The sequence below is a fragment of the Polypterus senegalus genome, chromosome 15 (assembly GCF_016835505.1).
Source record: "Polypterus senegalus isolate Bchr_013 chromosome 15, ASM1683550v1, whole genome shotgun sequence".
Classification (NCBI taxonomy): domain Eukaryota; kingdom Metazoa; phylum Chordata; class Cladistia; order Polypteriformes; family Polypteridae; genus Polypterus; species Polypterus senegalus.
In genome coordinates this window covers 29,565,914-29,622,877 of record NC_053168.1, presented here as the reverse complement: position 1 = coordinate 29,622,877, position 56,964 = coordinate 29,565,914, and the positions used below count along the sequence as shown (strand labels likewise).

The 56,964-nt window shown below is 41.4% G+C and overlaps 1 protein-coding gene across 2 annotated transcripts; it reads right to left on the bottom strand.

Moving 5' to 3' along the window:
- Window positions 1-958: 958 nt before the first annotated feature.
- LOC120515768 (lymphocyte antigen 6E-like) lies at window positions 959-20,808 on the bottom strand. Of its 2 annotated transcripts, none has more exons than XM_039737062.1 (4): window positions 20,683-20,808; window positions 12,357-12,521; window positions 10,717-10,824; window positions 959-1,335 (listed from the first exon to the last, which is right to left on the bottom strand). In XM_039737062.1, exons 2-4 carry the CDS (start codon window positions 12,406-12,408, stop codon window positions 1,118-1,120), a joined length of 378 nt encoding a protein of 125 aa, XP_039592996.1. In that variant the 5' UTR covers window positions 12,409-12,521; window positions 20,683-20,808; the 3' UTR covers window positions 959-1,117. The 2 variants fall into 2 exon arrangements, with proteins under 2 accessions (XP_039592996.1, XP_039592995.1); XM_039737061.1 differs by having other exon boundaries at window positions 961-1,335; window positions 10,717-10,827; window positions 20,683-20,805.
- Window positions 20,809-56,964: the final 36,156 nt, after the last annotated feature.

The window sequence follows — 56,964 nt, the reverse complement described above, 5'->3', positions numbered from 1 at the left end:
TTGGGTGTTTTTCACAGTCGGTAGACAAGTCTCTTTAGTATCCTGCGTTTTTAGAACTGTGACCTTAAATGCCTACTTTCTGTAAGCTGTTAAGGTCTTAACGACCATTCCACAGGTGCATGTTAATTAATTGATTATGGTTAATTGAACATGCATGGAAAACATTGTTTAAACCCTTTACAATGAAGATCTGTAAAGTTATTTGGATTTTTAAAACATTATTGTTGAAATACACAGTCCTGAAAAAGGGACGTTTCTTTTTTTTGCTGAGTATATATATATCCTTATATATAATTAGATACTATCCGTATGTATGGTGTCCGTGTCAATACCTCGACTCAATACAAGTTAGATCCATGCAATGGTACTATGCCCTTATAGTCAGAACATAACGTGGCACACGCAGACGCAGTATTGCATGATTGGCTAAGAATGTTCAAAAGTTTCAGTGACGCCGCTGGACAGCCCGAGTACAGTAAGTCGCTGTTGGTTCGAGCAGATAACAGTAAGTTTGGTTGGTTTTTGGAACGTTGGTTTGGTGGGGCGTACTTTCCAGGACTAACATCGTCGACTGCCTTAAACTCTTCGACTGTAAGTAATTTAGAACATATCGCCATTTGCTTGGTACATCGAAATCTATCTTTGGCCAGTTCGGTTTTGGTATCCATCCTTCTGACATTTATTGGCAAACTGAGTAATGACGGCTGGGTATTAACAACTCAAATAAGGTGCGCCAAACAGCTGAGTTCACATCTCGCAGCCCCGTTTAAACAGGAAGCTCTTCATTACATCGGCTGAATGGTCTATTTTAAGCACAAATCAGTATATAATGTGTATATATAATATATATATATAATGTATAAACATTCAAACCAATTAACCATTTATTTCAAAATGCATGCTGAGAATACAAATGAAAAGACAAACAAGTCAAGATTTTTTTATATTTTCTAATAAATGTACATGTATCGATAATATATACTATATAGATAATGTAATGTATAGATTTTTTTTCCATAAATACCAATCACGGTAACTTTCTAAATATCAAAATGGAAGAAATGTTTTAGCAAGGCCTGCCATTTCCAGTTATACTCCTCAGACCTGGTGGAGATTTTCAAATGGTGGTCTTTCCCACAAAGTAAATAACAAGGATGGAGATTCCGAGGAGCACAAGGTTAACCCTGGCAGTTGTGGATCCATTAAAGTTGCAGAGTTCTGTAGAGCAGCAGCGCATGGACGTGCTGGCCACTCCGATGTTGATGTTGCCCAGGATTGATCCGGCAGTGCAGCTCGTCCCACTCAAACATCCTTTATTGATGGTGGTGCTGCCACCTGAAAAAGAAATCATTCAGTTTTATGTAAAAAGGAAAAAAATAAAAAAAACCAAAATGGACAGATTGGGCAATGATTACTATAAACACAAATCTTTATCTTGATAGCCCAGTATCATCAGTACCTTGAGCTTTCTTCGGGCTTGTGGTCATGAAGATGTTTCCTCTGCGTCTGGCCTAGGAACTGCTAAATGGAGCCGTACACCTGCAGAAGGTGTGCTTCACAGTAGTCACTGATGGTCATCTGCCATCACCATATGGTATCAAGACTGAAACGTATGGGGGCTTCACCCCCAGCTCAGCTTTTACTTTCATGCCAGAGCTGACCTGTTTGCGGTGCAGGTTCTTCTATGTCTCCAGTAGCTCAGAAGTGCAGTGATGACCTCCTCTAGTAGAGGGCAGTGCCAAGAGCAGCCCAACATGTATATTCAAATCAGTGGAGACCTGACTGGGCGGGTGGAGTTAATATGGTGTGACCTTCAGGGGGCGCCATGGAGCTCCAAACCTGAGACACGAGCACACCAAGCTAATCCTGGGTGCATACATTTCTTTTTTATTCGCAATACTTTTATCTCCAAAAAGTAAAACCTCTTTCCGCACCTCTGCCCCCAGACTCTGACTCAGGCCTTGAAGTGAGGTGACTTTCTTTTATGACAGACCCAGGAGTACTTCCAGAGCCCCAGCCTAGCAAAACAGAACCACTTCTGGGTCATATGGGTGCCTCCCAAACCAGAGAGGTGTATTTCCCCCTGGTTGCACCCAAGAACCCTGACAATTATTAATCACAAAGTTTGTGTTTTTTGGTTTCTCTTTATCTTTTTAGTTTTTGACAATGAGTTTGGGCACTTTGATCACCTTCCTTACTAGATTTCTGACTCCATGTCCTTCCATTTGCCCTTATGACAAAACACGTTGTGTTTATAATAATGAACACAACTTGAGTGCTTGGAGAGTTCGAAAACATTTCAAGTTTGGTGACCTTTTATTTTTTTTTTTCAAATGGTTAGGGCAAAATTGCTATGAAATAGTAGGCACACTAAACAAAAGAAACCCCTAAACTTGGAGATTTGTAAGGGGCTGAATTGAGGGTTGGCTTTTAAAGTGCGCAGAAATCAGGTCACTGTAGATATGAGTGAGTAGTGACAAAGTAAAGTCAGTCATGTGAGGAGTTTGAAAATGGCCATTCAGGGGGGTTATGTGACCGCTGCGTCTTGACAAACCTCATTGTGTTTACAGTTAAGATGAACAGTTCTGTTTGAGGATAAAATAAAGTTATCAGACAGACAGACAGATAGATAGACAGACACAGATACATAGATAGATAGATAGATAGATAGATAGATAGATAGATAGATAGATAGATAGATAGATAGATAGATAGATAGATAGACAGATAGACACAGATACAGACAGACAGACAGATAGAGAGATTGTCTGTCTGTCTGTCTGTCTGTCTGTCTGTGAGGTGTCATAGCCAAAGTGTTTATTTTAGATTTGTCAACTGGACTACGTGTGACAAACTCCAGCTCTGACGTCAGGCCCTTTGTATTTGTACTGCATTGACTTCCTCCATGCCCCTTGTCCTGTATATGTGGGTGCGCCTGACTTTGTTCTTTTTCTTGAGAAAAGGACAGAGCAGTAGTAGTTACGCCAGGCAGTGTAATCGTACAGTTGGTGCACTACAAGCTTAAGTGGTTTACTCAGGATGACAGAGTTGGTTCCTGGTGACAGCTAAGATGGCGGCCTTGCGCTTTCCAGCCCAGTTGTTTAGCCATTAGGCTACACTGCTGTGCTTCTCTGGTCCAGGTTCCTGGATGGGGCCTTTTGGGTGTCAGTACATGTGTTCAAGTCTGGTTCTTTACTACATATTCCTTACTGAATTATCATTAATATTCTGCTTATCTAAATGGTTTTTCAAAATAAAAGTGGGACATCTTTAGTAATTGTATTAAATATCAGAGTCAGTAGATGCAGGAGGCCATTTTGTACCATTTAGAATACCTTTTATATGTACTGTACAATATATATGGCCTGAAATACATTTTGATTTATGTTTATTCTTATGTGCTGTATATCTCACGCGTGATCAGGTCGTCCGTCCATTTTCTTGTGTCCTGTTGCAGCACTGCTACTGTGAATGTGACCATTTGTGAAGTACTTATTGCTGTTCTCTCTAAGGGCGAGGGAGTGAGTAGGGGGCTCCTTAATCTGAACACTGAATAGACTTCATGAAAAACTCTGACCTTTCTCTATTTACCACTACTCTGATCTAATCTAATGGATTTTTGGTTTGTTGCATTAAGAAAGTTGAGAAGATCGATTGTCCTTTAATGACTTGTGGGTACTGATCCTGGCTGAAGCCGCTATCACATTACACCAATTCTAGTCAGACGCAATGTCACATTTAATGACTGCAGCTGCTGCTCTTACCTCCCAAGTATGTCACATTATTTGACAGAAATTGCAGGGGGTGACAAATTAGCTGACTCTGTGACGACCTTCCAGCACAGTTTCACATTTCCAAATTATCACAAGCTCGCTTCTTTTTCTTGTAGTCAATAATGTGCTGCCTGAGGGAGTCCATACGAAAATGTTACGAGTATGGCAAATTCAACTGCAATCTCTGCCATTTTTTTTTCTTTTGCCATTCTGTTGTGGTACATAAAACACACGACTTCAGACAGACAATCCTCTCTTCTTTTTACAAGACTCAAAACGCCTCTGTTCCTTACTTCTCGTGGTTGCATTACGAGTATTTTACTTCCAGGCGAGTGCTCATTGGTTGCCAGTTCTCAGGTTGACATTCTTGGGGCGAGTTTGCAGACTAGTTAGAGTGATGTCAGACCACATAACCACTGCTGTCCCCAACTCACTCAGATTATGTAAGTAAAGTCTACAAATGTTTAACGTACTATGGCTTTAAGACCTTCTTGTTTTCATAATGTGTGAGTAAGCAGAGATAAAAAAGAAGAAAAAGAAGTTAAACAAAGCACCTTAGAAAGCACACAGACTCGTACATTTATCCAAGGGGCATGGCAACAGGCTTCTGCTATTTGAATGATATTCAGAGAGCAACCTGAGAAGAGATGTTGGCTGGATGTGAACTGCTGGAAAAACCACCGTATAAAATATCCAAAGAACTTGTACTTGATCTGGAGTGACAATTTACCTCAGCCAAGGAGGGCTCTTTTGGCAGAAACCAAGGAGGACCCACCGTTGTTGGACTAACATAAAAGGGCACAACTGATCTTTGCCCAAACCCACCTAGAAAAAACAAATTCTGCGTCAGAAAGCGTTGTGGAATGATGAAACTAAAGACCAGAGATTTATTTATAGACTACCAGCCGTCCCCCGCGGCTCCGCACGTGTATTAGTGAAGCAGGACAGTGAGGAGGGCCCGCAGGCTCCGTCTCCGATTAGCACGAATATATCGCTCCTGCAAGCGACTTGTGATTCTTGGCGCAATAAGAGAAGTTGCAAAATCAACCGGAAAGTTCAAGCAAACTATAGAAAAAAACCCAATCTAAATCCCTTAAGTAGTTCTCTCATTTGCTAGCTGAGCGGATGTAAGATATGCCCCCGAGGCTGGCACGTGAGTGAGGAGGGCTCTACCCTCCTCACCTTGGCCCACTGCGCGCCTCTCAGATTCGCACAAATAAATCGGTACTGCAAGCGAATTATGATACATAGCTCAATGAGAGAAGTCACAAAATCAACCGGAATGTTCATGCAAACTATAGAAAAAAAACCCAATCTAAATCCGTGAAGCAGTTCTCTTGTGAAAAGCAGACAGACATACAGGCAAACAGACAGACGTTACATTTTTTATATATAGAGAAGAAATAAAGCCTATAAAGTATAGTATACCCTACCTACAGTTTAAACTGGTAGAGGATCCATCATGTCGTGGGGCTGCTTTGCTGCCTCTGGTGCTGAAGGTCTTGGATATCTGAATTGGGTGGTCTATAACACACTCCTAAAATAAGACATGTTTCCCTAATATTTTCCAGACGAAGCCACATGTCCTCACTAAGATGGGGCTCATCATCCAACTGAAGAGGACTTACACTTAAATCCTGTTTAGCATAAAAAGCAACCCCACTGCCTTTTCTGTTCTGTCTATCCTACCTAAAAATGTGTATCCCTCTATGTTACACTCATCTCCATCTTTGTTATTTAACCAGGTTTCCATTATTGCTATAATATCATAATTATGCTCTGCTACAAACAACTCCAACTTACTTACCTTATTTTTGATACTTCTAGCATTAAGGCAAGCTATTTTTAATGTGTTACTCCATCTATATTTACGTGTTTGCCTAGAATTTACAATACTATGCATTTTTATTTCTACACCATTGTTTGTTCTTCCATGTATAGATCTAAATCTGGCCTGTCCTAAACTCCCTGCCCCCCCATTCCCTAGTTTAAACAATCCTCGACTAGCCTACACATACGCCTCCCCAATACATTGGTGCCCCTCCGGTTCAGATGTAACCCGTCACGGCGGAACAGGTCCCATCTGTTCCAAAAGGAGTCCCAATGCCCCATAAACCTTTACCCTTCTACCCTGCACCAAGATATGAGCCACGCGTTAAGCCTTCTAAGCTCCTCAATCTTACCTGGACTGGCGCGTGGCACAGGCCGAACTTCGGAGAAGACTACCTTGTCAGTTCTGCTCCTCAGCTTGGCACATAACTCTTTGAATTTGGATGGCAGAACTGACAGACTACCCTTATGTATGTCATTTGATCCAACATGGACAATGACAACTGGATCCACCCCTGCTCTGGCCAAGAGCCTATCCACCCTTCCAGGGAGGTCTCCTACCTGTGCTCCCAGAAGGCAACACATCGTGCGGGACTCTCTCTCTGGAGCACACCTATACACAGGACATCATAAAAGCAGAGCATTACCAGGCATTGTAGACGTCAATATGCTATCTAATGTCATAATATTAGGTATGTTTTGAAGAATTTGGGTCATCTAGCAGGACGACGACCCAAAACACACACCCAAAAACACCAAGTAATGGTTAAAAAGGAAAAGATATACACATTGTGTGTGACAGAGCAATGAGCTCTGATCTCTGTCTAACTGAAAACTTTTGGAAAGAGTTGAAATCTACTGTTAGTGAAAGGAATCCTGAAAACATTCCAGATTTGAAACAAATTACAACTGAATACTGGGAGAAACTACCATCAGAAAGATGCAAGAAGCTTAGGGTTGGCAACATGATCATTTAAAGGTTTCCATCATTAACAAAGATTAAGAAAAGGGTGCCTGCCTTTAATGCTGTCCATGACTTATATTCACTTTCTGTGGAAAAAAATACATGCAATAATGCACTAATGAGGCCACTTCTGGAGCAATGTGCGTGTAGTTGTGGTCCCCACTCTACAAGAAAGACATAGCAGTACTTGAAGCTGTGCAGAGGAGAACAACCAAGTGCATATCACAGCGTAAGGACGTGTCATACTCCAACAAACTCGGGGAATTAAACCTGTTCGCTCTCAAGCAGAGGAGACTGTGTGGGAACTTAATCCAGGTCTTCAAAATTATAATGAGCAAAACTCTTTCAAGTTGATGGTGGATCACATTCCCAAGAGCACCACTGGAAATTAAGGGGAAGTGTGTTTAGGACTAAAGGCACTTCCAAGAATTGTGGGAATCTGGAATAAAGTACTAAGACGTGCAGCTGAAGCTGAAACCTTGACAACCTTTAAGAAGTACCTGAATTACATTTTGGGACAGCTGAGCTATTAGCTAAACAAGTGAGCCTGATGGACTAATTGGCCTTGTCTCATTTGTCGGATTTCCTATGATCTTACTGTATGTAAGTTGAACAGACACTTTTTTCTGTATGTTAAAAACATCCTATATTTTTCCATCTCTAAAGAAGGCACCTCATCATCCATTGACTGCAAACCAATGGCCCTTACGTCACGCACCCTGATAGACCTTTGAGAGGCTAGTCCTGAGCTACTGTATATGTGGTAGACCACCTGGACCCACTAGAGTTTGCCTATGCAACAAAGATTGGCCTGAAGGATGCAATTATTTATCTGCTTCACAAGACTTATTCTAAACCAGGACAAAGCTGGCAGCACTGTGAGGATTATATTTTTTGATTTCCCTATTACTCCTGTTAAGGGGTAAACTCAGAGATATGCAGGTGTCCTGGATAATGGACCATCTGTCCGCCATGTTTTTGACGTAGATGTAAGTAACATTGGAGCACCACATACAACAGTTCTTCCTCCTTTTCTGTTGTATACGGGGAGTGAATATGAAGGTGGTGCACTACTACAAGTACTTGGGGGTCCACATCATTGACAAACTACACAACTGTACTAACACATAGGAGAAAGGGCAATGCCGACTGTTTTTCTTAGGGGGCTGTGTGTCTTTAATGTGGGTGCACTTCTTTTCATGTTTTATGACTCTGTGATGGCCAGTGTGATTTTCTACTTTTTAATACAGTAATTTAGAGGACAGGCTCAGTTATGGGACACCCTCTGGACCTGCTGGAGGTAGTAACGGAGGAGAGAATTAAAAGCCAGTGTGAACAATGCTGCTCATCTTCCATGTATGTATTTTAATGGTAAATGTTGGTACATTTCCAAATATTTCTAACTATACTTTAGAGGACATACAGTGGGTACGGAAAGTATTCAGACCCCCTTCAATTTTCACTCTTTGTTATATTGCAACCATTTGCTAAAATCAGTATTTTTTTCCGCATTAATGAGCAGTGCCTGGTTGTCTCCACACATACCGCTTAGAATTAAGGCCAAAAAGTTCTATCTTATTTCTCACCATCTCAGAGTCCTTCAGGTGTCTTTTAGCAAACTCCATACGGGCTGTCATGTGTCTTGCCTCTCCTCAGTGTGTGGAGACAACCAGGCACTGCTCATCACTTGTCTAATACAGTCCCCACAGTGAAGCATGGCGGTGGCAGCATCATGCTCTGGGGGTGTTTTTTAGCTGCAGGGACAGGACGACTGGTTGCAATCGAGGGAAAGATGAATGCGGCCACGTACAGAGATATCCTGGACAAAAACCTTCTCCAGAGTGCTAAGGACCTCAGACTGGGCCGAAGGTTTACCTTCCAACAAGACAATGACCCTAAGCACACAGCTAAAATAACGAAGGAGTGGCTTCACAACAACTCTGTGACTGTTCTTGAACGGCCCAGCCAGAGCCCTGACTTAAACCCAATTGAGCATCTCTGGAGAGACCTAAAAATGGCTGTCCACCAACATTTACCATCCAACCTGACAGAGCTGGAGAGGATCTGCAAGGAGGAATGGCAGAGGATCCCCAAATCCAGGTGTGAAAAACTTGTTGCATCTTTCCCAAGAAGACTCATGGCTGTATTAGCTCAAAAGGGTGCTTCTACTAAATACTGAGCAATGGGTCTGAATACTTAGGACCATGTGATATTTCAGTTTTTCTTTTTTAATAAATCTGCAACAATTTCAAAAATTCTTTTTTTTGTCTGCCAATATGGGGTGCTGTGTGTACATTAATGAGGAAAAAAATTAACTTAAATGATTTTAGCAAATGGCTGCAATAGAACAAAGAGTGAAAAACTGAAGGGGGTCTGAATACTACCCACTGTACCTAAAAAGCAATGGTGTCAATAATATTAACCACAACTGGAATGTCTGGTGTATTCATACGATTTCAAAGCAGAGGGTTGCTTTGTGTGGCCTGGTGTTTAGTTACATGAAGCGCTCAGTCTTGCTTTGTGACAATAGCCGTCACTCCTTCCTGTTTTATTTTAATGAACAACTTTTAAAGTTAATGTTTCCCCTACAGTGTGTGCCGGCGTCTGAGATTGGGTACTGTGTATGTGAAAATGACTTACAGCCAATGCATTATTGTGACCAGTGGGCCCGATTATTCAAGAACCAACGTTTACTGCTAAAATCGAATTATGCATAACACATAAATAAAGACTTGCTAGGCTACAAACAGGAGGATCTTTTCTTTCAAGAAACCAAAGGTTAAAATTCCCAGACGTCACTGTTCTCCCAGTTGTTCTTCATGCAAACAGGTTTAGTTTACATACTAACGGTTACTTAATATGTAATAACTTACTAAGTAAGGCCACGTGCAGTAACCTGGGGAATGTAAAATGTTTAACAATTAAAAACAGAGGCATAAAAGACAGGAGGTCAATGGAAAATGTGTTCCAAAGGCCGAGCGTGGTTAATGGTGGTCAACAAAGGGTTAAATGGGCTACTTGATGTAAACAGTTTGAGTTCAGGCAGTCTACCTAATGAAAGGTGAAGTGGTGTCACTATGGCATTCTTATCTGATTGGTAAACTTTGAACAAAGAAAGTCAAGCAAAATGACACCTTTTATTGGCTAACTAAAAAGATAATAGTTAGCCAATAAAAGGTGTCATTTTGTTTGACTTTTCTCTCCATTCATAATGACTAACACGGTACAACACCCTAGTACTACAAAGATTATAAAATAGCTTACATGTAGTTCAGGCACCAAGTGAAGCCATTTCTTTGGGCAGTTGGAAGACATTCCCTGCTGTCCGTACCCGAGACACTGCATACGACCCCTCTGAAGATGGACATATGATCATCAAAGACCACACTGAACACTGTGTAAATAACGGGGGCTGTACCGCTCCCCGAACCCGAACACAGACAGGCACACACTTTTTATTGTCTTGTGGGGCAGCTCTATTCCCCAGCTCCCCATTTCAGAGCATAGTACACACGTAAATAGCACACAATGCTGCTCAGTCTCTTCTCATCTTTCTTTCTTTCTTTTGTTTTTCTGCCGCCTCCACTCCTCTTCACGCCAGCTTTGTCCTCCACCTCCCGACTCTGGCTCTCCGAACGGAGTCAAGTGGCCTCCTTTATAGTACACCCTGAAGTGCTCCAGGTGCACTCCGGTTCTCTTCTGGCAGCACTCTCGGGTGTGGCGGAAGTCCTGCTGTCCAGGGCTGTGGGACTGGCCAGGTGCCCCCCGTGGGAGGTTGCCCTCTCATGTTCTGGGGGAGGTATTGCTGTGACCCTGTCCTCTCCCCCAGTCCTTCCAACAGAGGGGTGTCTGCCACAACACTGTGAGACAATTATATTGTCCTACAAGCTACCTCAATCATTTGTTGGTAGGTGTAAATGCAGCGTTAAAAGCAAGTTAAATATGTTCTCTCTTTTGTACTCAACGTTTCTTCTTTTAATGGCTTTGCTGTGCCTACTGGGAAGGATACACCGTCACAAGTATGGCTACAATTCTCAAAGAACACATTCCCGGCAATCAAGTGTCCCCTGCTGGATACAATATGGTTTTCAAAATGTCATGTGCACCCGTTCCTTTACGTGTAATATAATAAAGAAGAATTTCACTAACCTGCAGAAGCAACACTTGTATAGCACATTCCTGAAGAGCAACTCGTAAATCCTTTCAGCATACAATCAAAATTTGAAGCAGCGTTTGAACACTGAAAACACTGCAGTGCTTCTGGAAAAAGGGGAAAGCGAAGAGTTAGAGACAAAGGTAGAATTCTCAACTTCTCACCATTATGAGATTGTGAAGGGTGGCATTTGGAAAACATCTCTTTAATGTTTTACTCATTGGAATCAAATTAAATGTACCCCTCTGTGCATTAAGAGCATCAATCAGTCCCAGCAAAGCAATAAGCTTTTTAACGTGGGACTGAATCTGAAAATTATCCAACAGGCAGTCAAGTTTAAAATTGAAAGACCTTGGAGCTCCTCAATCTGCCAACCTCCATATGCACAACCAATCCAACAGGCCGAGATTTACATCACCCAAGACAAGACGTGGCTGTTCAAATACAGGATGCCAGTCTATAATTTTTAAAGTTAAGGGTGATCAAGTTGATGAATGGCGATGTAACGCAAACTGCTTCAGTAGTTCGTGCCTGTTCTGATACACCCCATGAAATGAGATATAACTCAAAATTCTATTAGCCTTTTGTTATCTCTTTTCTGTACTGTCGTAATGTAGACGTCGACTCCCACAGCCCCTGTCATTTGGTGCTCTTTCAGTTTTCAGATCTCCCATTGGGCATTCAAATCTAACATTTCTAGTTCCTATGTATGTGTTTTACTTTACATTTACTTATAATAAACTTCAGTTGCCACAAATCTGCTAAGCCTCTATTCTGTGCAAGTCCCACTGTAACAATTATCTGGCCTTCCACTTAGTTTGGTATAATTTGCAAACTTAATCAGCTTATTGATTATATTCTTCTCAAGACTGCTTATGTATATTAATATGAGCAACAGCTCTAGCACAACCTCTGAGGGGCACCACTTTTAATATCGCCTAATTGTGAAAAAGTTCCCCTCACCATAATCCTCTGCTTCCTGTGTTTGAGCCAATTTTGTACCCACCTGTAGACTCTGCACTGAACAATCGTTCCCTTAATAATTCCTTCCATTAATTTATCTGTGGTACATGTTAAGCACACTGCCAGATAGTTACATGGATCTGCCTTTTAAGATAACGGGATAATATTTGCTATTTTCCAGTGTGCAGAAATTTTTGAGAATTCTGTTCAAAGGTTTTGTATGTTTATATATGCAATCAGTAACCTCCATAAGCACTTGAGGGTAAATATTATCTGGTCCTGCTGATTTGTTAGATTTGAGCCTATTTAATCAGAGCAGCACATCTCGTCCTACGATTTCCAAGTCAAATATATTGAAGAGAAAAATAAGAGTTGCAGTTGAGGCAAATAGAACAAGAAGCTTCTGTAATCAAATGTAATTACTGTATACCACTTACATTAATGGTGACCCCTTATTAAGTTACTTTCTCGCACAGTGAAAACAGCAAATATTTGCTTTGCCATTCAGGCTACTTCATAATATGCAACTTTGTGTTTTTAAGTATCTGAGCTGTAATTGACATAGCATGTATAAATATCCCTTTTTAATATGAAAAAAAACAATATATTTGTTGTTTTCTATGTTGTGTAGCTTCTAATATTTCCATTAAAAAAAAAAAAACTGAAAACATACCTGAGCAGGTGGTAAAGCCCATAAGGGAGAGTAAAATCAGGGCGGCTTTCATTTCTGCTTTGTCTCCTGCAGTGCCACAATGTGACTGGTCTCGATCTCAAGTCAGGTTTAAATGTGCCACAAGATCACATTATGTGACGTCTGCTGCTCTTTGTATCAAGTTACCTGATGGGGGGCAGATATGAGAGGTGTTATATGACTGATAGATAAATAAAAATGTCAAGAAAGTAGTCACAATGAGGCATTGTAAATGTACAATGCCAAATTCAAACAAATAAATGATTTGTTTCTTAACACAATTCTCCTTTTTTTCTATAAAGTGTTGTAGGAAAGCATAGCTGAAGTTAGCGCTGAGAGATACAAGCCTGGAAGCCATTCTAGATGGGAGTGCAGTGTTACTCGGTAGATGTTCACAACATATGACTCAGGCGCCACCTCGAGTGGCAGCTTTTCCAGCAGCTCCATGTATGACTTTATCTTTCTACCTTCTATTTTTCTCTATTTCACTGTTAACTCCTACCACGTTCTTTTATGTGAACTTGTTCCCTGGGCACATTTTACTATTGTGAATTTCCCCTTGGGATTAATAAATTATCTATCTCTATGCCACGTGGACAACCTATATTTGTGGACTCTTAACAGACTGACAACTCTATGGAATCAGCCTTCTCTTGAGCAAATGAAGATCAGACACTGAAATTATGTGGCAGATGCTCTGAAATATAAAATGGCCGCTGTGGTGTTATGTTTTACTTTGTGTGTTACAGTACATAGTACAAGTTTGGCTTAAAAGTATCTGTGTGAGTTACCTGACTGTTATGTTACTAAATAGATGCATTATGTTGTACTTTTTACTTTTAGAGTTTGTGAGATGAGCTTACCTGCACAGTCGTAAATCCAATAGCTTGATGTATGAAAGGATAACAGGAATGGTGAGTTCAGCTGTGATCACAGCACTTTACATAACTTTACATATTTTTTCCAATCTGTCATCTTATGTAAAAAAGAGACAGACAAGCTCAATGCTCTGTTGGAGAGGAACAAAACACCCGAGTTCCTTGTTCCTCATCGCCACATTAAATGTATTGCACTTCCAGTTAAGTGAAGCTCATTGGTTGTCAGCTCTCATGCCCACCAAGTCCACCCCCACGTTTGATTTGGCTGGAGTGAGTCGCTGGGTAAGCCAGACTAGACTGCTGCTTTCACAGGATTACACCGCCGACTGTCTCTGTTTGTAATGTTTTCTTGACATGACCTCTGCTTTGAGCATACAGAGGAGCTTGGTGTTTTTTGTAAATATTCATATAGATTTTGTGTAATTACCTAAGTATACGTCTTTTGAGATTGTGTTTGTGATCGTGAACTCGTTTTCCAAATGGAGAGAATTTGCTCCTGCCAGACACGCTGATGCAACAGCTGTAGCAAAATGACATAATGAAACTGCACCCCTCATTTTGCGATTGTCCTGTGGATTTCATCTTATAAGGGACCCATTTTGTGAATGCCGTTATTTAGGACTTATTCAAAAGTCTGCTCAACGATTCTCAATATGCAGATGCCATTGAATGGATTAATGGTGTGATAAAAAATAAACTAGATGTGTAATGACATTGGCCTCAAATGGCGCTTCCACTTATCTTGATGTCAGTATGGGGTACCCCAACAGAACGACTGGACTCTTCTCCTAGGAGGTCCTAATAGGCCGTCCAATGTCTCAGTCAGCTTCAGCACCGTTTACTGTCAAAGAAACAGACATGGATTCTTTGACTGAGAAACAGTGGGGATGGTCTTGTGTTGAAATATGGTGTTCAGTCTGTTGGCCAAAAAGCTCAGTTTTAGTCTCATCAGAATGTAGAACCTTCTTCCAGCTGACTTCAGAGTCTCCCAGGGTCCTTCTGGCAAACTCTAGCCAAAATGGCGTATGCTTTGGGACTCTTTGCCCCCTCTCATAAAGGTGTAACTGGTGAAGCCCCTGTTGTTGTCTGCACTGTCTCTCCACTCTCAACCACTGTAGCTTGTAACTCTTTCAGAGTTCTCATAGGTCTCTTGATGGCCTCTCTCACTTGTCTTCCTCTTCTTGCTGATTATTTTGTTTTTGTGGTTGCTCTGCTCTAGGCAGATTTAGAACTTTGCTGTACTCTTTTCATTTCTTAATGGTTGATTTAACTCGGCACCACGAGGTATTCTGTGACTTGTCAATTTTCTTGCCTCCATTCCCTGACTTGTACTTTTCAATCATCTTTTCAGAGATTTGCTCAGATTGTTCTTTTGTCTTCATTGTGTAGGTTAAACTATTGTTTCTCAACCACTGGGTGGGTCATGGGCTGCCACCAGTGGGTAGCAAGATTCTGGTGTTTATAATGGCAGTGGGTCACAATGCATCAAGAAGTGGGTTGTGGTGTGTCCCGAGGAGGTGGCCCACCCCACGATCTCATTGAATTCACTAAGGGGCTTCTGAAGACACTGAAATGGATCAAAGTGGGTCACGACACCAGAAAGGTTGAGAAACACCGGCTTAGACCACCATACCGACTCAGCACAAGTAGGACCTTCCACTTGCCAGGGGCATTAATACTACGATCAATTAAAACCCCTAAAAGGTGGTCTCCTTTCAACTTGTTCTGTAACTTCTAAAGCCAATTGGCTGCACTAATGGTGGTGTGTCATATTCCATCCATCCATCCATTGTGACGGACAGCCGGGTCCCATGCCCGGCTGGGACGCCCCTGCTGTGTATATTCCGGGGGAGCCACCATGGACAGCTTAGTACCTCCCCCGGGGCGCTTGGTGGCAGCCTACATGGCGGACAGTGATTCCCCAACCACCCGCAGGGCTCCATGGGAGATGGAGTCCTCCACAGCCTGGTTGGGGGCTCGGGTGGCTGCCAGGGGGAGCTGTATGGACTCCGCAGCCCAGCTGCTTGAATTCTCAGCCCCACCCGGAAGGGCAATTAGGACCAGGTGGTCAGCCACCTGGCTTCCGGGTGGGGTATAAAACGGGCCAGCCACCTCCACTCGAGGCCAGAATCGGGAGGAAGAGGACGAGGTTGCCTGGGAGGAGTGGTGGTGCCAGGAAGCGGTTGGTTTGTGTGAGTTTTGGTGCTTGAACTCTGTTGGGCCTGTGGGACACGGGGAAGACGTGTGCCCACGGCTGAAGAAACAAAAATAAAGCCCTTTGAGTGTGAACACGTGCCTCTGCGTAGTCTGTGACGGGTCGGGTGCTATATAGAGCTTGTTTACACCATCCAACCCACTATATCCTAACACAGGGTCACGGGGGTCTGCTGGAGCCAAACCCCAGGCAGGGCGCCAGCCCACCTAACGTGTCATATTAAAGGGTGAAATACTTACACAATCATGCAATTTTTATATTTCCAATTACATCAGACGCTTTTGCAGAGATCTGTTTTCACATTGATATTAAATAGTGCTTTTCTGTTGATCACAGTGGTTCAAAGTTGTAGAACAGAAAATATGAAAGTTTCCGAGGGGTTGGATTCATTTTGCAGTTATTGTAGTTGTCACCATATTAATTGCAGTGAGTGTGTCACACAACACTATTAACATTTATCCATCCATCCATCCATCCATTATCCAACCCACTATATCCTAACACAGGGTCACGGGGGTCCGCTGGAGCCAAACCCCGGACAGGACGCCAGCCCACCACAGAGCACACACACACCAAGCACACACTAGGGACATTTATAACAGAAATAATTTTTTTTATCAAAATTATTTTGGCTTGCCACAATTGAAAAAAATGAAAGCATATTTCATTGCTTGCCTTCTTTGTAATTATTTCAGTAACTTTATTTGCACAAATAATCTTATAAAACTCAAAACATCCTAAACATTAGAACACTCGCCAGTCCCATCCATCTTATTTCCTCCAAGAAAACATCAAGTCGAGTTTTGAAAGTCCCTAACGTCTTACTGTCTACCACACTACTTGATCGCTTATTCCAAGTGTCTATCCGAAATTTACCCTTCAAGTTTTGTGTAAAGTCCAAAAACTTCCTAATGTTTGTGTGAAATTTACCCTTAACAAGTTTCCAACTGTGTCCCCGTGTTCTTGATGAGCTCATTTTAAAATACAAGTCTCGATCCACTGTACTATTGCCTTTTATATTTTTAAACACTTCATGTCACCTCTTAATCTTCTTTTGTTTTAAACTGTAAAGGTTCAGCTCTTTTAATCTTTCCTCATAATTCAATCCCTGTAGCCCTGGAATCAGCCTAGTCGCTCTGGATGTTTTCTAGGGCTGTTATGTCCTTTTTGTAGCCTGGAGACCAAAACTGCACACAGTACTCAAGATAAGGCCTCACCAGTGCATTATAAAGGTTGAGCAGAACCTCCTTGGACTTGTACTCCACACATCGTGCTATATAACCTAACATTCTGTTAGCCTTCTTAATGGCTTCTGAACACTGTTGGGAAGTCGATAGCTTAGAGTCCACTATGACTCCTAAATCCTTCTCATAAGGTGGACTCTCGATTTTCCGACCGCCCATTGTGTATTCAAACCTAATATTTTTACTTCCTATGTGTAATACTTTACATTTATTGACATTAAATTTCATCTGCCACAAATCTGCCCAAGCCTGTATGCTGTCCAAGTCCTTCTGTAATGATATAACAGATTCCAAATTATCTGCTAATCCACCAATCTTGGTATCATCTGCAAACTTAACCAGCTTGTTACTTATATTCCTCTCTAAATCATTTTTATATATTAAAAGTAGCAGAGGCCCTAGCACTGACCCCGTGGAACACCACTCTTAACATCGGCCAGTTCTGATGAGGTTCCTCGCACCATCACCCTCTGCTTCCTGTGTCTGAGCCAATTCTGCACCCATCTAAAAACATCACCCTGAACTCCCACTTCTTTTAACTTGATGCCCAACCTCTCATGTGGCACCTTATCAAATGCTTTCTGAAAGTCCAGATAAATAATATCATAAGCTCCACTTTGATCGTATCCTTTTGTTGCCTCCTCATAGAATTCCAGCATGTTAGTAAAACACGACCTCCCTCTTCTGAACCCATGCTGACTGTTCAGAATAACTCCTGTCCTTGCCATGTGTTGCTCAATCTTATCCTTAATAATTCCTTCCATTCATTTTCCTGTGATGCATGTTAAGCTTACTGGCCTATAGTTGCTTGGATCTGCCCTGTCACCCTTTGTATAAAATGGGATGATATTTGCCATACATTGCAAACATATATTACTATCACAATAAATACAATTTTAACTACAGTATGTATAATTAAAATATATTAAAAATTAAAAGGTAATAGAAATAAAAGTGGTTACCCAGTCTCAGACCCCACTGTTTGTTGTGAAGGGGCTCCCACTACAGTTCAAGCTGCAGGGTCAAAACATGTAGGACTACCACTGATCCACACTTCTAAGTTTTCATTCAAAAACACAAATATTAGACTCTGTTTCTGCCTTTCACGTACACCACTGAAGCATTTTTAATCCTCAAAAATCAAGACTTTTGAAAATGCACCACTTCTAAAAATGGTGCTACAATGTGGGCTGGCGAAACTACAGACTTGTACAAATGCAGACTCTAATTGTCTCTTATTTATTAGCGCTTATTACGTAGCACTTCCCCGGTAAGATCCTGCTCATTGCAAGGTCTCATTCCCTGACTGGTCACCTCTCACAGAAGAAAGCCATATTCAACCACAGCGGATACAGAAGAGTTGCTTTCCATGGCACTTGCTGCGTTTCTTATCTGTATGCATCTAAAATGTGTTTTGTACAGTCTGAATGCTGCATACATGTGCAAAACATGAATCATTTACCAGTTGCTAAAGTTCTGCGATTAATTGCCTGGTTGGCACCGTTACCATCCCTTCAAAAAAGTTTCTGCAGATGTGCGCAGAAAAAAACATTAATGCCATATGAGTTTTTCAGTCCTTTAAGGCCTTGTTCACACGGGCGTTAAGTTTTTGGATAAACGAACTTACTCTAAACGTCCTAAACGTTTATGTTGCATTTTGTGGTGGCGATCGATTGACTTCTACACCGGCGTTCGTTTGTCTCTGTCTAACGCCAGCCTGCAGCCCAAATTGTAGTTTGTGTGTTAACCTGTGGAGGCAGTGTCGGGAACTGGATATGAAAGCCCTTGTCGTTTTATTTGAGGTGCCTCCTTTCAATATGGACCATTTTGCTATGTTAATATTGTTAGATATTAATCTTCTTGTTTTAAAAATACTCGTAATACAGCGACATAGGGAGAGAAAAATCGCCGCTACTGGGTTCATCCTCTGACTGCACAACGTCGGGTTAAAGGAAGGTTTTTTGTGCTTAATGAAGAAATGCGAAAATTTCCGCGCAAGTTTTTTAATTACTGTCGGATGTCGGTTTCCACTTTTGATTGTCTGCTGCAGCTGGTGCAATGCCACATTGCACGCCGATCAACCAATATGCAACTTGGTGTTAGCCCCGAAGAGAGACTACTTGTCACTTTGAGGTAAGGAAACAGTAGTCGAGTGTGCGCTTACACCGGGTTATGCACTGAATGCCCCCGCTCCTCCGGCGTAAAATAAACGCGCAGAAAACGAACTAGAAGCGGTTTCCTTGCGTCTGGGTTTTGAACGCCAAGAAAAGCTGCATGCAACGTTTTTGATGCCGTATAAACGCGCTGCCGGACAAACGACGTCACCAAAGCCCGTGTGAACACTCTCATTGACTCCTACGTGTAAAACACTCGGCGCTTGATCCGCCACCGGACGCTACGAATGCAAAAAAAACGCTCGATTTTAACGCCCGTGTGAACAAGGCCTTAGTGTGGATGGAGATACTTTAATAAACAATTTGAAAATGATTGTGTGTATGAAGATTGTTTTCATTTAAAAACAGAATCCAAGAAAACAAGGCCAGAAAATAATAATAAAATAATAATAAAAAATACATAAATAAATCCAAACAGACAGGCACTCCAGTATAAACACCAAATGACTCCCACTCCTAGTCTGGTCGGCTAACTTATATAGCCAGAGGGAGGGGCCAGGAGTGATGATGTCACTGTGTGCCCGCCACTCATAGGCTCCGCCCACAAAGAATGTGAAACACGTTTAAGGAGACAGAACACAATGATAAACAGAAACACGTGTAAACATGAGCAGATAATCAACTCAAAAAACAACACAAATAATGATAAAATATATAAACATATTGTCTGCTAACATTTATATTATTAATATCTACGTATGTTTCATAATTTTGCCACTTCCCATTGTTGTTGCCTCTGCTGCCATTTTTAATGCAATACATATATACAAGTCTCTTGTGAGGCTTTATTGGACTTGTTTGTAATTTGTTAATTTGAAATCAAAATGGATGGATGGATCGATCATCGACCACTGAAAGTGTCGGGGGGATGTGGCCCCAGAGATTGCTTCAGGTCAGCACACGTAGCACAATTCTGGAGTGTTATTAAGATGACTCAGAGATATTATAGTCATGTGTTTTCATGGCATTTTTTCCACTTCCACAGTAATTTTCTTATAATACCTGCAAATGACATGCTGCAGATTCTTTTACTCTGCGTAATGTCAGCGGCAGGGTGGTACAGTCATAGTGCTGCTTCCTCACAGTAAGAAGACCAGGGTTCATGTCTGGGGTCCTCCATGTGTGCAGTTTGCATGTTCTCTGCGTCTGCGTGGGCTTCTTCCCACAGTCCAAAGACACATATACTGTATGTTAGGTGAATTGGTGACACTAAACTGGCTCGTGTGTGTGTTCGCCCTGCCTATGGTAGATGGGAGAGGCTCCAGCACGGTCCCCAATCCTGGTCTGGATTACGCGGGTTACGGTTTGAAAATGACATGGCTGTATAATGCTATTCCTATTTACCAAGATCATCAAGCACCATGCCTCCACTGTCCTTGTCCAACGGCTGAATCTCATTCGTTTATGCAAAAGGTCTCATTTTCTGACACTGCATTTTTCTGCTGAGTGTTGCAGTATGCATAAAACAAAACATCACAAAATATAATAGACAGTGATGAGCAAAAGGCGTTCCCAAAAGTGAAGCTAAAATCCGTTTTACGTTAGTTTATACATGCTTTTTGGGGAGTTGACAGAAACGAACTTGGCTCCTTTGGGGTTTAGCAATAGCGTACGCACCTTTTGCACCCGTCAATGTTTCATGAAAGGTTCCATTTAAAAAAAAAACGGGCGAACAGTGTTTTTATGAAATACAATATAGCTAAAGACAACACACGATGAAACAAAAAGGCGTACTGCTAAACAGAAGATCTAATCTAACAAATCAATGAAATTATACAAAGTTGAAAAAATAAATACCTGCGGTTATTCAATTCGGTTTGCGCAGTGCGCTGATCCAATTGAGTGTAACTTCAGCCCGGCTGATCAGGCGGACTCACATCAACCACCGCGCACTCGTGCAGCCTGATGGGAAGTGTAGTCTCTAATCGCCGGCACATCGAGGTTTGCAGAAAAGAGACAAGAACATAAGGAGGAAAAAATTGTTACATTTATTAAACGTTATTTTTCCTGACACAGTGGCGTGGATTTAGCTGCTTACTTAACACGCCGTTAACATGTTTAGTGATTCGTTTTTTTTAAAAAAAAAAGCAAAACAAATACAGTTTCCCTCGAATCCCGGCTTCATTAATGTTCCGCAGTCCATGAGATGGATGGTTAATTTTCATGTGTATTTATTTTTACTTTTTCTATTTGTTTCTTAATTGATTTATTTCATTTTTATTTTTTATTAATGAAGAAAATAACATTGCATACAATTAAGTCGAACGTATGCAACAAATTGGTTTCATAGTCAAGCTAGAAAATCAGATAGTTAAAAAAAAAGAAAGCAAGAACAAAAAAAGACAAAAACTAATAAAACTGAATCTGAAGTCCATGGGATTGATGGAGCAGATGCTCTGAACCATTCGTCCATTCATCCATTATCTGAACCACAAAATGAAAATAATATGGGAGAGCCCTTACGTGAAAATATCAATACGGGATACTTGCACGTATGTACAAGATACAAGTTAGACCAGGGGTGCCCAATGTGTCGATCGCGATCGACCGGTAGATCACAAAGGTAGTGCAGGTAGATCGCGTTGTATTCCAAAAATTTTTTTTAAAAGTTAGTCTATCATATATCCGCCCATTTGCCACTTGATTGACATACAGGACGGCCAGTCTGAGATCTCTTCTCTTCTAACACACTGGTCATCCCGCACGCACTATCAAACAGGCGAGCTACTGTAAAACTCAGCCTATCTAAGTGATCTAGTTAGCCTTCCAATTTATATCGACTAAAGAAGGGATTTAAAAAAAATGTTTGAGGAGGGTATGGGCTGGATGTGGAATTGGAAGAAGATTTTTTTTCTCACAACGTCACAATCGAAGTGCGTTTGTCTGATCTATCAGTGCTATTCCAAAGAAGGAAAATGTGGAAAGGCACTTTGGAACTTTTCATAAAAACTACGAAACTGACGTCCTTCCGAAAAGCGATCTGAGAAAGAGAAAGGAGAGGGAACTAAAATCGCAGTTAATCGGACAGCCGTCATTTTTCACTCGGCTGAATTCAAAAGCTCCTTGACTGCATTATTCGGCTCTACTTATTTATGCGAGTTAGCCTTTTCCCACATGACGATTATTATATCCAAATAGAGTAGTGACCATAGATGTATTGAATTGTTATTGTGCCATAAAGGTTATTCAGTTATGCAAGGTACGATAACATATATTTTATGTATAAAGTATACTCTCTCTCTCTCTCTCTCTATATATATATATATATATATATATATATATATATATATATCTATATATATATATATATATATATATATAGCATTTTTAATGTAGGCAGATCATTAGCTCGCAAGCCGAAAAAGTGTGGGCACCCCGAGTTAGACCAAAAAAATACAAAAGTGTGCTTCGTGTGTCGCATACGTTGACACATCTCGTAAGTACATAAATCGTGTATTTATTTTGAAATTTTCTATACGTTTCTTAATCGATTTCAGTTGTTGTCTGCCCCTGTGCCTGTCCAGTATCTCAAGCATCGCCCGCTGATCTGCTGTCTTTCTTCAGGGTTGATCCAAAGACACAGATTAATTCTGCTGTGGGTGAAAAGAAGACACAAATAGTCGTGTAAAGAGTCGGAGAAAAATACGCACTTTAAATGAAGGCTCTAGGAGTCGGAGGATAGGCAAACAGAGTAACGAGTTTGATTGCAATAAACAGTAATACAGACTCAACCCAATTAGGCCAAACTGAGCTGAGCCCCCAACAAGCCACGGTTTATATTTCCATTTGTTATCATCTTGACGGGCTCATAACAATGCACTTGCTGTCTATTCTGACTCGCTACTCCAGCGGACCCTTCTTGGCCACCAATACTGTATTTTCTGCATCTCGTCATTCAATACCATTTTCTGCTTCCCTTATTTCTTAGCCGACCTTCCAACAGCAGGTGTTCCCCCCGTCCCCCCTTCTCTGTCCGCGGGTAGTTTCTGTGCGTCATTCTCTTCCTGTTCTGTCTTTCCGAGTTACTCGATATTGCTGGTTTCGCTCTGAGCTCAACTAAAGAAGAAGTATGGCAAATGCCTTTGCTTGACATATCTAATTCATATTAAGTTTAAATGCTTATAAAAGCTCTTAAATTAGTTTTATGCCCATTTATGCTAATACATGACTTTTTTATTTTCCATAAACCCAGTCATATACACCTTATTTATTTGAGGTGACTGAATTTTGAAGAGAGTGTGTTAGCAGCCCGCTGGCCATGAGTATGTACGTGGCTTTATGAACAGATGTTTCCATCAGGCCCAAGGTGGCTAACAGCAGATGTTTTTATTTATTAAATCAGAAAAACAACCAAACCCAGATAAACAGTGTACACAAAAAATAATATAATGAAATAAGAGCCCTCCTCGTGTGCTGCATTCCCAAAACACATGAAGAAAGGTGCCCGCTGCCCCAGATTGACACAAACGGCATGAATAATGTATGACAAAAGCCCATAATAAATTGTTACGTGGCATAAAATACAATCTCCGCACAAAGTGAAATTAAATATTTTGCAGAATGGGGTTTCGAAGCAGAGATAGTAAATGTTTTATAAAGAACAGACCATTAGAGCTGAGGGGCCATAGATAGATGAGCTTGAATATTGAAAGAATGAGTCTGATACTGGTTTAGCAGACTGGTTTTGAGGTGTGTAATTTGATTAAGTGAGAGGGAGAAGATAAAAACATTTTGCACGCATTAAGGATGGATCTAAGCTGGAAAAGCAAACAATAAGAAAACGTAGAAGGAAGTCACAAGGACTGAAAGGTGCAAAAACCAGAGTTACCAAAAAAGTGTTTAGATGCCTCGTTTGGACCACCCGATTTAAAAGTCGATGGCTAGTGAGAGGAGTCCGCCAGGGATTTCTGGTGACTTCTGGTCTTTGGAGGAAACTGACAGATACAATACACCCCGGTCTCCCATTTGAGTCAGTTCACAATCTACACCTTGTCCTCTAACCCTAGACATGTTACAAAAGAATCATTGTCCGAATATTCAACTATACTGTTGAACTTCCTGCTCAGTGAAACAAATATATATTCTTTTCTGATGCATTCGTTTGCTTATTTTCTTTATGTTATTATTCGCTCTGACATTTGGCAAACAGTGAAAAAAGGAAATGAAAAGAAACAAATAAGGAAGACGGCACATGACAAAGAATCACATTGATAGAAAAGAATCGAAAACTAACACACTGCAGACTTTGGCTGTACTTTAGTCCTCTTCAAGATGAATTTACTTTGTGTATAAAATTTACACGCCCTTCCTATGTGTTAGTGCATTCAATGAAATAAATATCCAAGTGAAGATTGTGCATACCGTACGTGTTTCAGAAAGAAGATTAGATAGTTCAGCAGATATTGCATACTTTGGATGAAAAAGTGCAGGATGTGAAATAAAACAGCCAGCATATAATCCTACGTTTACTACAAATAATGCTCATTGGTGTGAGTGAGAGGTTTACTTACCTCGGCAGTCACATTCATGTCTCTGGTGACTAGGGAATCCATTCCTGGACATTTTTCATTCCTGGGAATGAAACTGCTGTAATTTCTGGGGAAAAGCCAGGCTCGCATATATAGGATGTAAAAGTGTAAAAATCGTTCAAGAAATAACAGAGATATAGTTGAAATCTGAAGACTTCAGTGACGTCTGTCAGACAACAGCTTTGAACAGCAACTTGAAATTGCAATGCGTTAGTCTGTTGTATCCGCTTTATCTGTGCCAAGAAACTTGCCATCACAGAATGATGCTAAATGACGTCAGATTGATTGGGCGGCGGGCGTTTCATGATACAGATGGACAATGACCCAAAACATACAACCAAAGCCATCCAGGAGTTTATTAAAGCAAAGAAGTGGAAAATTCTTGAATAGCCAAGTCAGTCACCTGATCTTAACCCAATTGAGCAGGCATTTCACTTGTTGAAGACTAAACTTCAGACAGAAAGGCCCACAAACAAACAGCAACTGAAAGCCGCTGCAGTAAAGGCCTGGCAGAGCATTAAAAAGGAGGAAACCCAGCATCTGGTGATGTCCATGAGCTCAAGACTTCAGGCTGTCATTGCCAGCAACGGGTTTTCAACCAAGTATTAGAAATCAACATTTTATTTCCAGTTATTTAATTTGTCCAATTACTTTTGAGCCCTGAAATGAAGGGATTGTGTTAAAGAAATGCTTTAGTTGCCTCACATTTTTATGTAATCGTTTTGTTCAACCTACTGAATTAAAGCTGAAAGTCGGCACTTCAACCACATCTGAGTTGTTTCATTTAAAATTCAATGTGGTAATGTACAGAACCAAAATCAGAAAAAAGTATTTATGGACCTAACTGTATTTTATCTCCATTTCTTCTTTTTAGATAGCCTGTCTAGTGTTGCGTCCTGAAACATGCACGTTCTGGAGAATCCCATTTCTCTTATCTCTGTAGTTTACTTTCATTTAACATTTGTGTCTACATTATCCATGTCCTGACATTTTTCTTCTGTTTATTGGGACCCTTGCTTTGACTATTTTTGTATAATTTATATTTGTATTTACATATATATATATGTATGTCTATCACCTGTAAAGAAAAATGCATAGGCGTGAACAAGTGGAGGAGTAAATGTGCTTCAAAAAATAGCTGGGGGTGCAAACTGGGCCATCCTGTTTAATACAATGAACCAAAATAAAGAAACAGAGATCAGCACTCGATGGAGCAACAGAAAATACACGATTCGCTCCAAAGCAGGCTCTCTCAAACGAGTCAGGGTCAGAGAGCTCCGTCATATGACGCGTCAAAGCCCAACTGAGATGCCTTCTTCTGGGGACTCCTGCTTTTTAGGATCCCCACTGGAAGAGGCAGGATCAATCAATCAATCAATCAATCAACATTTATTTATATAGCACATATTCATACAAAAAATGTAGCTCAAAGTGCTTTACAAAATGAATAGAAAAATAGAAGACACAATAAAAAATAAACATAAGTCAACATTAATTAACATAGAATAAGAGTAAGGTCCGATGGCCAGGGTGGACAGAAAAACAAAAAAACTCCAAAGGCAGGAGAAAAAATAAAATCTGTAGGGGTTCCAGACCACGAGACCGCCCAGTCCCTCTGGGCAATCTACCTAACATAAATCAAACAGTCCTCTTTGTATTTAGGGTTTTCATGGAAGGACCTGATGATGATGGTCACGTAGACTTCTGGCTTTCAGTCCATCAATGTTGGTGCATCATGAAGCTTTGAGTAGGGGAGGTGGCGCAGGCCGCCACCACAAAGAAACCGGAAAAAGAAACAGAAGAGAGAGTTGGGGTCAGTACGGATTTTGGAGCCACTGTGAATAGTGTGAAAGCTGGCCCGGACACACACAGATGGACATCTTAAGTTCACCCAACACACCGTTTATTTACAATATTTACAAGTTTGTAGTGCATCAACCCCAGTGCCTCTTGCACCGATTCCCCCAAAATCCAGGGCTCACAGTCTCTGTGCCTTCTCTTCCTGGCCGCCTCCAGTCCTCTCCCCAGCTCTGTCTCGCTACCTCCCGACATCCACCAATGACTGGAGGGAGGCGGCCCCTCTTATGGGACACCCGGATGGGCTCCAGCTGCTTCTACAACTTGAAGTTGTAGAAGTGCCGGCTGCGCACCCGGAAGCCGTCCGGGTGTCCCCTGTCGTCTTCCCCCCGGCACCTCCTGGTGTGGCGGTAGTGCCGGGCTCCTGGGATAATTAGGCACTGGGGCGCCGCCTGGCGGTGGCCAAGGGTCCCTACAGGGCTGGGCTTCCAAGCCCCCTACCCGAGGCCTCCTGCATAACCAGGACAGACGCCCCCTCTCGGTCTGGAGGGACCGCAATAGTTATTATGAAGAATTGAACATACAGAGTATCAGAATTAAGTTAAATTGAAGTTATAAAAAGGCCATGTTAAAGTAATGTGTTTTCAGCAGTGTTTTAAAGTGCTCCATTGTACTAGCCTGGCGAATTCCTATTGACAGGCTATTCCAGATGATGGGGAGGGAGCTCAGCTGCCCTCACTGGACATCTTCTCAGTACTGCGGAGCAGAAAAGAGATGATACCCTTGCTAACAGTGCCCCCTCAGACAGCCATGTGTGACAGAGGTCCAGTTTTACTGACCCAAAAGTGAAAGTCGGCTTGTCAGCAGGTTTTACGGAGAAACCACGACATAACATTAAAAACACATCACAAAGATCCAAGAGTAGTGTGGGAAAAGGATCTCTCACTCAACATCTCAGACAAGGAGTGGAAAGTAGCAATGCACAGAATTCACTCGAGCTCCATATGCTCAAAGCATACAATTATTAACTCCTAATTATATATCGAGCACATCGCTCTTGTTTAAAATTGTCCAAAATGTTTCCAGGATGAGATTCAACCTGCGAACACTGCAATCGAGCTCCAGCCTCACTAAGCCACATGTTTTGGGCCTGCACCAAATTAACATCATTCTGGACCAAAATCTTTAAATGCGTTTCAGACAGCCATGGTGTCACAATCCCTCCTAACCTACTGACAGCTGTGATTGATGGGCTCACAGAGGGGCTTAAAGTGGAGAAGAACAAACAAACTGTGATCGCCTTTACTACACTACTGGCACACAGACTTATCTTGGTCAACTGGAAGAATCCTAACCCGCCTCTGTTAGTCAGCAGGTAACTGATGTTATATACTATTTAAAACTGGAAAAAATCAAATTCACACTTAGAGGATCTGTGAAGACCTTTTTCAAAACCTGGTAGGATCTAATCAATAACATTTTAGAATAAGCATTTAAATTGAGGAAGCGGGTTCTCTCCCCACTTTTACTCCATTTATCTTTATTCATGTATTAATTTATCTATTTACTTATTTTTACTAGCTTAAAGTTTTACTCTGCTGGCCCAGCTCTCTTTCTCAGATTTGTTTCGAACTTTTTTTTGTAAAACTTGAGTTATTTATATTGAATGCTATTTGATTTTAATAAACACATCATAAAGTACACGGCCATCAAAGTGGTGGCTTACCAGCCTGGGACAACTCTGTTTAATAAACGGGCCTATTAAAGGTAGATGCGAAAAGATAAAATAAATATGACTATCCCAAGATCATAAAGAACTTCTTCTGGAGGACCTGTAGTGCTTCTCAACTGATTCAAATGAATGCTGACTTCATTAGTGTTTAAATATAAGCCATGATGGAAAGGGTGAGGATCCCTGTCTATTTTTGGAAGTGACGTCATTACTCTGCCTTGTTGTGAAATGAAAGAAGCAGTAAACCACTGAGCCCCCAGTCCATCTCGAGGAGAATCATCTGAATTCCGGGGGCCTTACCTGACGCTCTTCACAATTCTATGTACAGTAATTAACATCCATCCATCCATCTTCTAACCCACTATATCCTAACTACAGGGTCACGGGGGTCTGCTTGAGCCAATCCCAGCCAACACAGGGTGCAAGGCAGGAACAAATCCCAGGCAAGGTGCCAGCCCACCGCAGGGCACACACACCAAGCACACACACTAAATCAGGGCTGTTGAACTCCGGGCCTGGAGGGTGGCTGCAGGCTTTCATTCTAACCCTTTTCCTAATCAGTGACCAGCTTTCACTGCTAATTAACCCCTTTTCCCTTAATTTTAATAGCCTTGTTTTTAAGGATTCAGTGCTCTGAATTGATTCTTGTCTTCATTAAATGGCAGCCAAACAGAAATGAGATGTGAAACGAGTCAACAGATGACCAGCTAAACTGGGATTTCAAACTCCAATCAATTTCACTCCAACCAGTCTCTTAATGAGAAGCCAGTTCCTGCTTTTAACTAAACCCGTTATTTAAGTCCAAGGCTCGTTGCTGCTCTCATTCTGGTACAGCAGACATTTCTAAAACTGCTGATTTTCTGATTTTTATAAGAATAACATCAAAAATGTTTTGGTGACCTGAGAGATGAATCTTACCGAGACCTTCACCTTTCTTTATTTTCAGATATTGTGTGATGGACACAGGTGAGCTGGTCATGTGGTGGCTTGTTTTGTGTCTCATTATTGTCCATCCATCCATTTTCTAACCCTCTGAATCCAAATACAGGGTCACGGGGGTCTGCTGGAGCCAATCCCAGCCAACACAGGGCACAAGGCAGGAACCAATCCAGGGCAGGGTGCCAACCCACCGCAGGACACACACAAACACACCCACACACACACCAAGCACACACTAGGGCCAATTTAGAATCGCCAATCCACCTAACCTGCATGTCTTTGGATTGTGGGAGGAAACCGAGCGCCGGAGGAAACCCACGCAGACACGGGGAGAACATGCAAACTCCACGCAGGGAGGGTCTCATTATTGTTTGGCTGCTAATTAAGAAAAAGAGACAACTAAGGGGGCGGAGTCAAGTGGATTAAAACTAAAGATAAAGAAGTGAATTAGCAGCAAAAACTGAAGAAGATGGTTAGAATGAAAACCTGCAGCCACTGCGGCCCACCAGGACTGGAGTTCGACACCCGTGCACTAGATTAACATTCATGAGGTTGGAATTCTTTGCTCTACTTATTCTGTTTCTTACAATATAAAGTGTCATTTTCAGTTAGTGTTTTTGTATTCTGGTATTATAAGTCTAACAAGCTTCTCCTCCATTACAAACCATAACAGACCATTACCTTTTTTGTGTTGTAATATATTAGACCATACATTGTGACAGTTTGGGTCCACTATCGCTCCCTTGAACCCTTGTCCAAGATGCCAGACACCAGGTAAAAGTCCAATAATTCTTTATTTGGACTATACAGTAGTGCACAAGCACCCTCCTCTCCACAAGTCTCATTAATAAACAATACAATAAACAATTCCTCCACTCCCAGACGCGTTGCCACCCTTCCACCCAGCTCAGCTCGCCGTCTGGGAGTTCCCAGAGTCCTTTTATTATCCCTGACCTGGAAGTGTTTCCAATCCCCAGTTCATGTGATCTCCTATCACTTCCAGGTCAGATCAAAACTCCTTTTCTTCACCCCGGAAGCACGTCATTCCCCTTGTCCATGTGACTCGGACGTACTTCCGGGGTGTAAGGCAAATATTTGTTGTTCCTCCCAGCAGCGTCTCCTAGCGGCCCCCATGGTATCCAGCAGGGCTGTGCATAAAGACTCCAATGTCCATGATGCCCTGCTGGTCTTCGGGGCACCTCCATACTGCAGGGAGGGCTCCACCTGGCAGCGTGGGGGTATTGGACGGATTGAATGGCCGGCCATACATCACAACATACAAAAACTTTAACGGTGTAATGTATACCTTGTGATATTTATGACAGTCTATATTAGTAAATAATAATGCTACTTTTTGCCGCATTTGTCGAGAATTTCCAAGACAGTTCCAGAATGCAGGTAATGGAAAAAATATACAGGAGTTCGATGCATGTACGAAAAATTCTACACTCCAGGTTTCTTTATTTTTAAAGCTTTGAAATTCAAAGCAAAACAGCTCACAATAAAAGATGAATAGTACACAAAAGAGGGAGAAGTGTCCTGTCAGTGATGTTTCTGTTTAAGGGCTTAACTATCCTAATTACATTTCTTTTGGCTTCTACTGTATATGCAGTCACATACGCAGTGACGAACATACAAACGGTCAGAAAACGTTATGCCTCTCCATCTTTCAGTCTGTTAGTTTATCTAACAGTTTGTGTTCTGTCGAAGTGTCTTATCTAAAAATCTGAGGTCAAACTAGAAATACAGCGGAGTATTACCTTAAGGTCTCTTGAAACGTTCGCTTACAGCAGTTAAACCAGAATCTCCCAGTGAATATTGTAGGTACGTGAAACTTGAGTTCAGATGAAGCAAACGCTTGTGGGAATTTACCATCAACATTAACTTAGCAGGACTGGCTCTTAAACTAGTAAAGTAGTAATTATTTTATCAACAGTTATATTTGTTTATCTGCTCTGCCTGTTAGCATGTGCTACTTACCAGTTTGACTTTTGATTTTGTTTGTTTGAACTTGATAACAGTATATATCTGGATATAATATGCTGGTGGGGCGGCACGGTGGCACAGTGGTAGCAGTTAGGAGACCCGGGTTCTCTTCTCAGGTCCTCCCTGTGTGGAGTTTGCATGTTCTCCCCGTGTCTGCGTGGGTTTCCTCCCACAGTCCAAAGACATGCAGGTCCCTAGTGTGTGCTTGGTGGGTGTGTGTGTGCCCTGCTGTGGGCTGGCACCCTGCCCGGGGTTTGTTTCCTGCCTTGCTCCCTGTGTTGGCTGGGATTGGCTCCAGCAGACCCCCGTGACCCTGTAGTTAGGATATAGCGGGTTGGATAATGGATGGATGGATATGTTGGTACATACTGGGCAATGATTAGAATGCAAATAGTGAATGGGGACTGTAAATAAACAATTTGTTTGTATTGTGTCATTAGACAAACATGCTGTACTTTTGTAGCCTCCATTTGACATTTTAAAACTATTTGCTGTTGGTCTGGTCGAGGCCTTTTCCAGCCACTCCTAAAATCCATCTGAATGTAGCCATTCATCCCAGAAGGTCAGGCTTGTTACATATTTAACCAGGTGCTCGCTGAGCCCATGGGGAGTCAAACTTGAATTAAACAATGTATATCACTTAATCGGTAGCCAAGCGCTTTGTTTATTTCAGTAACATTTACTTAACATCTTTGCAGGTCATTGAAAACACACCAGGAAATACTGACCCTGTGTCTCTGAGGTGTGCAATCACAACGTTACCATCGCACCATCACCTCAGATGAGCAGAGAATATTTGAATCAATGGGAAGAAGAAAGCATTTTCTGCCTTTAAGAAATTCTGTAGATTTTTTTCTAGAACTAAAACATTCCTTAAAATGTTGGGTCATTGAACACAGGATGCGTATGTGTGATTAAACAATATTTGTCGATTACATAGAAACGTGTCAATCCACTCGAGAATATGGCAGCTTAACTGAGCATTTGGCCGTACAGTATACAAATACTCTAGAAATGTTAACAGTGGGACACAAAAGCAAATCAAAATCCTTGAACCTAAGGCTAAGGGTTTTCATTTAAAATCCCCAATAATTCATTTCAGTTACTGCCCTCCATCCTCAATATATGGGCACTGGAAAGAAACGTATGCTTAAGCTGGCCGTACAACAGGTCTGCAGGGAATAATTTGACAAACAAGGTCACCGGTGAACCCAGCAAATCGAATGTGAAAATGCAGCGGTGATTTGCACTGATTATCCCTGTTCACGGCCTGACGTTAGGATAGACAGCACATCTAAGGAATAAATTCCATGACCTTACAATGTGTGGCAGGTTTGCTGGCATCCCCATGACTACAAACTCTTCACGTATATTTTCTCTTCATACGTACATTTGCTAAATTTCTACGAATAGCTGGGTAGTTAGTTACAGTATACAATAACTGACCAATGTGTTTGCTTTTTAGCTTCACTTGAGAAGTTGCTCAGACAAGTTGCTATTGTGCTTCTCTTTTATCTTTCCCTTTTGTATGCCACCATAGCCAGAGTCCTTTCAGTTTCTTTGTTCATTTCAGGTTCAATTTGTTCAACTCACGAGCTAACTAATAAATACTTAAGATCCCAGCCTCTTTTGGCCAGGTATGTTATTCTGCAATTGGCACTGCTGGCTTGTTATAGTAATACTAGCTGTGTAAGGCCATGTTATAAAAAGCCCAGGGTCCTAGAAACTATTGAAATCATCAGAAAAATAATTGAAATGTAGAGATATCAGTAATTGAAAGAAACTACTCTGAGCATCTCTCGCCTAGGAGGATTCGTTTTACCGTCGTGCTCACATCGCTTGTGTATGAGCGGCTAAGTGACATTGTCTTTCCTCGGGGTTTTTGTTTTGCTGACGTGCTCGCCTCACTTGTGTTATTAGCGGCTAAGTGGAGCCCTTAACCCGACATCACCTCCACTTACGGGCCAGACAGACACACACACTTCCACATTTATATATAAAATATAACCCAAGCAAATCTCAATTTTTAGCAGGGAACAAAATGAACAGTAGGACCTCACACTGTGCCACACATGTGATTAGAGCACCTCATTTGAAACAGATGCATATTAAAAATGGGCTGGCAGCAGTTACTCTTGCGGTCACGAGGTTGGTATAGAATTTAGTTTTTTACAATACAATAAAATTTATTTTTGTATAGCCCAAAATCACACAAGAAGTGACCCAGTGGGCTTTAACAGGCCCTGCCTCTTGACAGCCCCCCAGCCTTGACTCTCTAAGAAGACAAGGAAAGACTCCGAATAAAACCCTCATAGGGAAAAAATGGAAGAAACCTCGGGAAAGGCAGTTCAAAGAGAGACCCCTTTTCATGTAGGTTAGGCGTGCAGTGGGTGGCAAAAGAAGGGGGTCAATACAATACAATACACAGAAAAGAACAAATCCTCAATACAGTATAAAAATAAAACTTTTAGAATTTAACAGTAGATGATATCACATAATATGATTTGGATTTGTTTAGAGTCCTGGAGATTTCAGTCATCAAGCTGCCTTCCCCTGTTGGCCAATTCACAGCTGAGTCAGTGCTGGGCCAGCCAATCCACATCATCCAACTTCTTCTCTCTCTTGTTCTCTTCATTCATCAGCCTCTCAAAGTACTCTTTCCATCTGCTCAACACACTCTCCTCACTTGTGAGTATGTTTCCATCTTTATTGTTTATCACCCTAACCTGCTGCACATCTTTCCCAGCTCAGTCCCTCTGTCTAGCCAATCGGTACAGGTCCATTTCTCCCTCCTTAGTGTACAACCTCTCATACAACTCATCATACGCCTTTTCTTTAGCCTTCGCCACCTCTCTCTTCACCTTGCACCTTATCTCTTTGTACTCTTGTCTACTTTCTGTATCTCTCTGACTATCCCACTTCTTCTTTGCCATCCTCTTCCTCTGTATACTCTCCTGTATTTCCTCATTCCACCACCAGGTTTCCTTTTCCTCCTTCCTCTTTCCAGATGTCACGCCAAGCACCCTTCTTGCTGTCACCCTTATTACATCTGCTGTAGTTTCCCAGCTGTCTGGTAACTCTTCACTGCCACCCAGTGCCTGTCTCACCTCCTCCCTAAACTAAACCTTGCAGTCTCCCTTTTTCAACTTCCACCATTTGACCCTTGGCTCTGCCTCACCCTCTTCCTCTTCTTGATCTCCAACATCATCCTACAGACCACCATCCTATGCTGCTTAACTACACTTTCCCCTGCCACCACTTTGCAGTCTTCAATCTCCTTCAGATCAACTCTTCTGCATAGGATGTAATCTGCCTGTGTGCATCTTTCTCCACTCTTGTATGTAACCCTCTGTTCCTCCCTCTTCTTAAAATACATATTCACCACAGCCATGTCCATCCTTTTGGCAAAATCCACTATCCTCTGACCTTCTTCATTCCTCTCCTTGACACCATACCTACCCATCACCTCCTCATCTCCACTGTTTCCTTCACCAACATGCCCACTGAAATCCGCTCCAATCACCACTTTCTGTCCCTTGGGTACACTGTTCATCACTTCATCCAACTCACTCCAAAAATCTTCTTTCTCACCCATTGCACACCCAGCTTGCGGTGCATATGCACTAACAACATTCATCATCACACCTCCAATTTCCAGCTTCATAATCATTACTCTGTCTGACACTCTTTTCACCTCCAAAACACTCTTGACGTGCTGTTCCTTCAGAATAACCCCTACTCCATTTCTCCTCCCATCCACACCATGATAGAACAATTTGAAATCCACCTCCAATCCACCTGGCCTTACTCCCCTTCCATTTAGTCTCTTGCACACACAATATATCAACCTTTCTTCTCTCCATCATATCTGCTAACTCTCTCCCCTTACCAGTCATACTGCCAACATTCAAAGTTCCTACCCTCAGTTCCACCCTCTTTACTTTCCTCCTCTCCTCCTGACTCCGGACACATCTCCCCCCTCTTCTTCTCCTTCTTCTTCTTAGGCCAACAGTAGGGTAATTTCCACCAGCACCCTGTTGGCTAACAGTACGGGTGGCAGTCGTTGTTAACCCGGGGCTCGACCGACCCGGTATGGAAATTTGTATTGTTGTCCGCATATTGATTTGGCAAAATTTTACACCAGATGCCTTTCCTGATGTAACCCTCCCCATTTATCCAGGCTTGGGACCGGCACGAAGAAACACACTGGTTTGTGCATCCCCTGTGGTTGGGTTATTGCAGTAGTCAGTCCTACTAGAAATAAATGCATGAATTCATTTTTCAGAATCCTGTTTATTTAGAAAGCGCCTTAATTTCCCAACATTTTTAAGATGGAAGAAACATGATTTGGACAACTTTGTAATATGTGCTTTAAATGACATGCTAGAATCAAAGATAACTCCTAGATTGCAGGCTGATTCAGTAAAACTAATTGTGATTCCAACTGAGTTAAATGACAAAATATTGTGATCAGCGTCATTCCCTCTGACAATTAACATGTCTGTTTAATCTGTGTTAGTTCTCATCCATCCACTCCTTTAATTCACTAACACAACTAATTAAAGACAACATCGGAGAAACTTCATTTGATTTAAATGAAAGGTATAACTGGGTGTCAGCTGCATACGAGTGAAAATTAACATTATGTTTCCTAATGATAGATCCCAGTAGAAGCATGTAAAGTGAAAACAGTAGAGGTCCCAGTACTGAGCCCTGCGGGACACCATATTGAACTTCTGTGTATAATGATGGAGTACTGTCAGCACATTTCTGTACATATTGGAATCGATTTGATAAATAAGAACTGAACCAAGCGAGCACGGGGCCTGTAATACACATTTCATCATTTATGCTCATATATCATTATTTGTAGTATCGGGTGTTGCCCGGCTGCAGATCTGTTATGGTGTTTCACTTACTTGAAGTTACCAGGTGGCACTGTCCCTAAGACTCACTATATTAAAAAAAAATCCAAAAACAAAGATACCAATAAGGTCAAAACCGTATATTCCTTTGTAGTCCATTGTCTATTTCTGACAAAGTAGGATATCTGCGCAATCATTTTTTTAGATTGAACCAAGGGAAGGAAATTATATAAAGAACAATCACACACACACATTGAGCTTTTTACATTAGACTAGCCAAAGCACCAGTTATTGCATGGGCATATTTTTAGATTGGGTTAAGAAAATAAAGCAAAGGTTTATGTGGTTTTTTAAATGGTGACCCTGTTGTTGTTGCTAGCTGTCCCATCCATCAGCCACACTACCACTCTATCAATGTCTCTGCTCCTGTGAGTCGAGAATTAGTTGTTTGTGAGTCAGATTGGTTTCCAGAATTATGGTAACTTCTTACTGGGTTGTAACGATGAATGCTGTCATGTCTGACTCATCCTCATAGTTCATAGGACAGTTCATAGTCCTTAAATTCTGAAGGAATGCAGACAAAATAGTTAAACAGCAATCTTTTAATTTTACTTTGTGTTGTGTTGCACTTTTACTCTCAATCATGTATCACTGACCCCACTGCAAAAGAGGATGATACTCCTTTTTAGATAATAGTAGACAGAAGCAGCGTGTGGCGAGTCAAGACTTTGTACTTTTAAGGTCTGGTTGGATTCCAGAATTGTTTGTTCCTTCTTGGTTTGAAGGTTAGGAGTTAGAGTAGGGGATGAGATGCTCTGGTACACTGAATCCATAAAATAAGTTCTTACTTATATGCACCCTCTACCATTAAATACCCAAAAGACACTCTAACCCCCCTTTACAACTGTCTAAATGTTGTCCCTCAGTTAGTATTTCGATAATTCTATAAGAGTCCATTATTTTTGCACTAAAATTTGAGACTAAAATAGAAGGGTCAAAAAAGATGCCCCCTACTGGTCAAATTAAGAACTACTTAAAAAGGGAAATAAATAATGAATTGAAATACTACTAATAGGGAACGTTAAAAGGCCATTAAAATTAGGGTGATCGGAGTGTCTAAAAAGAGTTAAATAAAGCACTAAAAGACATTTAAAAAGTAATTAAATATTAATTAAAATAAGCGTCCTGAAGGCAAATTTTAACATCAGGGCCCTAGATGGCGATTAAGATTAGTGCTATATGTTTAAAATATTAGGATTGGTAGTGGGGTAGGGCATAAGGAAACAAGGGTTCAAAATACTATCTTAACATAAGGGACCGGAGGGGAAAGTTCTGTTTAACCTCAGGGCTTTTAACCTCAGGGCTTCCAGTAATACAATGTTTAGCATAAGGGCCCAGTTAAGAATGGCTGTATGGTCAGGGTAAGGGGTAAAAGATGGGGAATGCTTAAAATGTAGTTCTCCTAATCTAGTAATCCACCAGATCTGTTGCCGATTCATGAGTCAGATATTGAGGTTCACCTGAGTCCCTCTTTAGAGGAAAGTTTGGACCCAACAATACTTTAATAGTACGTATCATCAACATATGCTCATGAAATGTAATTATGGTCTCTTTAACCTTAGGATCTGATGTACAGTATATGGAATCTATGTGAAATTTAAAGGAGCCTTGGGGAATGTTTTATTTAAAAGTGAAACCAGTGGTATGTAAATTAATTTGAGCAGAGTTCGGTTTTACTATGTCCCAGAATCCAATTGATATAATCATTTTTGCTGGGTTGAAGGTTAGAGGTAGGGTTAGGGTTGAATGTCATCTTGTCTGACTAGTCCTCTTAGTTTAAGTTGGACAATTCTTAGTGCTTAAATTATGAAGAAAAGACGACAGAACATAAACTAGTTTATGTTGAGCTGCTCTTCCACTCTCAATCAAGCCTCAGTTAACACAATACTCCTTCCATGATACAGTAGATAGAAGCAGCACTCCGTGTTACATGGCTAAGTGATGCTCAGCTCTGGTCATTTTGTCATTTTGTCTGCTAGTCTGGTTTCAGTCTGTTCAGATGTTTCACTTGATCTGAGACAGCAGGTGGCACTGGTGTGCAAAGAGCAGCACACAGGAAAACAAAAAAATCAAAAAAACGGGGACATCCCAGGGTCAATATTTTGGGTTCCAAAGTAGTCTATCTTGTCTGTATGGTCCTAAAGAGCAAAATCTGGCCCAGATCAGTCAAAGGGAGTAGGATTGTATGAGAAACAGACAGACTGACATTCTGTTTTATATATATAGATTGTCACATTTCACAGATTCTTTCTTTCTTTCTTTCTTTCTTTCTTTCTTTCTTTCTTTCTTTCTTTCTTTCTTTCTTTCTTTGTTTTTGTTATAAACTTTCCTTCATATGTCCATGGCAGATATGAATGCAAGAAAACGTTGTCCAGTTTTGGTGTGAATGTAGAATTCCTCTAACACACTTATTTTTCTATTTGCAGGTTAAGAACTTTATAAAAATGAATTTGCCTAACTTCACTAATCTCCCTCCAATGATCATACGTTAAAAATGTTTTAAACTGATTAAGAGAAAAATATTGGTAGCATTTCCAGAGCATCAATTATTGTAACAGCTAACTGATTAAGCACTTTTAGCAAAGCTGGGAAAGAGACCTCTCCGTAAATATCTCAGACAAGGAGTGGAAGTCGATAATTCAAAATAATATTCATTTTCCTTCAACTGGAAAACAAACTTCAACAAAAAATTCAGCTGAATGTCATACACCGGACACAACTCTCCAAATTAAACGTAAAATTTAATGGACCCTCATTATGAATGATGCCAGGTAGCTCCAACCTCACTTGGACATACAGTGGATTTAGAAAGTATTCAGAACCCTTCACTTGTTTTACATTTTATTATGCTGCAACCTTGTACTAAACTCATTTAACTTTTTTCTCATATCACGCAACACTCAAACTGTGATATTAGTGTTTTTTATTTTAAATAATTTTGCAAACAATTTTCTAAAATCCTGTTTTGGCTATGTCTTTCTGGGGTATTGAGTGTTGTTTGATAAGGGCTAAAATGAATTCAAAAGATTTTAGCACAAGGCTGCAACTTAACAAAATGTTAAAAAGTGAAGGGCACAGGGTCCATTTTTAAATAACTAAATAATTGAATAGCCAGCTCGATCTCAGTGGCAGTGCGTGTTAACGCGGCTGCAGGAGGTTGGTGGGGTTGTTGAGACAGAGCACTCCTGCGTGTGAGGTTGTGATCTGTCTTGATTGCTCCATTGGTTTTCCATGATTTGTGAATGAGGCACTGCGCCCATTGAGGCATATTAGGGGAAGCCAGTAATGAATGGTGACAGAGGATAGAGAATGGAGAGAAGGCCGGAGTTGGAGAGAGCTGGTGCAAGCAAGCAAGTGAGCGAGCAAGAGAGAGAGCGAGACAGAGAGAAAGCAAGAGAGAGAGAGAGAGGGGGCAGTCAACCAGGAGGAAGTCCCTTGGGGAGCATGCGGCTGACACTCAGGGGCTAAAGGAGGCCACTCCAGCTGAGCAATCAGGGATCTGGAGTGATGCACTGCTTGATGTAGCCACTAGCTGTATAAGTCCATGAGAAAGGTAGCAGGAGCTGCAAGGGTAACGGAAGGCTCAGTGAGGCACCCTGTGGGCTGCCATGAACTATAGATTTGCAAGCCTAGCTGTGGGGGTCAGAGGATCGGTGTGGTGCCCTGCCAATGCCACAGGCACGAGCCTAGGAGCAAGGTGGTCTGGCGTGGCATCCTGATGGGAGCCATGAGCTGCAGGGACATGAATCCAGTGGAGAAGATTGGCTGAACTGCCGATTAGGTGTCTCCTCGACTGCAAGGTCCCATTTGGAGGTAAGCTGAGGAGACATCTGCTTTAAAGGAACACACTAAGGATGCACCAGGGATCAAGTTTTAGAAAAGAGCTTCCTGTGTAATTTTAACCTCATTTTATGGATTATTTATTTGAATTTGTTTTTAACCTCCACAATCACTGTTTTTTAGTGGAGTATTTATTTGTTTATTGAAGATTTGGCACTGCACTATTTTTTGAACGCTGTTGGTGTTTGGATTCATTTAATAAAAGCACTGAACACCATTTTCACCTACCCCTTGCCGTATGTGTGTGTCATCATTTGCTCGGCTCATCTTGATGGCGGGTTCAAGAGGCTCCCAGATTATCTAAATCCACTGCATGTTTTGCAATTGTTGTAATTTAAAGCCATTCTGGAAAAAAAAAAAAATTCCTTACTTATCAGATTGTGGAGGATTTCCAGTCAGAATACTGGAGTCATTCCAGACAATCTCAGATTATCTGGTTATAAAATGTGCATTATTTCGTACACTACATTGATACCATCATGGACTAATTCACCTTAGATGGAAGAATCCTAATGTACCCTCTTTAACTCAATGAGAAAATGATATTTTATATTATCTAAAACTAGAAACAATCTAATCTGCTTTTGGTCGAACTGTGTATAGAGCTTCTTTAGAACTTGTCAAGACTTCATTGCTGATATTTTAAATTAACCTTGCTGAGTTTCTGCTCGTCTCTGCCAAACTCCAAATGTTTTAATCCATAGGAAGCTGCACAACACAATGGCCTTCCCTTTTCTCTTACCTCTCAATTTTTTGCTAAAGTGCTCACCGTTGTAGTGAGAATGGAGTTTTTAATGTGGCGATTACACATTTTTAATGTAATTACAAGTATCAATTGTTTCAGTGATATATGAGATTGTTTGTAGTTTAACAGACCGTAAGAGACAATCTTAGAAAGTAATGCTTTAAGTTAAGTTGAATTCATATTAGTGTTTGCTTAGCCATAGCCAAAGACAATGGTATAGTCTTTCACCCCCTGTAAGTTAATAAGAGATGGAACCTTCTTGCTATAATTACAATACAGTGTGATCACTGAGTCAGTTGTTGTTTAGAACAGGCAGGCAGGTCTCAGTGCACAGGGACTTAAGAGACCCATTTTCAGCTTAGCAATGAGATAGGCATGCGGTTTCCTTATCGTTCTTAACTGGTTCAGAAACGTTTAGAAGTGACTTTGTAACGATTAGAAATGAAACAAGATTTAAGCTTTGAACAGAACTTTTCTTAACAAGAACTTTTTTTTTGTTATATCATTTTCTCTTTTGCGGTGGGCTGGTGCCCTGCTTGGGGTTTGTTTCCTGCCTTGCGCCGTGTGTTGGCTGGGATTGGCTCCAGTGGACCCCCGTGACCCTGTAGTTAGGATATAGCAGGTTGGATAATGGATGGATGGATGGATTTTCTCGTTTTTGTGTGAACTGTTTTACCTTGAATTTTTACTAAAACTTTTAAAAACGAAAATATTTTTGTCTGTGAAATCATTTCAACGCATCAGCCTTTTGCTAAATTCCAATTTTGTATACTAAAGCTGCTGAACTTTGGTAATTTTGGGAAAATGCAGCTACAAAGACCTTTGTGTTTTACAGAAACTCATGTTTGTTTCTAATACTACCAGTAACAGCGTACTGCATGATAACGTGTAGGGAATACACTTGCCTTGAGCATTCCCAGTTTTCATACTCTTTCTCTGTACATTTGCTCAGGGGTTGATGCGCTTGCTGTTTCCTGAGCAGCTCTTCTTTTCTCCACCCTAGCGGCGCACCTCTTCTCTTCTTTTGTCGGCATCTTTTCACGTTAAAACTGATTAAGTTAGTTTTTGTGTTGCAATTACTTAGTACGTTTTCTTTAATTTTTCACATAGGCCTTGTTCACACGGGCGCTAAGTTTTGGATAAACGAACTTGCTCTGAACGCCCCTAGACGCGTTTATGTTGCATTTGTGGTGGCGATCGATTGACTTCTACACGGCGTCTTGTCTCTGTCTAACGCCAGCCTGCAGCCCAAATTGTAGTTTGTGTGTTAACCTGTGGAGGCAGTGTCGGAACTGGATATGAAAGCCCTTGTCGTTTTATTTGAGGTGCCTCCTTTCAATATGGACCATTTTGCTATGTTAGATATTAATCTTCTTGTTTTAAAAATACCGTAATACGGTGACGTAGGGAGAGAAAAAATCGCCGCCGCTACTGGGTTCATCCTCTGACTGCACAACGTCGGGTTAAAGGAAGTTTTTTGTGCTTTATGAAGACATGCGAAAATTTCCGCGCAAGTTTTTTAATTACTGTCGGATGTCGGTTTCCACTTTTGATTGTCTGCTGCAGCTGGTGCAATGCCACATTGCACGCCAATCAACCGATATGCGACTTGGTGTTAGCCCTCAAGAGAGACTACTTGTCACTTTGAGGTAAGGAAACAGTAGTCGAGTGTCGCTTACACGGGTTATGCACTGAAATGCCCCCACCATGGATTGCCCCCTACATAATCGTTATCAAATATTATATTAGAACATAAATTAATAGGTTCATGGTTTACAAATTACATGAGACAATAAAATAAAATAAGCAATATGAAAATATATATGAAAACATAAAAATATCTGGTCCTCCGAAGCGTAAAATAAACGCAGAAAACGAACTAGAAGCGGTTTCCTTGCGTTCGTTGGGTTTTGAACGCCAAGAAAAAGCTGCATGCAACGTTTTTTTGATGCCGTATAAACGCGCTGCGGACAAAGCGACGCCACCAAAGCCCGTGTGAACACTCTCATTGACTCCTACGTGTAGAAAACACTTGGCGCTTGATCCGCTCACCGGACGCTTCTGACGCAAAAACCGCCGATTTTAACGCCCGTGTGAATAAGGCCTTAAGCTGGCACTTCAGTGCCTGCCTCAAGAATGATTAAAGATATGAAGAGGTAGGGGAAGTGATGGCGAAGGTGGTAGGGAATGAGAACGGCGCCCATACGCATGTACCACACGGCCACCCTGCTGCGAGCTGCAGAGAGTTGATTCTACAATAAAATAAAATAAAAATAAAAAGAGGAATAAAAATCATCACCCCGAAAGCGGACAGTAGAGGTCACGTAGTATATGTGTACCAAATTTCAGGTCAACAGGTGAAACGGTTTGCAAGCTAGAGGTGATTTAAAATCCTGGGCAGACAAATGAGCAGCCATGGTAGCATTTTATGTAAGAAGATTTTACAACTTCTGTAATGAATTTATCTGGAACAAATAAAGATTTATGTAAACAAAACTAAGGAAATAGAATTAAAAAGGATAAAAAAAGATAAAATTATGCTAGCATATTATATTTTATATTATTCATTTTTGTCCGATATCTGTATATACTTTTTAAAATATCTCTCTTCTATTATCCTTATGTTATTAATAAGCTGTGTTATTTGTTTTAGAAAGCCATCTGCATTTGAACCTCAGAAAATGAAATGGTATTTATGTGCACTCTAGCCACTTCATTCCTAAGATCTCAGCACAGATCTCCATACAGTTCAAGTGTCCTCGCTGAAAGGTGAAACAGGAGTCTTCCATACCACACGGCCCCACTCATACTGGCCCAATCCGCCTAACAAACACACATCTTTGGAATGAGGCAAGACACTTGGATTACACATGCAGACACAATAAGAAGGTACGACCTCCACACAGACAGTTCCCTGGCCACAGCCTATTGAGCTGTGTCACCCTAAACAAAATAACAAAACACATTAATACCTTCTTGTGACCTTCTACTCAGAACGTCTTGGAATGAATGAGCATTACTTCAGCTGCTTGACACAACCTGAACCTGGCATACAATCCCTCATCTACAAACCCTACTTAAAACTGACCTTCTCATATTTGTTTTAAATGCTTTGAAGTAGTAAAACCATAAACAAAACTCTTTGATAGGTTGTTATATGTCATTTTGGAAACCATAGCATTAAGAACTAAAACTTTCTGAACAGTATTGTCAAAATGAGCAGTACAATTACAGATTTGTAGCTGTCATCTCTCAGTGCGCCACATCACAAACAGCTTAAAGAGAAGACTTACTCGATTCCGGCACTCGGAAACAATTCACTTTTTTTTTATTTCATTTGTTCTCATCAAAGTGGGACTTGAGGTTGCCAAGGGCAGGGAACAACAGATGTACAAACTGCTTATCCCTGAGCTATATGCATTTTGAATTCTTGTATTAGTAGGAATGCAGCTCAATCCTAAATGATTATTGACTACTGATAGTTTGTTATTCTAATTTTTAGAAATTTCATAGGTGGTAATTATAACTAAGGTTGTCATACGTTGTCTTGCATTAATTTAGCAATGCCTTATGCAACACACTGTAAATTAGAAATAACTTGACATCCAGTCATTTGGAAGTGTTGGGGAATTGCACCGTATAATGTCCAATGGACAGGTCAAAATGAAAATTAACTGCAGGTTCAAAAATAGACATTCAACACAGACATCTGAAACAGTGGGGTATTTATAGGGAAAACAAAACAAGCAAAATGGCCACAGGAAGTGACACAAGAGGTAGTGACGTCATCATATCGGGACCGTCAGTGACATTGTCGGGAGGGAGACGGAAGTGACGGTGAGAGTCAGCCATGATGAGTCCTGGAACGGAGTAGGGTGTTTTTATTTTCCGTCTTTGCTTCTGAAGAGAGAGAGAGAGAGAGACATTAGTACTCCTTCATAACTCCTTATCTTGTGAGTATTCGCTCACCTTAAGGTTTGTTGGCTGCCTCCTATGCACGACATGACCCCCCCTCAGCCCAGACCCGTTGAGTCGGGTGGTCTGCACCCCGAGATGTTGTGGATACGAGAGAGGGCATCAGCATTGGCCTGTAAAGAACCCTTGCTATAAACAACGGTGAATCTGTATGGTTGAAGGTCCAAAAACTACCTAGTGACATGGGGGATGGACTCCCAATGCACGGCCATCCACTGTAAGGCTGCATGGTTGGTGATCAGGGTAAACTCCTGTCCTAGCAGGTAGTACTTAAAGTGAGTCACTGCCCATTTAATCGCCAGGGCTTCACATTCCACCGCCGCATACCTGGTCTCCCGGTCCAACAGTTTCCGGCTCAGATACATCACGGAGTGTTCAGCACAGTCAATGCATTGGCTCAAAACGGCTCCCAGTCCTGTGTCTGATGCATCTGTCTGGATGATAAAAGGAAAAGCAAAGTTAAGTGTCATTAAAACAGGTGCTGACGTCAGGGCCTTTTATAAGTCATAAAAGTGGTTTCAGCGTTGTCATCCCAAACCACTTTTAGGGGTGCCCTTTTCCTCGTCAAGTTAGTTAAAGGCACAGCCATTTCAGAGAATCGTGGCACAAAGCAGCGATAATAACCCGCTAATCCCAAAAATGCCTGCACTTGCCATTTATGCGTTGGATGGGACTATCTGAGAATGGCTTCAACCTTGGAACACTTTGGTTTGACTGAAACCCCTCCCACCAGATAATATAAATATTTGTCTTCTTTCAAGCCGAAGAAGCATTTCTTTGGATTGATGTGCAGCCCTGCATGTGCTAGTGTGGAGAGCGCAGCTTTAACCCACTGTACATGTTCCTCCCACGTGTCGGAATAGACAGACATCCAGGTAGGCGGCACTGTAACAGTTGGGGGGCTATAACAGAGTGTCCACCAGACGTTGGAAGGTCACTGGTACCCTGTGCAAGCCAAAGGGAAGGACTGTATACTGCCAGTGCCCACTGGGGGTACTAAAGGTTGTCTTTTCTTTAGCAGAGGCCATTAAGGGAATTTGCCAGTGCCCTTTGGTCATGTCAAGAGTAGTTAGGTATTGCACACTTCCGTGTCTCTCTAACAGATCATCTATTCGAGGCATCTATTGAGGCGTGAAACTTGGAGACCTGATTGAGCTTCCAGAAGTCATTGCAAAACCTCCAGGACCCATCAGGCTTAGAGACCAGTACAATTGGGCTGGACCATGAGCTGTGGCTCGGTTAGATCACACCCATTTCCAACATCCACCTGATTTCCAACTCCACTTCAGCTTTCTTCGCCTGAGGAAGTCGGTAAGGTCTTTGCCCAGACCACCAGTCCTAGGTCTGTGACTATATCGTGCTCAACCAGCGCAGTGCATCCTGGTTGCTCGTTCACTATTCCCGTTATGGACAGGATTGCTGATTCCAGCTCCTGTCTTTGTTTCCACGTAATATCCAAATCAAAGTTAAGGGCTTAGTGCTCTGTGAAAAGGGAGCATTGCTGTCTGGAGGACGATTTGGCTGTTTTACCAAGTAGTCGACGAGCCCCTTTTGTTCCTTAACCACATAAGAGCCCTGCCAATGGGCTAACAGTTTGGAATGGGAGGAGGGGACAAGCATCATGACTCGATCCCCCAGCTGGAATTCCCAGAGGGTCGCGTTCCTGTTATAATATAGCTCCTGCGCTGCCTGTGCACGCTCCATATGTTCTTTGAGTAAGGTCTAATTTTTTCCAATCGACCGCGTAACTGTGCGATGTATTCTAAAATGTTAGAGTAGGGTAGGACCTCCTCTTCCCAGCCCTCTTTTAGCAGGTCTGATAGACCCCGTGGCTGTCTACCGTACAACAGTTCAAAAGGGGAAAACCCAGTGGAGGACTGTGGGATTTCCCAATAGACGAAGAGTAAGAGAGGGAGTAACTGATCCCAGTTTCTCCCATCCTTGTTAACTACCTTGCGCAGCATCTGTTTAAGGGTCTGAAATGTTCCACCAACCCATCTGTTTGGGGACGGCAGACTGATGTTTGTAAACGCTTAATTCTTAGTAACTTAGCGACCTCCCTGAACATCTCAGAGGTGAAGGGAGTCCCTTGGTTGGTTAAGACCGCTTTGGGGATCCCAACACGTGCGAATAGCCCTATTATTTCCTGTGTGACGTTCTTTGTTGTCACTGAGCGCAAGGGAACAGCTTCTGGAAACCAAGTGGCATAATCTACCATGACCAATATATATTTATGGCCACAGGTAGAGGGTTCTAGTGGATCTACGAGATCGATACCGATTCGTTCAAAAATAACATCTACTACAGGTAGGGGAACTAGAGGAGCATGGTCTCTCCTGGGAATCTGATGCAGCTGACATTCGGGGCACGAAGTACAGAACTGACGGACCTCCTCATTTATCTCTGGCCAGTAAAACCAGAGCTTAATTCGCTCTAGTGTTTTTTCGGCTCCCAAGTGGGCACTGAGTAGGTGGGCATGGGCTAACTTGCAGACCTAACGCCTATAGGTGCGCGAAATCAGCAGTGACCTCACCTCCCCTTCGTGATCTGCCACTCAATACAAGAGATCATTTTGTAAGACAAAGTAGGCCATTCGTGGATTGGAATTTTAGGATGACTGTATTTCTAGTATTTTTAAGGGAATCATCACTCCACTGCTCCTGTTTAAAGGAGGATGGCATTAGCTGAAACTGAACAGTCAGTTCCTGGATAGGATCATGGCTGACCTCAATGGGCGGAGTTTCAGGACCCTCGTCAGCGTCAGTCGTGATAACCACTTCTGGGTTTTCCAAGGGCCCTTCTACCCCGTCATACTGAGTCAACACATGGGACCTAGTGACTGTCGGACACGGCGTGGAGGCAGCTGGCTCAGCGCTGTCGCCGTCCATTAACAACCCCATTTTCTGCACGAGATTAAAGTTCACACCACTAATATTATCTGACCAGTCCCACCCCAATATTACTGGATAGAATGGCTCCAGGAGTATGGCCATAACCAAATAACACAGGAGGCAGTTTTGTAGAAATGGGTGCCCCCGTGTATGCATTTCAGACTGGTCTTGATCTGAAGCCACTGTTGCGGTAGAACGAAGTGGCAGGCAACATTGGAAATGTTGCTCCCCGAGTCACACATAGCTGTCACGCGATGCCCATTTAAGGGTTAACCAGAGCACAGTACCTCTCTCCCTTGCCATTAGAGTAATCCATAGGTTCTGCCAAACAGACCGGGAAGGTGTGCCCCATCCCCCCACACTTGAAACAGTGGGGAGGAAGGAATGGTTTTTCTCTCTTCTTGTAAGTGGCATCTGAGAGTTGTCGGGGGGGCTCAGGGGCTGCAGCGTGTACCTGTCGGGATGGGCGAGCGGACCCCTCTGACCCTTCTAATTTATAGACTGCCCAGTGATGTTCTACCAGTTCCATCAGGGCATCCATGTTGGCATATACCTCCTTGCGGACCTGTTGGGTGAGACCTTCCGGGAGGGCATTTACAAAAGTCTCACAGGCTAGCTACTCGACTACAGCTTGGGCTGAGTTGACGTCTGGCTGTAGCCAGCGCTCAAGCTTACCCCAAACCTTGAAGGCTTGGGTTTGGATCGGTCACTCCGGATCAAATTGCCACTCCTGCCAATCCCTCACCTGCTGGGCCATGGACAAGCCATAGCGCTTGAATACCTTTGACTTCAGGGTGGCATACTCAGCATCCTGCTCCTCAGTCTGGTCATAGTACACCAGCTGCGCTTAGCCCTTCAAATACGGCACCAGTATGTACGCCCACTCTGACCTTGGCCCCACATTGCATTTCGCAGTGCGTTCAAAAATATCGAAGTACAATTCTACATCGTCCCCCTCAGTAAGAAAAGTTAACTGAGGGAGCAAAGACCGAGCGTTGGCCAATTGTGTTCTTATCTCTCCAACCTGGACCTTGACTGTCTGCAATTTGGTCATGATGGTATTCAGGACGGTGTTCAGATCCTGTTCCTCCGACATCCCGGAACAAAGATCCTGCCAGCTACGGCAATGTAAATTAGAAATAACTCGACCTCCAGTTGTTTGCAAGTGTTGGGGAATTGCCCAGTATAATGTCCAATGGACAGGTCAAAATGAAAATGAACAACAGATTCAAAAACAGACATTCGACACAGACATCTGAAACAGTGGGGTATTTATAGGGAAAACAAAAAAGCAAAATGGCTACAGGAAATGACAAAAAAGGTAGTGGCGTCATCATAGCGGGACCTTCAGTGACGTCATCGGGAGGGAGATGGAAGTGACGGTGGGAGTTAGCCATGATAAATCCTGGAATAATACAAAGACTGTCTTTGTGTAAAGTAAAACTTTATCAGTTATGTTCACTGATCCATTCACATTCACAAAGTCACTAAAACCAATTGCACACATGTAAGACTTACTGTGCCTGTCCTTGAGGAAACAAGAAATACATTTTTTGGCCACACCGTCATGCGTACTGTACAACATGCTGCTCTCATTCCCACAAGATAACTTGTGCACATAATGTACATATATTGTGCTTTTTCCTATTATGTTGAATACTTGTAGATGTTAAAATATTCAGGATCAAAGTTGTGCCACTACGTTGTACAGTTTACCTTTATGACAGCCCACTTTCTGGATTATAAGAAACAGACGTGTTAAACTGGTTTATCTGACATAAGAATTCATCTAGCATGTCTCAAATTGCGGTCCAATTTAATAGTAGAAGGTAGGGTCTAAATAGAAACGTTTTGAACTGCTAACTCAACAATGTAATAAAACTGATTACCTGCTGTTTCTCCAGCAGCATCTGGTGTGTGGTGGAGGAGTAAAGGGTGAGAAGACAGTCTTTTTAATTACAGTCACACAGATTAAAGGTGAGGCTTATCTGGAAGATGTGGACAGTTTACTCAAAACTGGTGAAACTGCAAATCTGTTTTCTGTAGATGAGAAGCAGGAAATAATGGAAGAACAATATGTCTATTCACACCTGGAAGGGGGCAGCCCTGAACCCACCCACTGTTCTATATACATTTTGTATATCAGAACACCATTATTCTCCATTATTCAGTGTGCAAAGCAAGGTGTACACCCACAGTCCTTTTTTTCCACTTCATGATCTGAGGAAAGAAATTATTACCTCTGTAATGGTAGCTCAATTTGAATCACTCAAATAACAGAATTTTACTGACCTGTCAATTCACACAGGAACAGTGTAATGCGGGGTTATATTTTTGCTGACTTTTTACAGAAGTTAAATGTCTCTGTACATTTTGCTGAGATGTAAGATTGCTGACATGAACAATTTGGCCAGGATTAAAATTACAACAGTTCTCCAGTAATAATTAATTTATGTCACCTCCATAATGTTTGCAAATTAGTAGGTTGAAAGTTTGAAGAAAAAGGAGTCCCCAACAGCCCTTCCAAAGGATTTATATATGGTAACATAATAAACAAACATACAAACCACAATACCCACAAAGCCAAACCACATCTCACAATTTCCTGCTTAAAGAAATAGCCTGCATTTTATTTTGGAAATAATGAACCTGTTCTTCATTATTAGACCTCTGATGCCAGAGAGGAATATTTCTGCTCAGGCTGCTTAGGGTGAGGCCTATCTTTAGATAGTGAAAATGTCTAGCCTGAATTTGCGGAATTTTTGGAGGCCCCACACCATTCTGCTATTTTTTCCACTGTACCCACTACTGCACTGGGATCTTCTGCCTGTCTCTTGGCTAAGGCCTCCCGTCTGGTTAAGGAACCTTGCCCCATCTTGGCTGGGACACCCACCCATGCATGCCGTCCATCACAATATATTTGTTATACTAAAGCAGCAACACCCCCCATACACATATAAGAACACTTGGCTTAAATAATGAAGAACTGATGCTGTCAATAGCAGGCTTGTAGGTGGCAGTAAGATGGTGAGTCCTGTCCAGACGTACAACAGTTTTACATTTAAAGGCATCAACATTTGAACAGAATACAGAAGATTGCGCTTGCTTTCTCCACAAGAGGACCGCGATTTTAGATCCAAAGCTGCCTGGTTTTAGACTCCAGCATTCAGAATGGTTTGTCTTTACAGTGTTCACAACAAAGTGAATCATTTTCTTGCTGAGTTAAAAAATAAGCATCAATAAGATGTTGCAACCCTCTCCTAGTCGGTAATGTGAACAAATTCAGACTGCATTTCAAAGACTAGATCACACATCTGAGCTCTGATTGTATTATGCTTGTTTTAACTCGATTATGTTGACCTCTTTTGTAGGTTGCTTTGGATACAAGTGTCTGTTAAGCAGTGGTGGGCCGTCAGGGCCTGCAAGGCCTTCTCTGCTGGCCTAAAAAATATCTGAATCACAAACTGATGTTAATTATATTTTGTCCATGAATACTTATTAAATAATTCCAAATAGTCTGTCCGCTTCCTTTCATAGCTTTTCCGATGGTTTTGCTGCTTCCAGACATTTATTTTCATATTAAAGCATTTAACCAATCACATTTCAGCCATCATTTGTTGCCAGGCAGAGTCAAAGTCAAAGAGGCCTTCACAATCCGTTCTGCAGGCCCTCTAACACAAAATAAATGTCGATTAAACTGTTGCTTCAACCAATCAGATTTTGAGTTGGTGTCAGTAGGGCCCTCTAGCAGTCGTGTGGCAACGTCACTGTATTCAGACCCATTGATTGGATAGATGCCGATATGAGGAACTCTACGAGGCCACTGAACACACCTGATGTTTGTCACGCTCCTCAACCCCCTGAAGTTTCGGGAATACAAGAAAAATTTCCCGCATGCAGCCTTCTCCAGTTTAACACAGAGCCACGGAGCACTTTTTGATCTCTCGGCTAAAAACATTTTGATGGAACTGAAGCGCACGGATAATCTGTACAACTGAGTAATCAAACTGTTTTTGAGGAAAGAGAGGAGGATGGATTTTGTTTACAAATAATCCGAATTTTTGGTGAGTAAAATGTTGCGATTTTCCTAAATAATATTGCAAGTTTATGAGTTATTATTGATGTTTTTTATGTGTGTCGCAGCTGTAGCTGCAGTAGAAAGGAACTTGTTCACCCCTGGTTTGTCTATTCAATAAAGGCATATATTGTGGCTACAGGAGTTATCTATCTGCGATGCAGCGGCTCTTTATACTGTATTTCTGCATATTAAGATGGTTTTTATAACCATAAATTAGTTTTTGAGGGGCGGGTTGATTCAGACGGAGCACTGCTGAAGGCCTAGGTGTGAAATGCACGGTCCGCCACTGCTGTTAAGCAAAAAAATGCAAATTGTGTTATAGTTTTAGGCAAGTGAAAAAATACAGGGACCACCTTTTAGTTACACATATAAAAGCCATGGGTATAGAAATCATTTTCTCTTTTCTGAATTTAGATTACTCTGTGTTTGTATTCCTCACTTTAATTATTTGTGCTTATCGCTTATTCAAGTCTCCTTGGCAACATTTCTAGGTTCAAGAACACTAAAGGAGTGAACCATGAAGAGGATGCCACACAACTCCACTGTGGAGGAATGTTTGTTATAAAGCAAATGTGAAACTCTTATATACTGTGAATTACTACTGTGTTACTTGGCCTCAGACAGATTGGTGTCCTATCTACTGTATAACAAGCAGCCTCATACCTTGTGCCTGATGCTAACAGGATAGACTCCAGCTCACTGCGTGTCTTTCTTACAGACGTAATAGCTTCAGGGCAGCAGGATATTCTGTACATTTTGTTGCTCATGTGTGTCTTCTTTTGAAACATTTATAGACGTGGAATATGCTTGTGAAATGTTAAGTTTGATTGTGAAGGAATGCTGACAGTTAGTTGCTAAACGCAACTGTGTAGAAAGTGTCAGCCTATTTTGGAGAAATTACACAATTTGGGGGGAAATGAAGCCTTTGAAAAAATGAAATCAAAATAAGGTCACGAAAGTTTATACGTTTCAAACTGTGACTGGGATTTAGTTTAAGATGAAATATTCTAATCACGCAAAAATACCTTAATGGAGGATTTTATTTATGTCTCAGTATTTAGTTTCTTTTAATTTTACATGCAGAATGTAAAATTATTTAAGTTTCAAGGTTATGTGGCAAGAAAGTGTTCCACTAACCATGTAATGTAATCCCAGCTGTATTATAGTAAGAGGAAATCATCATGAGAGTACACTATTTTAATGGCTCTGTAAGTAACATTCCTCATTTTTATCCTTGTATTGCAGAGAGTTGGACTGAGTGATCTGAAGACAAAATGAGGACTTGCCTTGCTCTGTTCCTTCTACCCTGCTTTATAACGTATTCAGGTAAGTCTGTCTGTAGCGAGCATATAAAAGTATAGCTTTAAAAAAAGGCTGCCTCAAATGAAATATAATGTATATGCTAGGAACAAGAATGACTGTTGAAAATATGTTTGACCAAATTAAAATGTTTTAACATAGCACTGTTTTACTATATTCTTACTATATATTTGCTATATAAGAACAATGTCATAATAAAAAGAAAGTTTTAGACGCATATAATCTGTCAGACTCAATGTGGACTTTTTAATGAATGTCAGATAGAGAGTCAGACAGTACACAACATACCGCATACTTGTTCATGTAGTAAGACCACTGGCACAGAAGCTATAGTGGGGCTATACCTGACTTTTTCTTGTATGCAGACTTTTCTAACATAAAAATTAATTGACATAACTGATGACATCTGTCTCCCTTTGCTAATCATTAGTGAGACATGGAAATTCATAAACTGTGGCTTGTGCCTCCTCCAGACCGCGAGGGGGCGTCCTCCCTGGTTATGTTGGGGGCCTCGGGTAAAGGGCTTGGCAGCCCAGCCCTGTAGGTACCCGTGGCCACTGCCAGGCGGCGCCCCGGTGCCTGTAGAAGTCTGGAGCCCAGCACTTCAGCCACACCAGGAAGTGCTGGGGGGAAGAAGACAGGGGACACCCGGAGGGCTTCCGGGTGCGCAGCCGGCATTTCCGCCACACTGGGGCGTGTCTTCTGAGGAGTGCCGGGAAGCAGCTGGAGCCCATCCGGGTTCCTATTTAAGGGGGTGGAAGAGAGACGGAGCTGGAGAGACGACTGGAGGCGGCCAGAGAGGCATTTAGACTGTGTGGCCTGGACTTTGGGGGAACAGTGCAAGAGGCACTGGGACGTACACTGAACGGTAAATAATTGTAAATAAAGGGTGTGTGGTGAACTTAAGATGTCCGTCTGTGTGTGTCCGGGTTCAAGTCCACAACAATCAATCAAACAATGAGATGCTTGGTGCCTAGTGTGTCTTAGTTGGCATCATATCATTACAATACCCTCGGACATTGTTATTATCTGCACAAAGTACAGACATTTACCTTTTAATGTTACATAAATTGATATCCTAACAACCACTTGCTGTTCAGGCAAAAACATTGGCTATAAACTGCGTAAATTGAACCAGCAACACCACAAATAGCTTTGAGGTGAAAAATGACAAGTCATAATAGGAATACACAGACTCCACACATTGCATGACACGAACAGAAGACTCCAGAGATGTCAAGTAGCAGTTCTAAGTACCGTGTGGCCAGGTGTTTGCTGTACAGCTTCAGGCTGGCAGTAAGTGATTTTTTAAGTACCTGTTCTTTCTGTACCCGAACTGTGGTCTTTGAAACAGTGGCATCATACTGATGACGTCTCTTCCACAAAGTGTAAGGAGAACACCTAAGGCTTCCTTGATGGCTTTTTAAATTTAGCACCATCAGGGAGTCCACTTCAGCAGTTAGTGAAGATGAAGATGCTGCTCAGCTCCATTCTGATGAGCTTAATGTTTTGAGTGCAATGCATTCCTGATTGTTTTTCAAATCACGTGGCTAACTTTAGGGAAGCAGACAGTGCTGGCTTGTGCCGCATACATAGCCTTGGGAAAAGATCGAACCGGAAGTTGTCATTAAAAAAAAAAGTGCTCCTGATTTTAATGGCGAGAATAAGGGGCCCCAAACCTTCAAGCCTCATAACTAATCTGAAAGTAAAGGTTGCAAATGCGCACATACACAACGATGAAGAGTTAATCCAGAACACTGCAGGGTCAATTGAGTTGGCCCCCATTAGCTAAAAATTGGCTTGATTAAAGATTAGATTACAATTAGATTGATTATAAATTGATAACAATTAGAAACAACCTGATGACTCTGACTCTTTCGATACACTAACACAATGTCTTACTGGTATTTCTGAATGGATGAATAGTAATTTTCTCAAACTAAATAAAGAGAAAACTGAAATTTTGGTAATTGGCAATAATGGATTCAGCGAGGTTATCAGAAATAAACTTAATGCACTAGGATTAACAGTTAAAAAATTTAGGGGTAACCGTTGACTGTAATCTGAATTTTAAATCACATATTAATCAGACCACTAGGACAGCATTTTTTCACTTAAGAAACATAGCTAAAGTTAGACCTCTTATATCATTGAAAGATGCGGAGAAATTAGTTCACGCTTTTGTTTTTAGTCGATTAGATTACTGTAACGCACTCCTCTCAGGACTACCCAAAAAAGACATAAATCATTTGCAACGAGTGCAGAATGCAGCTGCTAGAATCCTAACTGGGAAAAGAAAATCCGAACACATTTCTCCAGTTTTGATGTCACTACACTGGTTGCCTGTGTCATTCAGGATTGACTTTAAAATACTGCTTATGGTTTATAAAGCCTTAAATAATCTCGCTCCATCTTATATATCGGAATGCCTGACACATTATATTCCAAATCGTAACCTTAGATCTTCAAATGAGTGTCTCCTTATAATTCCAAAAGCTAAACTTAAAAGAAGTGGTGAGGCGGCCTTCTGCTGTTATGCACCTAAAATCTGGAATAGCCTGTCAATAGGAATTCGCCAGGCAAATACAGTAGAGCAATTTAAAACACTGCTGAAAACACATTACTTTAACATGGCCTTTTTATAACTTCATTTTAACTTAATACTGATACTCTGTATGTTCAATTCTTCATAATAACTATTCATGGTGGCTCTAAAATCCGTACTGACCCCTACTCTCTCTTCTGTTTCTTTTTCCGGTTTCTTTTTCCGGTTTCTTTGTGGTGGCGGCCTGCACCACCACCTACTCAAAGCATCATGATGCACCAACATTGATGGACTGAAAGCCAGAAGTCTACGTGACCATCATCATCAGGTCCTTCCATGAAAACCCTAAATACAAAGAGGACTGTTTGATTTATGTTAGGTAGATTGCCCAGAGGGGACTGGGTGGTCTCTTGGTCTGGAACCCCTACAGATTTTATTTTTTTCTCCAGCCTTTGGAGTTTTTTTTTTGTTTTTTCTGTCCACCCTGGTCATCGGACCTTACTCTTATTCTATGTTAATTAATGTTGACTTATCTTTATCTTTTATTGTGTCTTCTATTTCTCTATTCATTTTGTAAAGCACTTTGAGCTACATTTTTTTGTATGAATATGTGCTATATAAATAAATGTTGATTGATTGATTGATTGAACACTTAGAAATAAAAGCAGTATTTTCCAAGATAAAAAGTTACATTCAATATATTATGGTAAACAAAAAAAATGGTTTAGGTTATTATGTTAAAGGTTATTATAAACATTGTAATAATAAGTTAAATTACTGAGGAAAGCTTATTTACTCTGCATATCATCTGGTTGAAAGAAAGAAAGATGGAAAGATGAGTAACCCAGTGGTTCTCAACCTGTGGGGCGCGAAGATGTGAAAAAAAGAAAACAAGAATCAAAAATATGAAAAATACATCTATTGAAACCAAAACAAATTAACTTAAACTACATTCTGATACTAGAAAAATAAATATAGAGTTAGATAAATGTCGATAAAAGTTAAGTAGGTATAATAAAATATGCACCTATGATATATCATTAATTAAAGAAGAACAAATTGGTATTAGTGGGCTCCTTTCAAAAAAACATTGAGGGGGGGAGTTGAGATTAAAACTGTTATGAAAACTCAGGCCACAAATACTTAAAGGTTGAGAAACGCTGTAGTAACCCACAGTGCTCTTTGCACTCAAAGCCACTCACAGGCTAAATACAACATTATCTTCCTTTTGGAAACTCCGATGAGGTTCGCTGTTTCTTTGGCCGTTATCCCATGAAGCAAATACGTCTTTATTACTTCTATGGTAATGTTCAGCCGACCTGGTGCAGCGCAGCTTGCTGTGTCCTCTGATGCTGAGCTTAGGCGATGTACAATTACACATACATTCTGCCATTAAACAGCATTTACTCCTGTGCTGGTGAAGGCCTCAAGATCTCCAAGCATATGACAAAATGTCAAGAGGGTGATTTAATTTTATTAAAAAAAAATTTACAAATGACTCTAATGTGTGTGGAAAATGAAATTGCAAGTGGTGTTATTTCATTATGTTTTTAAATTTTGCTGCATTCTTTAATTGCAAAAAATTGTAGACTTTAAAACATAAATGGTAAATGCACAACACCCAACTGAAACTGTTTTTTGGATTATTTGTTGTACTTCTTGAATTGAAGATGGATCTCCATGGCCATTGTTTAAAATTCTGATAATTTGCTTGTATGACTCAAACAACACACACCTTACATTCTAACACATACAAAGAAAATTCCTCTCCATGAGTG

Bases quoted from the DNA above. Each gene is read 5' to 3' on its own strand.
- LOC120515768 (XM_039737061.1), bottom strand. From the start codon at position 12,408: ATGAAAGCCGCCCTGATTTTACTCTCCCTTATGGGCTTTACCACCTGC. The intron at 10,828-12,356 runs GTATGTTTTCAG...CCCTTTTTCCAG, and splicing joins GGGCTTTACCACCTGCTCAG to AAGCACTGCAGTGTTTTCAG. The intron at 1,336-10,716 runs GTTAGTGAAATT...TTTCTTTTTCAG, and splicing joins TACAAGTGTTGCTTCTGCAG to GTGGCAGCACCACCATCAAT.